Here is a 72,089-nt window from a genome sequence, read left to right as displayed (position 1 = left end):
ACATTTGTATCTAATTAGGACTTAGACTGATTATTTGTTAGGAACAATTACTTCTAATCACGAAAACACCCCGATACTAGTGTTTGGAGGGACCCGGGTGGCATTTGGGGACACATTTACCTAGGATAATGACTTGGGACCTCAAGAGTAAACTCCATAGGGAGTTTACGGCCCTAATGACCCTCTCCCCATGAGTTTACGTCCGTAAACTCATGGTGGGGTAGTTTATGGTGCAATTTGGCTTCAAACACTTAGGGAATAATTTCTAGGTTTGGTTTAAGGGCTTGGAATAATTTTTAAACACCAAATGACATACTTACGGGAGTTTATGGCCTAGCATAGGACTAATGGCCGTAAACTCTCAAATCCCCATGAATAATTGTTCTTAAGGTCTCAAAGTTAATCACATGTGATTCTAAAAATTCCTACAAGCCTTATAATGATTTTTGGACACAAAATGACATACTTTTAGGAGTTTACGGCCATGGAGCACCTTCTATGGCTGTAAAATCTCAAATGAAGAATTTTGATGTGTTTAAGGTCCTTAAACTATTTTTGGTTGGTCCTATGATTTATTCCAAGGCTTTTGGTGGTGTTGGATGGCTTTCTAACACCTTGAAAATGAATTTACACCCAATGTTGAGGATTTTACGGCCCAAGCACATTCCTTGGCCGTAAACTCATATAAATCTCCCAAAAATTATGTTTAAAGTGTTCCAAGGCTATAGCAATTATTCTAGAAGTCATAACCATGTCTTGTTGAGGTTTAGGAAGGGTTTAAGGGCTTAAAAACCCTATTATTATGAGTTTACGGCCTAAACACTATCCTTGGCCATAAACTCATATACAAGTCCCCAAATTATAGTTTAAGGCATTCTAGGTCCATTCCATAAAGCCATCTAGCCATATCTAAGGTCCAATTGTGTTTTGGAAGGGTTTTATTGCTCCAAAAACCCATTTCATATGAGTTTACAGCCTAGGACTATTCCAGGGCCGTAAACTCATGAATGTTGTCCTATTCCATCTTTTGAACTCGAATTTGAAGGCTAGGGAGGTTACATATCAAGTTAGGGAAGGTACCTCAAAGATTTGGAGCCGAAAATTGATGATTTGGACCCTTAAACTTGGATTTTAGGAGAGAGGTTAGAGAGAGAGAGAGTAGAGAGAGGAAGAAAAAGCTTCAAATGAATGTTTAAATGCGTTTATATAGGTCCTAAAACTTGGACATGGAGGAATTCTACCCGATACCGGCCTTAAACGAGGCTTTAGGTCGCACCCGATTAAGTTTCCATCACCCGGCGGGGACGTTTCTAACTTTTTGAAATAAACATTTTGGGCTAGATTCATGAGTTCCTAAAGGATTTGGACACTCATTGGATTTATAATAACATATAAATTTAAATTATTTAGCCCAAAACCAAAACGGAACAATTGACAAACGGCGAATCTTTATGGGTAGAACGGGTTATCGGTGATGAACAACTTCGGGTTGTTACAAAAGTTAGTAAGGTACGTTTGTAACATAATTGGGTAATTCAATGGTTTATATATTTAGGGCATATAAATGATTTTGAAAAATTAGTAAGTTAACTAGACCTTATTCTTATTTTTGTTTTATTATACTATTTTCCCATTGTACATATATAATTAAATGCTAAATATTTTTTATTTCCAATAGTCATATAGTTGTATTCTAATGTAAAATTGTTAATATACAAGGACCAAATATGTAATATTTTTATTAATATCAAATAACCTGTAATAATGTTTCAAAAGCCAGAACATGTTTCCAAACCACAATTTATGCTTCTCATCGTGTGGTATCACTATTAGATAAAAATTTGGAAAACATTTGAATTCGTCAAACGAAATTACGCAAATATAATGGGCACCAAACATTTGTTCCATATTGTTTTTGAGCTCCAAATCAAGCCGGGAAATCGTCATCTATCTCACCACCAAATCTATGAAGATTTACCCATCGGATCAAGGAAGTTACGGTAAATTTGGTAACAACCCTCAGTTTAGGGAGTACTAACATTTTAATATTTAAAGGACCTTGATTTTTTCCACCATTGTATCGTTTTTCTCTAAGTTATATCCTAATTGGCTTATAATTCAGTTCATCAATCGACTACATTCATCACACATTCTACTTTAAGTATATTGTTGTGTACGATGTCAATGTTATTGATTGTATTCATTATATTGTTGAGGGGATTATACATAAAACAAAAAAATTTTATTCTTCATATTATTGTGCTTGTTGCACACCAAGTGTTCGATGAAATGTGTTTGTGAAAATTCGTCTGTAATATAGGTTACTCATACCTTTTCATTAAACATATAAGTAATCAAACTTATTTCCTATGTTTCATGTCAACAGAAGAATCATGGAGGTGAACAAGGAACAACATGAGGATATGCCGGAGTATGATATGGAATATAAGCAAGATGATGGAATCCAATTTTATGATTCGGACATACAAGATGGTGAAGAAAGGGACATTGACTACATTAGCCAATCAGATTCAGAAGAAGAAATCCAAAACACAATTCCTACAAGGTCAAATCGGAAGAGGGGCGTGACTCGATTACCAAAGTTGAAGAGTGAGTATGTCAATTCTGCTGGTAGAAAAAAATGTGTCAAGTTTCATGAATTCCGTAAGTTTACATGGAAGAATAATGCATTGTTTGTTAGTTATTTGGCAGATCTTGTCTGCGAGAAGGTGGGATTAACTGCTCTTTGTTGGAAGAAAGTAAAATCGGAAGTGAACGACAAACTATGGGAAGAGATTAGAGTAAATATTTGTTTCACTTTTTTAACTGCATCTCATATTGTATTTACAAATCATTTATTAATTACTAACATATTCATTATTGTTTCATTTTAGCGCTTTTTTGAAGTTGATGAAACTGGAAAAAAAATTGTAATGAATAGGCTTGGTAGCCTTCTATGGAACTTTAGAAGGAAATTGTATGCTGATTACATCAAGCCACATCTAGGCAATCCCAAAAGGCTTGCAACAATCCCCATTCATTATTGAGCACTAGCACTAATTACTGAGAAAGATGACTGGAATAAATTTGTGACATATACGCAATCTGAAGAGTTTAATGTTACAATTTTTTTTCCAAAAGTTCTTCATTTATTTATCATAAACTTACCAAAAAGTGCTTGAATTTTTTTTTTTTGAAATGTTGTGTCACAAAGGACTATCAAAGCGTGAAAGATGTAAAAGTATGCTCATCGGATGGGACGAGGGGGGTATACGACTCTATGGCGGAAGTTGGTAACTAGTATACTAAGTTTTTAATGAACTCATTTTTTTGTTTCAATTTTGTTGGTATTGGTACAATATATTATACCACATCAAGACCATCAACTACAAGACTCAAAGAAAAGGAAAGCAACTAAAATATCATCTGATACCCTTCTCAAAAAGACAAAGAGCGATACCAATAAGATGAATGCCTAATTATGTCTAGGTTTTGGTTTATGATGTGTTTGCTATTTTTACCATAATTTAAACACTTGAAATTAGTACAATTTACTCTTTTTGGTATTTTAATTAGGAATTTAATATATGGATTTGGATTTCAATTATTATCAAATTATGAATTTTGATATTGTTTCATATTATTCGGTTTGGTTACTTTAATTTAACTTATTTTGATGTGCCTACAATGAAGGAAAAGTAATAGTAATAATTGAATTATTATGGCTTTAATATAAATTTGGCTATGTTTTATAGGTTTTGAATGTCTCTAAAATTATACAATGGTTACTATACATCATTTTTAACGTGTGACTAAATGGTTAACAATAGCCATAATATACAAGAATTATGAGTCTATAGTTGTTTTAAAATGATGTTTTTTCTAAAGTTATTGTGACTAAGTTAAACAATAACAACATAAAAAACAATTTATGTGGCAAATAAATACCATAATTGACTGTTTTTGTGACTAATTACTACCAAATTCTCACTTACAAAATTAATTACATGTGTCCATTTACCGAACATTGTCATGTTCTCCGTAATTACATGTTTCTAAAACATACCCAATAGTCTTAATACGATACCGAATAGTCCTTAAGTTTAATTCATTTGTGTCTTTATAATACTTATGATTGTGTTTCATTTAATTTTGTGATTCTATACGATAAGCAATAGTCACAAAAATTGATTGTTTTTGTGATTGATTATTACCAAATCCTCACTTATGGAATTAATTTCATGTGGACATTTAGCGAACATAGTCATGCTCACCGTAATTACATGTTTACAAAAGATACACAATAGTCTTAATAAAATTTAAACTGTGTGACAATATATTAGAAAACAACCACACTAAAACAGCATAAATGTCGCAAGTTGGTGATATACAGTCACTACATTTACTAAATAAATGTGTCTACTGACAGTTTAACGCTACAATATTGGATAAAATCATTGATTTAAGGAACAAAATTACGTACACAATTGCCACACTACTATAATACGGCCATATGTTTTCATATCATACAAACACTACATTTTAAAGTGACCATAAGACTCATACGTTGGCGTCACCTTCCGTCACACTTTTAGTGAAAAAATAAAATGTCACTATACAAATATGGTCACACTTTTTTTGTGTGGCTATAAGTCATTTTTGTACTAGTGCTTTTTCCTTTTTCTGTAAGTACCGAGTACGCGGTATGTAGTTGGTTGGTACACATGGCGTACTCACCAGAGAGCCATTTGGGCTATTTTTGGGCCTTGGGTTCTATTGGTTTTGGGCCATGGCTAGATGGATGAAGTATTGGAAGGGTAAGATAGTCTTTTACCCCTTAGCGTGATAGAATAAGGATGGACCTTTTGACATACGTGAATCTCATTTATATATTAAATATTCCTAATGATATTTTCACTAAACTATAGAGAAAATAATTACTAAGGAACCATACATGTTAAGATATAATTATGATATCTTTCTAATGAATGTCCAGATTTAGTATGACTTTCTTTCTAAACCGTAGAGTAAATAATTATTAAGGAACCATACATGTTAAGATATAATTATGATATATTGAAGATATTATGTACGACTTTCTTTGTAATGAATGTCCAGATTTAGTACAAGATACCTAATCAATCTTATTAACAACTATAGTCATTCAATTATATTTTACATGTTAAGATATAATTATGATATCTTCAAGAAATGATGTATGACTTTTTTTTCTAATGAATGTCCAAATTTAGTACAAGATACCTAATCAATCTTATTAACAACTTTAGTCCTTGTAATTACATTTTACATGTTAAGATATAATTATGAAATTTTGTTGAAGATTTCAAATATAATGTTAAGATATATATCATTAGAACCATCTAAAGCCTTTAAGATTATAAAGGATGAATTAAACCTTATTATATATGGTTTACTTTCTAATTTGTGGAAATTATTTTCCTTTATAATTTTTGGGTTTACACCTTAATAAATAATACTTTTATCTCGAATACAAACACCAACTAATGAGTAGATAAAAACACTTTATAAGATATGGTATGAAAATGCTTCATTCTTATTTTACTTAACATTTTGTGGATTTGAAGTCTATGTAAGACTAGAGCTTCTAAACCTAAAATATAAAAATTACATATATGTTGAATACTCTAAAAGGTTGCTTAGGTTAATTATACAAATCCACCAAGAATAAGTTTTCTTATTTATCTGAAAGTTGAGTTAATATAAAGCAAGCTCCTAATGACAACTGAAATGAGTGACACATGGAACTTTAAGTAGATCAAGAACCATATTTTGATGTAGCAAAAGTTGACACTAGTTTCGAGAAGGAATTATGGAAAATCAATGATACATATTCATAAACACAAATTGTTCATATATGGTAGAAATCATCTATAACATGAGAAATATTGAACCTCTCATTTATGAGTTTTTTTTTATAGTTTCTGGTCAATCTATTGATTACCAAAATGTAACATCATATCTTGTATATGATAAATGACTTAGAGTCGTGAAAAATGAGATTTAATCCATTTCTAATTATCAAATATAGGCTTGATTCTCCTTCCTCCCTATAGCAAGGCTAAAAGGAGTAAGTAATTCTTTTAAAGAGAATTCACACATCAAGATCAATAAACATTTAGCAAGACTAGTTGTTAAAGGCTTTAATCATATTAATGTTAATGACTATGATCAAACCTTTTCTCAAGTAACTATAATTAGATCAGCAGGGATAATATTTACCGAAACTACATATTATGATTATGAGATATGGAAAATCTATTTAAATAAAAACCACTTTTTTAATATGCACCTAGTTGAAGATGTATATATAGCTTAGCCTTAGGTTTTTCTTAGTGCAAGTTATCCTAAAAAAAATATGTAAACCTTTAGATCCGGTTTTGGATATAAAGAAAATATCTGAAGGTTAGAATCGTTGTTTTAATACGAAATCATATACTATGCTTTTATATCAAAATGAAGATAAAATATGCGTTTACTAAGAACTAGTGGGAGAATAGTGATATTACTAATCTTGTAAGAACAAGACATACTTAATCATAAGAGATTACATTTCTACTATGGAAGGCTCATTTGTCCTTGACTCGGAAAGTGTTTCTAAGATGAAAGACTTAGGAAATATAAGATACATTCTTGGAATATAAAATCTACAGCGATACAGAAGGATGAATGTTAAAGGTTTAAATATTTTGGATATATTGACGGTGTCTTGAAAGAGAACAAGATTAAATATTCCTTTGGAGGACTCTTGGCATTGCCACATGGAACTAATTTTGAACTTGTCTCAAAAGGTTTAACATCTGGTTTTGAGAAGCATCCAATTTCGGGAATTATAGGTTTTACTCTATCTAGTGATGGCCCTGGACTTCAAGGGTTTTGTTTTTAGACCCATATGGGTGTGGATTATATAGGTCATGTGACCCAAGCTCTCGGTTGGTGCTTAGAGTACATGAGTATAATGGTAAAAATGATGTTTCAGACCCTTTCTTGAATTGAGGATTAAAGTTTGTAACTTTTTAAGTCGAACGAGATTATATAAGATTGTAGGGTTTTTCATTACCTTTCCAATCGTACAATGAACACCAAAAATGGATTTGGGACACGGGAGTTACGACTATTAGAAGTTAGGAATGATATAGGTGTAGGCATCTACGTTGGACCTATAAGGTAAGTACGTAGGGCGTACTATGCTTAAATGATCATGGAGGTTCACTCTTATATGTTGGGCATACCTGGAGTACGTAGCGTATACCCTTTTAGAAACCATTCATACCTTCAGCCTCCACCCTCTAAATTCCTTCCCTCGAAACCCTAGACCCATTTGAGAGATTCTTGAGCCTTTTAGTGATTTTGGTGTGTTTTTGGCGCATTTTGAAGAAGAAGAACTCATTGGAGGAGTGTTGGTTATCTTAGAGCTTGAAGATCTAGAACTCTCTTTACGTTTGCAAAGTTTTTACAAGCTATAAAGTTTAAATATTAAAGGTTCTTTTATATAGATCAAGTTTTTGATTATAACTAGACATGTTTTGGTCCCATGGGTTTGGTTCTTATGAGTAAAAACTATTCTAGAGTTTAAGGGTGTCATTTGTTGTTAGATCTAAGGTTCATGTAGCATAAAAATCAGATCTTGATGGTTGTAGTACAACCATGCATGAGTTATTGGCCATTAAGTGTTAATAAGAAAATAGGGTTTTGTTTTCGGCTTCATGAAGCCATGAAAAACCTTAAAGTTGACGAATTTACTAATTAGGACCTTCCCAAGATTTAGATACGAGTACTCGACATTGTTTCTTAAAGGATTAAGTGATTAAAATGAGTTTTGAGGTCCCTGTGATTACACCCTGCGTAATTTGGAGTACACAGCACGCACAAGCTCTTGGTCCCGTTGTCCTTTTTCTGTGTGTGTTGAGTATGCAGTACGTAGTTAGGGGGTATACATGGATTACTCACAAGAGGGCCATTTGGGCCATTTTTGGGCCTTTTGTGATATTGGGTTTGGTTCATGGTTAGATGGGTCAAGTATAAGAAGGGTAAGATAGTCTTTTACCCCTTAGCATGATAGAACAAGGTTGGACCTTTGATTCTGGGTTATTACCCTGATTATTGATTAGGATTGAGCTTGGATAGGTTCAGTGTGAGGAATCGTAGTAGCAGCAGAGCATGATTGATTTGATTATCTCCAGATTGAAGTGAGTCTCCTTACTTTATATGTGGGTCGAAGGGACCAGTGCTGGCTCACTAGGTTATGTCATGTAAGATGCTAGTTGTCTTCGTGACTCTTGCATTGTACGTTAGGCTATTCCCATTGACATGCATGTAGGGCAAGGCACATTTCATGAGAGAGTGGGGCCCATTGTATGTTGGGCTAGGCCTATTGTATGACGGGCTAGGCCCAATTGTATATTGGGTTGGGCTTATTGATTAAGAAGAGCTAGGCCCATTGCTATGGGTTGTGCCTAATCTACGGGCTAGGCCCATTGATATGTATGGTATGTGGTATTTTGGAGAACTCACTAAGCTTTGTGCTTATAGTTTTATGGTTATGGTTTCAGGTACTTTTAGCTCAAATTGGAAGGGCCCGACGTGATTGAACAACACCCCCCCCCCCCCCAAGTTTTATGCCATAGTAGTCGTTTATGACTTTTACACTAATTTTTAAATATTATTTTTTACCTTAAATGTTTTGGGAACAAATTATTGGATGGATTAATGTTTTAAAAATGAAAATTTTTCCTTTTGATTTTTGAGATGTTACAAGTTGTTTTCAGAGCCTTTTGTTGAGAGATTTGGGCACACTCTTGGGTGTGACTGCACTCAAACTGAGGAGTTGTTAATTTGTGGAAAAAAATCTCTAAAAATATTTTTTTATATGAAAAGGGGGGGGGGGGATGTGTGCAATCAGTCTAGCTCAAGTAAGTGATTCCCAGAATACCCATACATGTTGATATGTTATATGATATGAGTGATTGCATGCTAGGATAAGGCTAATGATACTTTCATGATAGATTGACCAAATATGAATGCCTTGTAGCCTAGGAGGAATTGGATGTTACATTAGATTTTGAATTTGTATTGGTAGAAGTGATTGCTAAGTGTATGCTTTAAAAATAGTATATGATTAGGATCATATAGCCCTAAAATGTCTGATTTAGCCTTATTTCCTGCTCCTCGCCTGCTTGTGGTCCTAGGGTAGAGTCTTTTATTCGACAGTCTATTGTGTATAATGTGCATGCATCAGGCAACCAACAATGTTAGTAGAAGTTCCTAGCATGGTAGTAGCGATCTGAGATGTCCCTTGATTGGTTGTGAGTTGGAGTGTTACTGCATGATTGTTGCTTGCTTTGTGATTTGTGAAACACTTATTGATGTGAGTTAACTACTAAGTGAATACATTAATTCACATGCTGCAAAGGGTAAATAATCTCATAGTGATGGATTTGGCCCTACAACACAACTCTCGTTTAATTCTAACCGTTGTAGGGTTAAGTCTTTTACTCGAAGGATTATCTAAGTTTTGATTAATGTGATTGTATTCATGAAGTAGTTAGCTAACATTAATGGGAGTTCTTCAGAAGCTGATAACAGGGTGTGGTCGAGAACCTAGGAGATCCTAGGAAGTGTTTTAGTGGGTATGGATATGTTGTTTAGCGAGTATTTGGAGTACCAGTATTAGAAGGTGACTTAGAAGATTCATGATAATTCTTAAGGAAAGTATGGACAGGTGTAGAAGCTAGTATTCGGCCTGTAGTACTGAAAGCATAGGATCCATACTCGAATCAAGGAGAGTCAAGAAGATTCTAGGAAGCCTATAGGATGAGGGATTTTGTGGATATGTTTTGATTATTGTTTTGTTTCTTTTCATAATGGTGATGAGCACTCGTGCTGGAGGATCTGCTATTGGCTCAGGTGTTGGCACTGAACCGATGGATAAGTAGGTCCAAGTGTTCATTTAGTCAGAGATCACCCGTTGTATGTTGGAGCACACTCCTGTGATTTTTGATTCGGTCAAGGAGGGGATAATAGAGAATATGGAAAAGCGTCTGGACATCTATCGCTTTGGAATTATGGAGTTTCTGGATGACCAACTCAGGACCTGTTGGGCCGAGATCACGGCAGGACAATTAAGAGCGCGGACTCCCTTTTTTCAGGAGTTCAAGGCTTGTGGATATTTGAAGTTCATTAGGGCTAAGGACCCCATTGGTAGCTACCAATGGATTGCTGACATGGAGAATGCTCAATGGACGAGGTACTGCCCTGAGGGGGCAAAGGTGGGATTTGCATCTTGTCTTGAGAGGAGGTCGGCAGCTCATTAGGATATGTGGCCATGGTGGTTATGTCTTGAGAGGAGTTTGTCATAAGATTACATGAGGATTTTGTACTAGTGATTGATATGCAACAGTTGGCGAGGGAGTTTTAGGACCTTCATCATACTACTGAGACTATGGTAGATATCACTGCCAAATTTCAGGTGAAGGATTAGTTGGTCCCAGAGTATGCGACAGACAGGGGATGAAGAAGGCGAGGTATCATGATATGTTGAGGGATGACATCAGTGAGTTTGTGAGCTTGTCAGGGTTCAAGACCCTAAATGATATGGTTGCTAGAGTTCGTGAGAATGAGATTGATTTGGAGCACCTCAGGAAGAGGAAGTCATAGTAGATTCAGACCGCAGTGCTCCAGGAAAAGAGGCCCAAAACTCAGGATTAGCGAATGGGAGGCCATCAAGGCCAGGGTCGTTGTGCCAAATATGGGAGGACCCACGGGGGAAGCTATCGTGATAAAGGAATGGGTTGCTTCAGTTGTGGTTAGACTGGTCTTCTAAGTAGGGATTTTCCCCGAGGCTCGATTATGGCGTGCTTTCATTGCAATCAGGTGGACCACATGAAGGCCGACTTTCCGAGGTTGCGGGGGTGTAGCAGTGAGTGAACCTGCTCCAGTTACATTGAGGATCATTGACTATCATGAGGGAATGACGGAGGCCCCATCCGTGAGGAGCTGAGCTTTGCAGCTACAGACATGGTATATCATAGTTCCATCAGATGCTATTACGACTATGTTTCCTTTCATTTTCCTTGTTCCTCATTATTTTTATTTTTGCATATGGATCATGCGTTTGTATGTCTAAGGCATTACTTTTGTTTAATTTCTCTGTTATTGCCTGCTTAATTTTATCGAGTGCCGTCATATGCCATTTTGCATGTCGAGAGTCAGGAGTGGAGCACATCTTGTTGGGCTAGATTTAGGTTTCCAGCCATTTTAGTGTGGGCCCTAGGGGGAAGCGATCTAGGGGCACTACTCGGAGGATCAACAATCGGGTCGACGTGTTCTTTCATCATAATGGAACAGAGGAAGTCACAGTGTAACATCGTTTGAACTTTGGAATTCAAGATTGTTGTGGAGTGTAAGGAATTGATCATAATTCTGGTTAATGTTTTCAGAATTGTGAAGGTGGTGCTCGTAACAGAAGCTTTAGGAAAAGATATCATGGAAGTTGGATGTCCCTTCTGAGACAAGGAAGCCAGAGTTCAGAGGTCCTTGTGTCTCTCAGGATGTATGTCAGTTGATTGTTGATAGGGTTTTGATCTGATCCCTACCGCTAGTATGGTAAGAGCAATAGTGACCTATAATTCCAGAGTGTGGTGATGAGTCGGTCACATGGGTCTCTTCAGGAGCTCGGATTGCCAAAAGAATTTAAATTGTATATGTTGGAGATGTTTGCAGTGCATCAATCTTTCGGTAAGTAGGATATTAGATTAGTGGTTCTTCCTTTCCGGTAAACAATTTAACATTCATTGACATTATCAAGGTTGCCAGAGCACAGTTGAATCTAAGTAGGAAAGGACCACTTGGATTAATGAGAATGATTCCATGCACAAAACAAGGATGAGCTCCGTACCCGAGACAAGCGGATAGCTAGTTATCGTCGTAGTATGGATTAATGTTGCACAAGGGATAAGGTGTTTTGGTTATCATGTCGAATATGGGAAGAATCAATAGTGACACATGTTATTGTGACTAGCCTCAAGTTGAGGGTTGTGTTGGAGGCTCCCTACCCGTTCTTGTCTGTTAAAGTCTTTGGGGTTTGAAGCATGACCCAACGCCTGATTTGGAAATAGTAGGACGAGGTTTCAACTCCTTATTGGCAATGGTTTAGTTTAGTTGATGGATTTTTGTTATGGTAGTTTTGTAAGACTACGGATAGCTGTAGCATTAACAAAGTTCAAAGGCCGTTATGGAAGTGTTGTAAGACTACGGGCAGCTGTAACATTCACAAGGTTAAAAGGTTGTTATGGAAGTGTTGTAAGACTACGGGTAATCGTAGCATTCACCAGGATGGGTGAGACCAGTAGGCAAGGCATGTTTGGTTATGTTAGGAAGGGTGAAACACGTAGAGACTCGTGGGCGAGGCCTGATTGGTTATGATAGTATGGGGAAACCCATAGGCAAGGCTTGATTAGGTAGGTTAACTTGGGTGAGCAAAATGCTCAGGCACTCGGGAATATGCATAGGGCAGGCAGTGTGTCACTCTTTAGGGTGAAACTTGGTAGAAATTAGTTTGGTTAAGGTGTTGGGTCACGGTTAGATAGGATGACTTAATGATCTAAGGACTGAATCCATTTGATAGTTAGGCTAGGGTAGCCTTTATCAGTTAGACTCTTGGACGGAGTCTCGTGGTGGGACCAACCTTTAGAATTTCAATCTCAACAAATGTTTGGGTATATTATATCTCAGCTTAGTAGCAGGTCTCCATGGAATTAGAAGACCTCGGGTAGAATGAATGTGCGAATCTTCGGTTATTGTGTTATGCGTTATATACTGGGTTAGCGAATAGGGGTGAGATTCGCGATGGGAGTACACTGGGTGTACTAAGCTTAAATGATCATTGAGATTCACTCTTGTATTCTAGGCATACCTAGAGTACACAGGGCGTACATGAAGCCAATTTAAACTCTAATTTTTGGGTCTTGGACCCTCTTTAAAGGCCTTAACCTTTTGGAAAGACTTCTTACATTCATCCTCCACCCTCTAAGGCAGTTCCCTCGAAACCGTAGCCCTATTTGAGAGATTCTTGAGTCGTTGAGTGATTTTGGTGTGTTTTTGGTGCATTTTGAAGAAAAAGAAACTCATTGAAGGAGTTTTGGTTTTCTTGGAGCTTAAATATCCATAACTCTATTCACCTTTGCAAGCTTTTGGAGGTATATAGCTTGAATCTTGATGGTTCTTTTATGTAGATCTAGTTTTGGGTTATGATTTGACATGTTTTGGTCCCATGGTTTTGGTCCTTGTGAGTAAAAGCTACACTAGACCTTAAGGGTGTAATATCATGTTATAATTGAGGTTCATGTAGCATAAAAATTAGATCTTAATGGTTGTGGTACAACCATGCATGACTTATTGGCCATTAAGTGTTAATAAAAAGATAGGGTTTGGTTTTCAGCTTCATTAAGCCATGCATGGCTTAAAGGATTAATTACATACAAAAAAGTAATTACTTCAAAAAATTTTGAGGTTCCTATGATTACACCTTGAGTAATTTGGAGTACACAACATGTATAACCTCTTGGTTCTGTTTTCCTTTTTCTGTGAGTGCCGAGTACGCGGTGCGTAGTTGGTGGTACACATGACTTTCTCACAATATGTCCATTTAGGCCATTTATTCACCATGGGTTCTATTGGATTTGGTCCATGGTTAGATGGGCAAGTATGGGAAGAGTAAGATAATCTTTTACTCCTTATCATGATAGAACAAGGTTGGACCTTTTATTATGGGTTATTACCCTGATTATTGTTTAGGGTTGATCTTTGATAGGTGCGGTGTGAGAAGTCATAGTAGCAGCAATGCGTGTGTGATTCGATTATCTCCGGATTGAAGTGAGTCTCCTCATTGTACCTATGGATCAAAGGCACCAATGTTGACCCACTAGGATATGGTATATAGGATGCTAAATGTCTTTGTAACTCTAACATTATATGTTGGGCTGGGCCCATTGACATGCATACAGAGCTAGGTCCATTGCATGAGAGGTCAGGACAATTGTATGTTGGGCTAAGCTCATCATAGGATGGGCTAGGCCCAACTATATGTTGGACTAGACTCATTGATTAGAAAGGGCTAGGCACATTTCTATAGGTCGGGCCTAATGCGCGGGCTAGGCCTAATGATATGTATGTTATGGTTTTATGGTTTTGGCTTTATGTACTTTCAGTATAAAAAAGAAGGACTTGATGTGACTGCACAACATCCCCAGAGTTTTATTCTGCAGTAGTTGTTTATGACTTATGCTCTAATGTTTAAATATTATTTTTCTCCTTGAATATTTTGGGAAAAGATTGTTGTGTGTATTAACGTTTTAAAAAATGTAAATTTTTCCATGTGATTTTTGCGATGTTACTAAAGTACCTAGCACATAGGTTTGAGCAAGATAAGATGGTTTACATTCTATTTGTTTAGCAAATGAGTACATCACTTATGCCATATTATGGAAAAGATAAATGTATATGATCAAGCGAAGAACTAATCATAAGGTACTAGCTGGATACATCGGTAAGTCATTAGATGACGAAAAGGAAATTACAAGGAAACTAAAAGTAAATTATAAGATACCAATTGGATACATGGCTAAGTGAATGATGATGAGATAATCAATTTTGAAGAAGAACTTTGTTTAAATATATATACAAGATGTTGACTTCAAAATAGATAGATATCATTATGAATTACAATTGATTATGACTTCATTATGGAAGAAGAATAAATTTTGATGGAATGAGGTCAAAGAAAAACATATTAGCATAGTCTACTAGAAAATAAGAATACACTACTTTACATGCTACAATCAAATATGATTGGATGAATGAGTTCATTGAAAAATTATGTTGATTCCTACCATCCAAGGATCACATAGAAATATGTTGTCACTTTAAGAGTATACTTAATCAATGTAAGAGACTCCAAATCACATCAGAACACCAATCTTATTCTACAAGGTATTTAACTATACATTGAATAAAGTTAAATATGGAGATGATTGTATTCGCATAATTCACACAAATTAAATTTAGTCAGACCCATTAATAAAGTCATTCGTTTAAGCTAGTTACGAATGGTCACACTTTAGCTATAATATTTTGTTATTCTAGAAATAAGATTTCATTTGGATTTAGTATTTGGATATTGCAATATTATGACAAAACTATTGTATAATGTCTTGATATATTGGGCATGATCATCACATTAATACTTGTTGTGTTCTATATTAACATGTTTAATCCATGAATAATTTTTGTTATTCTAAAAGTTCATAGCCAGTTATAATTGTGGGAGAAATAATGAAGTAAAACTAGTATGAACTGGATCGATTAACTCTCATTATATAAAAGTAGGAAATGTGTAACACCCATTATTTAATAAATAAATCAATTAATTAATGATTGTATTATAGCCCTAAAATCAATAATTATTTAGCAAGGTGTGATTTCGAGGAGCAACTTGTAAATATTTTAGAAGTTGGGGGTTAAAAGTGTAAGTTTCGGATGGGTTCCGTAAAGAATTATGAGGGAAGGGATTACATGGTAATTATTGGGACTTCATTTGAAAAGAGTTTGTAGAGGAGGGGTTGTATTAGTTAAAATCGGACCTAAGTTGTAAGGATTTTAATGGTGAGGGTTCAAAGGGTAATTATTCGATTTACTTTGAAAGAAAATGGGAAGGGAGGGACTAAAGGTGTCATTATGGGGACAAGATTTATGGGGTCGGGTATATAAGCATAACACCACCGGCCACAAACCCTAACCCTAACTCTCCCATCAGCCGCCACCTTATACCTCCCTCACCGGCCGCCACCCTCTCCATTTTCACTTCCAACTGCTGCCATCACCGTTAGAGCCCTCGTCGGCCACCTGCTGCATTGTCGTCGGAAGTCTGCCATCCTCCTCCCCCACTATTGTTCCAGTCGCCGTTTGAGTCGTTGCACCGCCTGTGAGGAAGACAAAGCCACCGCCGGACGCCGCATCTCCCAACGACGTCGGTGGCCCTTGTACCGTTAGTGAAGACCGAGCAGATTCCCTCTTTCGTAGCTGTTGTTGATGTTATTTGCTTCATCCCTCCTCCTCCATAATTTCGGTGCTAGGCCACAGTCACGACCCGCCGCCCGCTATTGTTGTCGTTGTGGCTCGCTGCCACCGTTGCCTCCTTGCGGTTTTCTTCTCTCCGTCCAGTACTCCGGTGTCTGACTGTATGATTATATCACGATATTATATGATAGTGGTAGGGGTGAAATAGTCCCTGGTTACCGGTTGAAAGATACCGATGGCGAATATCGGTTGAAAGATACCGATGACAGATACCGGTTGAAAGATACCGATGGAAGTTATCGGTTGAAAGATACCGAAGGGGTATACAGAACCCATGCAATGCTTATCTATATGTTTATTATATGTTAGTATGTGATCAGTATGTTTATGATATGTTAGTATGTGATCAGCAATTTTATGATGTTAGTACGTGATCAGTATGTTTATGACATATTATTATGTGATAGTGGTAGGGGTGAAATAGTCCCCGGTTACCGGTTGAAAGATACCGATGGCGGTTACCGGTTGAAAGATACCGATGGCTTGGTCGCAGGGCATCACACTATGTTTTCCGCACACGAGATCCTTGGGATTATACTCTGAGATGGTTTCATAATATTATATTTTGATTATTCACACTCTGGTTTTATGTAATAACCTAATTAAAAATGAAATTTTTGGCCTTGAATTTTGGGACGTTGCAAGCTAGTATCAGAGCCTTGGTTTGAGGGATTCGGACATACTCTCGGGTGTGTCTGAACTCAAACTAAGGCCTTGGTATGAAAATTTTTAAAAGTAAAACCATTTTGTAAACAGGAGTTTTAAAAGAATATGAAAAGAGAAAAGAACTTTGAGAAGAACAAAGTGTGTGATGTGTGCACTTAGCCGAGCTCAAGTAAGTTTTCCCTAATATACCCGTACATGTTATGTTATGATCTGATATGAATATGAGAACTTCATGCTAGATTAGGGCTAAGGATCTAGGGAGGATGCCTTACATGCCTAGTGTATGTGCTTGTTGAGCTGCATGATAATACTGATCAATTAGTGATAGGATAGCCTGTTTAGGTTATGCCTGATTGTGTGAGCCTTAGAATTGCATGCTAGTATAGATCCCTGACAAGAGGATATATTGATTTGATTGGAATATGTTGGTTGGATTTTTCCATTGTCCGAATGTTGCTTGTTTTGTGCTTTGTGGAACTCTTAAGTGATGGGAGTCAGCTACTAAGTGGATGTGACGACATCCAGGAGGTAGATGACTGACATCGTGGAGAGTTCTTCAGCAGCTGATGGCAGGACGAGATCGAGAACCTAGGTAAGCCTAGGATATGTTTTAGTGGGTTAGTAGGGAGGCTCAGTGTGACTTAGGTGAAACAGTTGAGGAAGTGACTTGGAGGATCCAAGAGGATTGCTGAGGAAAGTATGGATAGGTGTAGAAGGTAGTATTAGGCCCGTACTACTAAAAGCACAGGATCCGTACTCGAATCGGTGAGAGTCTTGGAGAAACTGAGAAGCTTTGGGGAGAAGTTTGTGACCCGGTTGGGGAAAGAGGGTGTTCCAGTGTTGCAGCGTATGATGGGTTTTGAGCATTCTAACACTTCCTAAGTGTACATTCAAACCTAATAACCTTGGATCTATGTTTTTTTAATTATCATGCAAAGTTGAATTCCAAGGTTATATTCCTATCTAGAATACATGGGGAACAATTTTTAACTTGAATGAAAGATAGAATAACTTACCTTGTTGTTGCTTATGTTCCTTGAAACCTTGTGAGCCTAGCACCCCAAGTGTGATGCCTCAAATGTTTCACACAATACCAAATTCTCTTGGAAAGATTTTTGAGAGAACACACACTTCTTAAAATATGGCTAGCCCTCTTGTTTCATATGTGTAGCCGATTTTGGTGGAGAATGGGACTCTTATATAGTGTTTACACATCTACGGTTACACCATGTAAACCCTAATGTGTCATGAGTCTTCATTTCCATGACCCATGGGTTTGTAACTCCCATGGAGCATCTATGGAGCATCCTATGGGTGGAACCTAACTTGATAATCCATGGAGCCTCTTAGTCCACTATACAAGATATGGATGATTTACATAATCAACCCATATATTTAATTAGTTATCTTCTGATCACTTAATTAATTCTAAATTAATTCTTGATCAAACTAATCAAATAATATTATTAATATATTAGAACTTATAATATATTAATAATCTCCAAGTGTAATTTCTCTCATTTAATCTATCCAATTGCATGGTGCCATGCAACCCTAATGGACCATGTCGGGTCGGGTCAAGTACTTACCAAAAATAGTTATGGACTTAGACACCTTATCCAACAGTCTCCCACTTGGATAAGCCTAATAACTATTACTACGGTACTTCAGGAACCGATCGGAAATCGTAGCTCTTTCAAGGTCTCTCGGAACTGAGAAGATGTTGATACGCCATTTAAGATAAGTGATCATATAATCCTCTGTTCTAGATATCAGCCGGACAAATACATGGAACAATGTCTTATTTATTGTCCAGCAGTTTGTTTCCCAATTTCCTATTTGTTTGACAAAGAACTTAATTGAACACATCAACTTAGTTCTGACCGGGCCCGGTACACAGGTCAAAACAAAATCATCGAGGGGCCCAGATATCAGCTTGTAATCCAAGAAGGAACAGATAAACTTCGAGTCATATGTTTGTTCTACCACTCATTGAATTATACACAAAATCACGTTTTATAACATCGAGTTACCAATGTGTTTTCGTACAATCAATGCATAACCAACTCGTAAGTAACAAATCATATCTCTAGGTTTGAAAACTTATATGATATTACCGTCTCACGATCACTCGAGATAAATTCCATGAAGTGATTCCAGTGAGCGTGGGTTGAGTCCAATGCTCATAACTTATGAGCACTCATGATTGTTGTAGCCATGTCAAACACCTTAGACCTCTGCAACCAATCATGACAGTCTTGATTCATACCTACTTCCGACATATGACCGACTGTGGAGGTTTGAATAATATGATATACCAAATTATTCTGGAAGTCAAAACATGCAAAAGAAATATAGTAAACGATCGACAAGAGATAGCAACACTTTACTCATAAATAAAACACCTTTTATTCATCATCTAATGTCAATTACACTTTACAAATTTCGAGGTTATCTAACTACTAAATCTAATATCATCCTTCAGCCCTATGCTCCGAGCATGCTGGAGATGCTTAACCCGAGTCAGTCCCTTCGTGAGGGGATCTGCCGGATTTTCATCAGATGATACCCTCTTTGCCACGAGGAGTCCTTCTTCTATTCGATGTCTGATAAAATGGTATTTTCTGTCGATGTGTCTGGATCTCCCGTGATCCCTTGGTTCCTTGGCTAAGGCAACAACGCTTTCACTATCACAGAAAATTTCCATTGGCTCTTTAATAGCTGGTACAACTCCAACGTCTCCAATGAAGTTCTTCAGCCATATCGCCTCATTTGCTGCCTCGCTAGCTGCAATATACTCTGATTCACAAGTTGAATCAGCCACTGTCTCTTGCTTGGAACTCTTCCAAGAAATTGCTCCTCCATTTAGGGTAAAGACCCAGCCTGACTGAGAGCGGAAATTATCCCTATCAGTCTGAAAGCTAGCATCACTATACCCTACAACTCTCAAGTCATCACTCCCACCGAGGGTAAAGACCCAGTCATTAGTCCTTCATAGGTACTTGAGGATATTCTTTATTGCAGTCCAGTGTGCCTTGCCAGGGTTCCCCTGATACCTGCTAACCATGCTCTGGGCAAAGGCTACATCAGGTCGAGTACACGGCATAGCATACATGATCGATCCTACAGCCGAAGCATAAGGTATTCGACTCATTTTTGCTATCTCAGCCTCAGTGCTAGGGCTTTGTGTCTTACTCAATCTAGCATTACTCTAGATGGGTAACTCTCCTTTCTTGGAGTCCTGCATGCTGAATCTCTTCAGAACCTTATCCAAGTGGGTACTCTGACTAAGTCCAATTAGTCTTTTACTCCGGTCTCTCAAGATCCTTATCCTTAGAATATAGGCAGCTTCTCCTAGGTCCTTCATAGAGAAACACTTCCCAAGCTAGGACTTAACTTCCTGCAGAGTTGGGATGTCATTTCCTATGAGTACTATGTCATCCACATACAATACCAAAAAGCTAACTATACTCCCACAAGCCTTCACATACACACAAGATTCATCTTCACTCCTAGAAAAGCCAAATTCCTTGACTTTCTCATCAAAGCAAAGATTCCATCTGCGAGGTGCTTGCTTTAATCCATAAATGTATTTCTCAAGCTTACACACTCTATTAGGGTACTCGTTGCTAACAAAACCTTCTGGCTGACTCATGTAAACATCTTCAACCAACTTTCCATTAAGGAAAGCAATTTTGACATCCATTTTCCATATTTCATAGTCATGAAATGCAGTTATAGCTAACAGAACCCTAATAGACTTAATCTTGGCCACTGGAGAAAAGGTCTCATCATAATCAACTCCTGGAGTTTGTGAGAAACCCTTTGCAACCAGTCGTGCCTTATAAGTGTGTACTTTACCATCCATGTCGGTCTTCTTCTTGAAGATCCATTTGCACCCTACGGTCTTACGACCTGGTACACCTCAACCAAGTTCCAAACTTGATTGTCATACATGGACTGTATCTCGCTGTCCATTGCCTCTTTCCACTTGGCTGACTCAAGGCCTGCCATGGCTTCCGCGTAACTGTTAGGTTCATCCAGACCTATCAATGTGTCATCACTGATAAGTGTATCACCTTCTGTAGTAATATGGAATCCATAGTAATGCTTAGGTGCATTCCTAACCCTTGTGGAACGCCTCAGAGGTATAGACTTGTCAATTGGCTCAACAGGAGTTTCCTCCTCAAGTTGAGTGCTAGGGTTTGAAGTTCCTTCATCGCTTGACTCTTGAATTTCTTCAAGATCAACTTGCCTCCCACTGATTCCTTGGCTTATGAACTCTCTCTCTCTCTCTCTCTCTCTCTCTAAAGAAAGCCTTCCTAGCTACAAAGACCATATTTTCACTAGGTCTATAGAAGAGGTAACCAAAGGATTGTTGTGGGTAGCCGATGAAAATACACCTCTTGCTTCGAGGTTCGAGCTTATCATGAGTCTCGCATCTCACAAAAGCCTCGCAACCCCAAATCTTGATGTGGTCTAGTTTGGGTACTTTACCAGTCCACATCTCATGAGGAGTTTTGGCAACTTTCTTTGTAGGGACTAGATTAAGGATATGGGTGGCAGTCTCTAATGCATACCCCCAGAATGAGATTGGTAGTGAAGCTCGACTCATCATGGAACCAACCATATCCAACAAGGTTCGATTACGCCTCTCAGCCACACCATTCAACTGTGGCGTCCTGGGAGGTGTCAATTGTGAGACAATCCCACATTCATTAAGATAGTCGAGGAACTCTGAACTAAGATACTCACCACCTCGATCGGATCGAAGCATCTTAATGTTCCTACCCAATTGATTCTCGACTTCCTGTTTAAATTCCTTAAACTTTTCGAAAGTCTCTGACTTATGCTTGATTAAGTAGACATATCCATATCTACTGTAATCATCAATAAAAGTCAAATAATAACGATTAGCATCCCTTGTGGCATATTTGAAGGGCCCACACACATCCGTGTGTACAAGATCCAACAAACCTTCACCCCTCTCACAAGAACCTGTGAAGGGTGACTTTGTCATTTTTCCAAGTAAGCATGATTCGCAACTATCATCTGACTTTAGGTCAAATGACTCCAAGAATCCATCCTTTTGGAGTTGGCCTATGCGTTTCTTGCTTATATGTCCAAGATGACAATGCCATAATGATGCTTTATCCAAGTTATTATTAACAGAATCAATACACAATATATTATTTCCTAAGTTATCAACCACAGATACTGTTTCACACACACCATCACAAGGTAATGCTTTAAAATAAAGAAGGGTTTAGGTCATTTTTGGTCACTTAACTTTTGGTTTTGTGCTCATTTGGTCACTTAACTTTTTTTAAGTTTTAAAAGGTCATCAAACTTTTGCCTTTATGCTCATTTAGTCACTTAACTTTTGGTTTAGTCACATTTAGTCACCTAACTTTTAAAATTGTGCTCATTTGGTCACTAAACTTTTAAATTTTTGTAAAAGTTTGGTGACTAAATGAGCAAAATTTTAAAAGTTAGGTGACCAAATGAGCACAAATCTAAAAGTTAAGTGACTAAATGTGACCAAAACAAAAGTTAAATGACTAAATGAGCATAAAGTCAAAAGTTTGATGACCTTTTAAAACTTAAAAATAGTTAAGTGACCAAATGAGCACAAAACCAAAAGTTAAGTGACCAAAAATGACCTAAACCCAATAAAGAACACTATTAAAGAAAGCATTAATAGAACCAACTTCATTATCAAATGAAAAGGTGAAACGTTGTTTATACAATGCATGAAAGGAAATAATATTTCTTGCTATTTCTGGCGAATAACAACACTTATTCAAATCTAAACTAAACCCACTACTTAGCGATAAAGTATAAACTCCAATCTTGGTGACAGGTAAAGTTTTCCTATTCCACATGATTAAGTTTATTCTTCCTTGCTCCACATTCTCACTTCTTCTTAGTCCCTGCAAATCAGAACATATATGAATACCACAACCGGTATCAAGGACCCAAGAGTTAGAATGGGGTGAGTTATTAGATAGGATAGTGTAAATACCTGCATGATTGGGTATAACTTTGCCATCCTTCACATCTTGCTAGTATTTTGGTCAGTTTTGCTTCCAATGTGATTTTTCATGGCAATAGAAGCATTCAGCCTCTTTTGGGTCAGAGGAAGGAGTGACGAAACCTTTCTTGGTTCCACTTGAAGAAGAGCCGTCAAGGGTCCTAGCCTTGGTACCCTTCGAAGAGCTCTTTCTCTTCTTCCCTCTACTTTTCCCGATTGCCAAAACCGGAGCGGAGTTTGGAGTAGGAGTGTTAACAACTGACTTCCCCTTAAGACCTGTTTCTACGGTCTTAAGAAGACCCTGAAGTTTGCTGAGTGTGATCTATTCCTTATTCATGTGATAAGTCATGCGGAATTGATCATAGCACGATGGTAAGGAACGCAAAATGATATCTATTGCAAGCACCTCAAGGAAGTTCACATTAAGCTTCAGCAGCCGATCCACATACCTTTGCATTTTCTACATGTGGCTCGTAACGAATTCCCCGTCCTTCATCATGGTTGTTATCATGGAGCAGATGATTTCATACCTCTCTTGCCGTGCACTTTGATGGTATCTTTCCATCAGATCTTGGTGCATTTCAAAAGGGTAGAAGTCCTCATAGGACTTTTGGAGTTCCGCTGTCATCGTGCCCATCATGATGCATGCCACTTTGGTAGCATCCCTTTCATGTGCCTGGAAGTCAGCGATCTCCTAGGGAGTTGCAGTGGTCTCATCAATCTCCTTAAGCTCCTTGTCGAGGACATATTCTTTGTCCTCGTAGCGGGTAAGATCCATTCATTGAAGTTGGATCCATCAAAAGTTACTTTCCCACATAAGTTCATAAGGGTAAATGAGCCATTGGGATTAGAGCCAGAAGCAGCATTGTTTGAAGACATCTGAAGGAAGAGGACAAGATTAGTTTAGATATTAATAGAGTCCTTAATAAAACACCCAAATGTAATATTAAGGCTAGGATCCAATCACAATATATTATAACTTAGAAGAGGTATGCGGTAATCCAAGCTATAAATATTTGAAAGGTAGGTGAATGACGATTCACCAATTTCCACCACGAAAACCGAAATATTAAATATTAGGTTTTTTATTGGTTTCTTAGAAATTCCTAGATTCTTTTGAGATTCAATGAACTTTTCAAAGGCATGTTTCAATCTCGAGTGTGCCCTCCAAGTTTTGTGACTGGGATACCGAGGATCACAAAACGAGGTGTGAAGTAACCATGCAAATCACTTGGTACCCTTACAGTTTATCACTCAATCGATGTGCCGGTAAACCACACACGCTCCACCGATACTATGATAAACCTTAAGTCACCCTTTACCTACCTTGTTAACTCCAAGTTAGTGTGCTGGTTAACCGCACACACTCCACCAACGACTTAGACAAAGTGTAAAGTGTAATTTCATGGATTACCATCTTATTCACATTTTTCCTAAAGTAACTAAGATTGGGAATTTCATAAAAGCATTTAGTTACTTTATAAGTCCTTGTCCTACCCGTTCGGCTAACGACCCTCCACCAGTCAAGCAAGCGGTGGGTGAGAGTGGACACCCATTAAGTTGTCATTTTATAGGCAACAACCTTATACCCACCTTATAGACTGGCTAAGTGAATGAGGCGTACTAGCAGTAAGACGACTTTGATCTTATACATATATATATTATTATTAACTTATAATATTATAAGTATAAGGGTTGAATTTTAACTTTTAAAATTATAAAGGTTGGAACTAAAGTTTTAACATGACTTTACTTGTTCCAAAACTTGAGTGCAAGTTTTGTAAACTTTCAAAACTTTTCATTTCTTGTAACTTATGAGTTAATTAGGGTATTAAAAATGAAGACTCTTTATAACCCACGTGTTCTTTTAATGGTTTTAAAGCAAAGTGACTTTTGGTTTTCCATAACTTGAGGACAAGTTATGGACTCCATTAAAACACATAATGATCAAGAATTAATCTACCACATATGTTACAAGCAATTTATATGATCATCTAAACATCATAAGATCAAGAACATGAATATGAACACTTTCATGAATCAAAAATTACACTTAAAACTTTGTAATTTTGATACCTGTCATTGTAAATGGATTAGCAAGAACATTACACCATCTAAAACAAGTTTTCAAGTACCAAAACAGTTTACGGTAATGTTTCTAGTCCATTTCCAGCAACAAAAGTCGAAAATATGCATTCCGAGGCTCCTACTCGTCGAGTGCACGAACCTACTCGGCAAGTAGGATGAAGATACACATGAACTCGGCGAGTCCCCCCATGGACTCGGCGAGTTCATCAAGCAGATTGCACAATATCGACTTTTTTCAAAAATTCAGCACAAATAACAAACAAACAAGCCTAGGCTCTGATACCACTGATGGGTTTTGAGCATTCTAACACTTCCTAAGTGTACATGAAACCCTAATAACCTTGGATCTATGTTTGTCTAATTATCATGCAAAGTTGAATTCCAAGGTTATATTCCTATCTAGCATACATGGGGAACAATTTTTAACTTGAATGAAAGATAGAATAACTTACCTTGTTGTTGCTTATGTTTCTTGAAACCTTGTGAGCCTAGCACCCCAAGTGTGATGCCTCAAATGCTTCACACAACACCAAATGCTCTTGGAACGACTTTTGAGAGAACACACACTTCTTAAAATCGGCCTAGCCCTCTTGTTTCATATGTGTAGCAGATTTTGGTGGAGAATGGGACTCTTATATAGTGTTGACATATCTAGGGTTACACCATGTAAACCCTAATGTGTCATGACTCTTCATTTCCATGACCCATGGGTTTGTAACTCCCATGGAGCATCCTATGGGTGGAACCCAACTTGATAATCCATGGAGCCTCTTAGTCCACTATACAAGATATGGATGATTTACATAATCAACCCATATATTTAATTAGTTATCTTTTGATCACTTAATTAATTCTAAATTAATTCTTGATCAAACTAATCAAATAATATTATTAATTTATTAGAACTTATAATATATTAATAATCTCCAAGTGTTATTTCTCTCATTTAGTCTATCCAATTGCATGGTGCCATGCAACCCAAATGGACAATGCCGGGTCGGGTCTAGTACTTACCAGAAATAGTTATGGACTTAGACACCTTATCCAACAGCTTAGCCATTGGCAAGCGAGCTAGTAAGTGTGACAAGGTCTCAGACCTTGGAGGATATGATTTCCAAAAGTTGCAGATGCGGGATCGATTTGAAGCACCCTGTAAAGAGGGGTTCGCGCTAGGTGCGTATAGTAAAGGGGTCCCGGGAAGAGACCCATGACTTCTGATCATCGGGGGAAGGGCCAGCAGGGCTGAAGTCAGTGCAGCGCGTATGAGAAAGTGCACGAGCGAGTTGTCACTCCAAGGGTTTAGGCTGCTACAGGTGTGGTAGGGTTGATCATGATAGTTGAAGGTGATCCGTATTCCTCCAGATGAAGCGGGTATGTCGTCTTCTACTGCTGCTAGATGGACGTTGGGGATACGTATCGCTTTGGAATTGTGAGTGAGTGTGGATAAGTCAGACCTCGGGCCGGTTTTCTGATAGTGTTTGGGTTACCAAGGATCATACATGCCATCCTGCATGACGAAAGGTCCTTGATGAACCCACAGAAGGATGCATCTTGCGAAGTGGATTCCACGCGTACCGTTATGAATTCGGATCTTTGTTGGGATCTATGCAGGAGTATTATTTAGAGGATACTCGGCCAGGGTTGGAGTAATAGTTCTCCAGTGAGGTCAACGTTTAGGGATTCTATCATTTGTTCAGGTATGGTCGGTAATTGTCTATGGATGAACTTTAGAGTTCAAGGCACTACCGTTGCTAGGACAGAATTGGTGACATGAAGAGGGTAGTGTCAGTCGTGGGTGTTATATGCATAAGTGGTTGGTCATTGGATGTTCAAGAGGATTGTGTTTTCGCATAGGTTGTGTTCGGTCAGAGTTCAGTGGTACTACAAGAATGGGAGTGGGAATGAGGATTCATCAGCTAGAGTGAAGATTAAGGTCTTCAATTGACACCATGTTAGATGGATCGAGGTGTCAGACTGGATCATATTTCAAGAGTACTCATCAAGATTCTCGAGGATGGGAGATCTCAAGGTTTAATCGGTGATTAAACGCTAGCATTTACGGGCATAGGTGGTCATCAGTGGGATATTAGAAACCAAGAAGTATTGGGAATCCTTCAATTCTCATGTACTGTGAAGACTTAGTCGAATCTAAGTGGGGGAGAGACTTTTTATAAAGTTCTCCAACTGTGAGTTCTGGTTGCACAAGGTGCAATCTCTTGGGCACCTTGTCAACCAGAAGGGTATTCTGGTCGATCCGGCCACCTTAGAGGCCACGATGCAGTGGGAGATTCCGAGATCTCCAACTGAGATTCGGAGCTTCCCGGGTCTAGCGGGATATTACCGGAGATTTATATAGGATTTCTCCGAGATTGAGGTTCCTTTGACCCGGCTGACCAAGAAGTCGATGGCCTTTCGTTGAGGGCCTGAGTAGCAGGCAACCTTCGAGACTCTCAGACAGCAATTGTGCGAGGCACTAATTCTCACCCTACCAGAGGGTGTGGATAATTTTGTGGTTTACTATGACGCTTTGATCACGGGCATGGGTACAGTACTGATACAGTGGGGTCACGTGATGGCAGGTCACGTGAATCAAGTGAGAGTACCGGTTAGGACTCTAGTTCAGTGATGTGTTAGGTCGAGTGCGTGTTCGACCTGGTTTGGAAAGTGTTGTAAGACTACGGGGGTAGCCGTAGCATTCACTAGTAGTCAGATGGTTTGGAAGGTGTTGTAAGACTACAGGGGTAGCCGTAGCATTCACTAGTAGTCAGATGGTATGGAAAGTGTTGTAAGACTACGTGGGTAGCCGTAGCATTCACTAGCAGTCAGATAGTATGGAAGGTGTTGTAAGACTACGAGGGTAGATGTAGCATTCAGTAGTGGTCAGTTAGCATTGGAAGTGTTGTAAGATTGCGGGTGTAGCCGCAACATTCACCAGGTTAGTAGATAATGTGAGTGCGTTATTAGGACACGGAAGGAACAGTAGTACCCAACAGTTCGGGTGTAGCAGTAAGGATAAGGAAATCCACGAATTGAATTTCGGAATTTCCAAGATGGATTAGATCTATTTAAGACAGTGATGAGACTGTAGTAGCGCCACTACAGTTATGGGATCAGGAAAGCAATAGACTGTATAAGATTGCTTGTGATATAAGGCTACCATCGGTTAGGTAGCAATCACTTTTAGTCTTGGATTGGATGATGAGAGGATGCGACGCATGGACCCGATCGGTTAGATCAGGAGGTTGTTAGAGCCACAATGGCATGATAACTAGTCGCAACTAGTTTCAGAGAAGGATCACATTCAGAAGTCGTGTGAGACGACTAAGTGGGAGTCCTTGGTCTCCACGGCCGGGCAAAAACCCGATATTTCAAATGATTAAAGAGCGAATTGAGACCCAGGAGGTCTTGATAGATTTTGGGAAGCAACTATGTAGCAGCATATTGCTTCAGGCAGTTCAGTGTTCCGATAGTCTCAGCTTTTGGGCAGTGTTAGTATTGTGTTTCAGGTTGCTGGTACGAACATAATAACTGGTAGATTGGGAAGTGATAGGTCACTCACAGTGGGGTTAGCTGAGCCTTTGATAAGTATAAGTGATTTACAGGGATAATTGGGTCTATGATCCTGTTTTATAGTAGGATACTTGATTTATTAGAAGTTGAGTGGTCCGTTGAGGGATAACTGGACTGGGTTCAACGATAATGATTCAGTATGAGTGGTATGTCAAGGATTCAGACCATCTCAAGATAGCAGATTTCGGACGGAGTAGATGAGATCTTATTGCGAGGAATTCGTTCACCTGCAGATTTTAGGGCCTTACGAGGATTGGTCATGGCAACCCTGGGAAGGCTTGGGTATGCCCAAGTTGGTGACCATGCTACTAGAGTGGTTGGGCGAGTAAGGAATGATTTCGAGGAAGAAATCTAATTTAAGTGGGGGAGAGTTGTAACACACGTTTATTTAATAAATAAATCAATTAATTAATGATTGTATTATAGCCCTAAAATCATTAATTATTTAGCAAGGTGTGATTTCGAGGATCAACTTGTAAATATTTTAGAAGTTGGGGGTTAAAAGTGTAAGTTTCGGATGGGTTTCGTAAAGAATTATGAGGGCAGGGATTACTTGGTAATTATTGGGACTTCATTTGAAAAGAGTTTGTAGAGGAGGGGTTGTTTTAGTAAAAACCGGACCTAAGTTGTAAGGATTTTAATGGTGAGGGTTCAAAGGGTAATTATTAGATTTACTCTGAAAGAAAATGGGAAGGGAGGGACTAAAGGCGTCATTATGGGGACAAGATTTATGGGGCCAGGTATATAAGCATAACAACACCGGCCACAAACCCTAACCCTAACTCTCCCATCAGCCGCCACCTTATACCTTCCTCACCGGCCCCTACCCTCTCCATTTTTACTTCCGACTGCTACCATCACCGTTAGAGCCCTCGTCGGCCACCAATTGCGTCATCGAGTCCGAGAGCTAGGTTCCACCTGCTACATTGTCGTCGGAAGTCCGCCATCCTCCTCCCCCACTGTTGTTCCAGCCTCCGTTTGAGTCGTTGCACCGCCTCTGAGGAAGACGAAGCCAGCGTCGGACGCCGCATCTCCCAGCGACGTCGGTGGCCCTTGTGCCGTCAGTGAAGACCGAGCAGATTCCCTCTTTCATAGCTATAGTTGATGTTATTTGCTTCATCCCTCATCCTCCTCCATAATTTCGGTGCTAGGCCACAATCACGACCCGCCGCCCGCTACTGCTGTCGTTGTGGCTCGCTGCCACCGTTGCCTCCTTGCGGTTTGGTTCGCTCCGTCCAGTACTCCGGCGTGTGGCAGCCTCAGCTTGGCTGTGGGTTTCACACATGTATGTGCTCGGAAGAATTCATATTAGTTTATGTCCATTGTATGTGTGTATGGAGTGGTTGGGTCGCCGGAACGCAAGTGCACCACCATGGTAGCCAACCATAGTGGTTACCGCCGTTTATACCTTTCTGCCGCCGAGTACCACCACCGACCATCATAAGGGTGGTAGCGGGTGTGTGTTTATTTAGTACCGTATGTGTGTGTGTGTGTTTTCGTGAGTTCATTGTAATTTTCAAATTAGAATAATGAAAGGAAAGTCAAACCACCGCCGGCCGCCGTGTCGGGTGGCAGTGTGTTTGCCGTGTGAGTTAATTTGTTTGGGAGGGGTTCTTGAAACCCTAGTGGGCATTGTAAGCTCAAATGGGTCCAATAAAGCTTAATGGACCCTAATGGGCTTTAATATTATTCTAGTAGGCTTAATAGGCCAATAAAGCCCTAATTGACCTAAAAGCCCAACAAATTAATAAATGGACTAGTATTTGGGTTGGAAACCCTAAAGACGATAAAAGCATAATTTTGAGAATTAATCGGGACACGCACGGGAATTATTTAATAATTGGAGATATTAAATAATAACCATTGGCAAAAACTAATCTAAGAAATATTGGACTTAATGGATTAAGTCCATAGTGGATTAAGTCCTTAATGGGTTAAGTAGGAAACTTAACCCTAATCGGCATTTTATGAGTAACGCTAACTTCACTTGGGTTTATTGCTGGGCCTTGATGATTGGATTATTAATGGGCCATCCAAGAGTAATCATGTGGACTGAAATAATTTAATGGGCCTAGGGCAAGGCCCAGTAAGGGGTTGGGCCCAATTTGGAAAATTAGGCCATAGTTGGGCCTTAATGATTATATGATATTGGGCCTTAGAATAAGACCATGTATAGGCCTGGGCCCAATTTGGAAAATTGGTCCATATGATGGGCTTTGATTCCTAGTTGACTTTGGGCCTATGGATTGGGCCTTGGGCTTGAATACGCCAAGCATGGGGTAATGTAGTAATTATCCAAGTATGTGTTATGGTTATGTAGTGGAACCCAATTATTAATTGGGTGTTATTTTGGTATTGACAGTTCGGGAATCTGTCATCCAACAACTGGGGTTGAGTCTGTGGGACTTCAACAGTGTGGGATTATGTCTACGGGACTTCAGCAGTGTGAGGTGAGTTACCTTCCAGTAGGGGTGGGTCTAAGGCCACAATGTCGTCTCACCAACAGGGGTAGTTGGTAGATAATTTCTTTGTGATAATTATCTTGGTATGTTTTGTGATATGCTCATGAGATATGCTTATGTGATGTGCTTATGAGATATGTTTATGTGATATGCTTATGTGATATGCTATGTGTGTTAGTGGTAGTAGCAGGGAATAGTTTTTCCCTGACTCGATCGTTAGGATCGAAGGGTAGGTCAGTACCCCAGAAATGCCTGACTGTATGATTATATCATGATGTTATATGATAGTGGTAGGGGTGAAATAGTCCCCGGTTACCGGTTGAAAGATACCAATGGCAGATACCGGTTGAAAGATACCGATGGCAGATACCGGTTGAAAGATACCGAAGGGGTATACAGAACCCATGCAATGTTTATCTATATGTTTATGATATGTTAGTATGTGATCAGTATATTTATGATACGTTAGTATGTGATCAGCATGTTTATGATGTTAATACGTGATCAGTATGTTGATGACATATTATTATACATAGTGGGAGTAAATTGTAAGGATATATTACGCTCTGATGTGGTCAAATGTTGACCCTTAACCAGGATGTTATAAAAACCATTATCAGGTGTGGTGTGAACTATGAAAGAGGGTTATGTAGTCAAGATGGATTTTTTTTTCTCTTATGTGTTGAGAGCTAGACATCTAATGTGCATTACCCAAACTTGAACAACAAACGAAATTGATTGCAATCCAATCTAATGTTCAACAAGCTATCTTTAGCAAAGGGATAATTGATAAACTTACCATATACATCAATAGCATCTTCGAGCTTCCGGGAATTGGATGTTTGTAGAATGACACAAAGATATATACTACTATGGGTAGTGAAATGTTGCTAGATGTTAGCAACTGTCTATATAAAATTATGACGTTTCTTGTACAAGTAGGAGATTGAAAGATCTTTATTGCCAAGAGACATTATTAAATGATATTTTTAGACAGTATATGAACTTAAAAGGGTAAAACTAACAACAACATGATGAATTTTATTCATTATATATATATATATATATATATATATATATATATATATATATATATATATGATTCTTGAAAAATATGTATATTTTTTACTTAATTGGAAAATAATAATTTTATGAAAATAACATTTTTCAATTATAAGTATCAAAAAAAAATCACATGAAATGATTTATATTAGTTGTAGTTTTTATATAAAATAAATAGCTTTAGTTTTATCAAAATATAAAGATGATTAGTATATAAATTGGAAGAGTGTGTGTCACTCATTCCCATTCTTTTTTACACAAAAATCATAGACCACATGGGTGGTGGGGTATTTGATGTCTAGCTTGCTATATCTTCCAAGAGTACATGCTTCGTACCCTCTCTACTTGGCATAACTAGGTATGGCCTTAAGTCATTAATATAAGACTTAACCAAGTATAAAAGAGAAGCTTTTAAGCTAGTTTTTGGATGGACAGTTGGGATTAGACCACATCTCTAGCCCAGCTATTTATTAATAATTTCGTTTGTAAACTTTGGTTTAACTTCAAACACACACACAAATGTATGCTTGATTCAATTTCACCTAGACTTGTATACTAACTTATGACGTCCCCAATTAAGTTTTTAATAAACACTAAATGTTTTCAAATAATAAAACTTTGAAATTCTTTACTAAAATCCGAAAGTCATGATTTATCCATCAATGTTGTTAAAACATATGTCAAATTAAAATAATGTCAAGGAAGTCTTTATAAAATAAAAATCATAGCTGCTAAAGGTCATAAATGCGAACTTCAGCTGCAATCATAGTAGATTTTTCCCTTTGTCCAAATGGAGGGTCCTAAATAGTTTTACGCATCAACTCGTAAGCAAAGCTTACTAAGCACCCATAACTACACATACAATCACATGAAAACATAACCACATAACAAGTAGTATAACGCCACGAAGAGGTTTCACAAACATACCACCTTGAACCTAATAGGTACACAACACTTTATCCCTTATTAATTATACTTGTTTAGTAATTCACTTTAATTACATTTTCAATACAATAGTCTCCTCATGACATATTCTACCCTAGTTACAAGCATATTCTCATAAAGGTTTTCAAGAAGGATTAAAGTAGACCCTCTTATTTTGCCAGGGACACTAAAAACATGCTCATATGGTTTTTCTATGATTTACTATGGATTTACAAGTTGACAATTGCAACCCATCAACTTACTGAATCAGTCTCTCAAAAAATGCTTCTTTCACCGATTTAGGAGTTAAAATCAGGTTAAATGGTCCATATATGGAAGAAAGTATACTATCATATCTTTCTAAACTTGTCTTCAGACGATTCTTTAATGATTTATTATGATTTTTACAAACTACGCCCGCAAGTTGTCCACTTTAGTTCGACAAATTTGAAAATTTTGCATCATTTCCCCCTCTTACACGTTGAATATGACTATAAGGTCCCATAATGAAGAAAAGTATACTCCCATACCATTCTAATGACCATGACATTTCCCTTATATAATTCTCTACTATTTATTATGATTTTTACAAAACAGAGCATATTGCATGATTACTTAATCCTAGGTTTAGGGTTTTCAATCCAATAACACCTTACCCTACATAGAGTGTTCAGCCCCATATAAATACCCATTATGTCTACTTCTTAAAGACACTCGAATAGGAAGAATTACTTATCATTGATGTGATTAAATTCTCTGTATGGTCAAAACTTTCATATATGTTTTAGGAATCTGCAATCCAAAATTCATGAAACTATATCTCGACCTCTCGTTAAGACATGGGGGAAATCAAAATTCATTTCTTGATTTTCCATAACAATGAAGATAACTTTTGATCGGCAAAGTGGTGAAAAAAACTTCCTTCTGACACATGTAGGGTCGGTGATATACTCACATTCCTCCATCACTCCGTTGATTGAAACTTGAGTATTTTTATAATTCAAAATTTTATGAAAAAACTTTGAATTATCATCTCCTTAAACTCCTAACTGAACTTTATCCATGTGGGCTAAATCTTATGTTCATTGTGATCCATATCACCCTTCTCTTTAACATACAAAAGAGATCTTCTACATCTATTAGAGAAGTTGTAACTCCGTCAATGCGAAGGTCATAATCACTAATTTTTTGAAGTGATAACTTTACATAATCATAATTTTATTTTGAAGTGATAACTTTATATCACTCATGCTTTCCTCCGATTACCCAAATAAACTGCGATTGTTGGTTTTAAGAAATTTTAGCTTCTTTTTTAGAGTCACCATTGGATTTCCCATAACCTTATCTTGGTTACCCTATGTATATCTCACTATCTCATCAAACTCGTCCATGTGGAACCAATAATTAAAAAAAAAAAAACAAAACAAAAAAACAAAAAGGATTTGAGCATCGAGAAATTAACCATTCGGTAGGTTCCCTTGCCACGTTTGATCCATATCACTTTTGACCCCCATCTCGTGGAGCATCAACATTGGCAATTAAAACTTTTTACCTTGTTTGACACCCACACATGCTTTCAATAACAACAAAATTTTGATTAACAAAACGAAATTCACCTCTAGCACAAAAACAAGAAAATTAAGTCGAAATTTATATTCCTCAAATAAACAACATATCAAAAAAAAAGAAAATTAATTCGAAATTTATATCCCATGTTTTTGACACAAATCTTTAACCCAACTTCGATTATCACCGCTCCCGGTCTTTTTTGAGTTGATAGAAATATAATTCATTTTTTAACTTCATGTGCTCCATTTCAATTACTTTGATAACCATTCTTTTGTTAAACCAAGGTTTTTCCAAAAGAAATGGTAGCATTAAGATCTTCAAGGACAGAAAAACCATATATATCTCCTGGATGTGTGAAACTTTCTCACTTATAGGATTGTTTATGCTCCAGAAAAAAAAAATTGGTGCTAGATCTGCTGCCCATCGACCTTGATATGGTTATGTGCTTAACAGAAAAAATATTCATCCCTCTTGGTGTAGAACAAGATGGTAGACCGGAGTGATATGTATGAATCATCGTTCCCATTGTCTTCTTCCAAATTTTTCATACTCCACATAGCATGTCACCAAAGCACCCAACACATTGTTTTCGTTCAAAATTGGTTCCATTTCATTTTCAAATTTTTTGTCTTTGTCGTCATTAATTGAAAAGTGTCAGCAACCCCACTTTAAAAACTAGTTGCATCATCACGATTACTTTCGATTTCCACGTCACGTCATCCACTTCCCCCTCATATATCCCATGCAACTCGTTTGGCAGATCATCGTCACCTGTTTTTTGTTTCTCCTTGAACTTTAAAACCTGCAGGAATCCACCCGGTTATACGTCTTTTATTTGTATAGGGTTCAGGTAAGTGCTTTTAATTGTTGCCAATGTTAAATTTACATTCATGAGTCATGTTAGACAAAGCATTGTTATTTAATTTTCGTACACAATTAGGATTAATATAGTTATTATTTTATAACAACTATTTTATTTTTAATTCGTGATGAAACCATTATGTTAAAATTTATAAAAATGTTATGTGCTATAATAGCTACATAAACTAGCAATCACAAATTGAATTATTTAAAAAACAATAGTGATGGTGGTCAATTGAACAAGAAGATGATTATACACTAATGGCATGTATTCTCTTTTTCAAGAGACTAAAATATTTAACCTGACAGTAGCTCAATGTCGGCCGTTTCTTAGGAGGTCATTATTAGATCCTTTTGACTCTTATGCCCTCTTACAAGGATATGCAAACCAAGTTTCGTCTAAAAAGTTTTTTTTCAAAGAAAATAAGTTTTTATATATTTTTATTTAAATATTTGTTCGATTTAAAATTTATGTCATATTTATCATTCTTAAATTTTAAAATATTATATTTATCAAAATCTTTTTTTTTAACATTTTAGAATATTTTTATATTCTAAAGTTATTATAGCATATTAAAATCAGTAAAAATGACCAAAAAGGAGAGCTCTTTGAAGAATATGATCAAGAATAAGGAGTTTTCAAAAAATAATCATGAGTTCCGCAAAGAGGGCGCCTGCGGAAGTCCTTCAGATTTGAAGAATAAGAAAACTATATGAGGAAATAATGTGAGAAGAGAAAAAGACAAACAAAAATATATAAGGTTTTGATTCCGTAGAGGGTGCATCGTTCCACGGAGATGTCCTTTGTGGATATGTTCTTTCGAGGTACTCTTTTGAGGAACTGTTCTTCGCTAAAACATGGCCTAATAACGATTTTGGTATTTGTTTTCTTATAAATCTAATGAGGTATCAACATTTAGCACATATCATTGATTAAAAATAACAATTTAAACTATAAAACTATGTTTCTAAGTCTATTTCTTCGACGATTTAATCAACATAGGTCATGTTTTAATGAAGAAGAATTTCTCAAAGGAATGCCTCAGAAGAACAGATCCGCCGAGGGCATCTTCGTGGAACGATGCACTCTCCGCAGAATTAAAAATTTATAATTTTATAATTTTATAATTGTGTTTATTTATTTATTTATTTATTGTCTTTTTTCCCCGCCATCTTATTTCCTCATAGAGTTTTCTTGTTCCTTAGAGCTAAAGAACTTCTGCAGTGGCCCTCTGCGAAAGTTGTGGTCATTTTCAAAAGCTCAAAATTTTTGGTCATTTTCTTCAAACAGCCCATCTTCTTTGTTCATTTCACAAATTCACATATTATAAATCTACGAATGAATAAAAAGCAAAGTTATCAAATACGTGAAATCATATATGCCGCAAGACAAAAAAGAATTATACTTTATCAGTGGTACCTACACTACAAGAAATGTTGGCATTATCGGCGACGCCTTTAGCGGCGACGCCGGGCAATAGTGGTGATGTCGGGCAATAGCGCCGACATGTAATTGACTTGTTACATGACGTCGCTATTGGCCGAAGTCGCCGCTAATACTCAGTTACAGCGATCCGCGTCAAATTACGCTCATCCGTCCAATTTCTTTTCAATCCAACTATTGTAGAGGAAAGCGAAAACGCATTGATTTTTCCGTCCAAGGTGTCACCGCTATTGCCCTATTGTCGCCGCTAATACCTCATGGTCGCCGCTATTGCTTGTCGCCGCTAATGCCCTTGCAGACAACCCATTTCCAATTTCCCTTTCTGCGACATTTCTTTCTTTCTCTCATTTCTTTCCGCGAGATTCCGTTTTTCCGACTTGGTGGACTAGGAAGCAAAAAGTTGGTACCGGTGCTAGCCCCTCCTTCCCCCTAGACCGCCACAGCCCCCAAAACCGACGACCTTGAGCTAAATTCCGAAATTTCCCACATTCAAGGTCGAATTCCTCCTCTTTTTTATTATTTTTCTATTTTGGTGTTAATTTGGATGATAAATTGTAAGTAATTTTCAATTTTGTTGAGTGATGATGTTTGTATTTTGAGATATGAAGTGCTTGTGCATTTTGTTGGATTGTATACATTTTGTTGGATTGTATGCTTTTTCATTTTTGTGGGAAGTTTTTATACATTTTGTGCATGTTTTGTATTTTATGTTTATATTATATTCGCTTAAAAATGAAATTTGGTATGAATATATACATTTGTTGGATTATAATTTATGTTTATACCACAATGGTTTAAAATGAAATTTAGATTTATAAATTTGTATACATTTGGCTTAATTAGGTTATTAATAGAAACTTACTTCTAGTAATGTATTGTATGTGGTTTCAAAGTGCTTAATTTTGTTAGTGACTTAATGTTGGTCATTACAACTTTAGCTTTAATTGGATTATTAATAGCAATGTACTTCTAGTAATTTTAATTTAATTATATAATAAAATTAAATTAATTTTAAAAAAAATCAATAAAAAAATAATAAATTAATTGTAAAATCAAATTAAATTAGTTTTAAAATCAAGTTACTATTAATATTAAAATAAAATAAAAATAGTTCAAAAAATTAAACTAATAGCAAAAAAGAAAATATTAAATTAATTAGAAAATCAAATTAATTTACTTTTAGAATCAAATTAAGTTACCTTTATAAAATCAAATTAAATCAATTATAAAACCAACTTAATAGCAATATACTTTTAGTGACTTAATGTTGGTCATTACAACTTTAGTTTTAATTAGGTTATTAATAGCAACGTACTTCTAGTAATTTTAATTTAATTATAGAATAAAATTAAATTAATTTAAAAAAAACATTAAAAAATAATAAATGAATTGTAAAATCAAATTAAATTAGTTTTAAAATCAAATTAATGTTAATATTAAAATAAAATAAAACTAGTTTAAAAAATTAAACTAAATTAATAGTAACATACTTTCTCTTTGCTCCTTGGGTGTATGTGTGTGTGTGTGTGTGTATATATATATATATATATATATATATATATATATGTGTGTATGTGTGTGTGTATGTGTGTTTTGTATACTCTATCCATTTCTGATTATCTATTCATGTGTACCAGTGTTGGGATACTTTTTGAATCATCAACTTTATAAATACTATATTTGATTTTTGTTTCACGTAGAGTAAACCTTAAACATTAATTATGTTTCAGTTGCATCATATCTATTGATAAAAGTTGGACTACTAATCCACATCGTCAATCTCCCGAGTTCCAGCTAGAACTCGACACTTTTGTCGAGAGATCCATGTTACACCTAGATTTTCAAGGTGAAATCAAATGTCCATGTGAGAAATGTGATAATCGTTACTTCATGGATCTGAAAGCAATAAGACATCATGTTCGTATATATGGTTTTAGTAAATCATACAAAACATGGATATATCACGGTGAGCCTTTAATCCCTCCAGTTGTGGATGTTGTATCGCCATGTAACGAGATGGCTGATGTTATTGACGATGTTATGTGGGATTCGAGAGAAAATGATACAAACCTAGATGAAGGAACCTCGAATACAGGGGGTAGCGGTGTCGATGATGATTTTGAAGAGTTGTTAGAGGCAGTAGAAACCAAGTTATATCCTGGTTGTATGTTTTCTTTCCTTGATTTTTTAGAAAAGTTGATGCATATCAAGGTCAACAACAAATGGACTGATAGTTCATTTGATCAACTCCTTGATTTGTTGCATTCGGCATTTCCACCAAACAACAAGGTTCCCCGTTCATATTATTTAGCAAAAAAAGAAACTGAAGAAGTTAGGTTTGGGGTACGAGTCAATACATGTGTGTAGAAATGTTTGTTTTCTCTTCTAGAAGGAACACAAGTCATTGCAAGTTTGTCTAGTTTGTAAAGAGAGGCGGTGGATTGATAAAAACACCAAGGGTAAGAAAGTAGCTCATAAGGTGTTACGGTACTTTCCAGTGGCCCCTAGACTACGTCGTTTGTATTGTTCACGGTACACTTCCAAAAATATGATATGGAATAGTACTGAGAGATTAGAAGATGGTATGATGCGTCATCCCGTTGATAGAGAGTCTTTGCAAAAATTTGATGTAGATTACCCTGACTTCTAGAGTTAACCTCGCAACGTACGTCTAGGCCTGGCAGCTGATGGCTTTAATCCATTTGGTAACATGTGTAATCCGCAAAGTACGTGTCCGGTTATACTCACCACATACAATCTGCCACCATGGCTTTGTATTAAATAGGCATCATTCATGTTGGACTTGTTGATTCCCAACCCTAAAGCGCCTGGAAAGGACATAGATGTCCTTAGGCCGTTAGTGGAAGAGCTTAAGTTTTTGTGGCAATCAGGCGTACGTATTAAAGATGCAACGACAAACACATTATTCACGATGAAAGCCATGTTGTTAAGTAGTTTATCGTGTTGGAGCGGACAAAGGTATAGAGCATGCCCGACTTGCAATGAAGACACTCCCTCGTACCATGCAGTAAATAAGGTCGTTTATATCGGTCATCGTCGGTTCTCAAATGCTGATAATCCATTAAAGGGTGAGTTTGAAATTTAACGGGCGACCCGATACAAGACCCGCTCTGAGACACTTTACTAATGAAGACATACAAGAGCAACTAGGTCGTCTAATACTTTGTAAAGCGGGTAAACATCCTAACACTCTCAAGGAAAACATCGATCGGCAAGGATTCGAGTTAAACTGGTCAAAACATAGCATTTTTTTGAGCTCGAGTATTGGTCTTCTCTGCAGCTGAAGCACAACATAGATTTGATGCATGTCAAGAAAAATGTGGGTGACAGTATTTTGGGTACTTCTATGATGAATGATAAGAGTAAAGACACATTAAATGCGCTTGAGGACTTGATAAATGTGAATATTCGGCGTAATCAATGGTTGCAAAAAAAAGGGTAACAAGTTCACTAGATCACATGCAAGGTACTCATTCAAGAAACCTGACCGCAAAATCTTATGTCAATTTATAAGAGATGTTAAATTATCTGATGGGTTTGGATCTAACATCAGTAAGAAAGTGGTAGATAATAATACTAACATTATTGGGCTGAAATCTCATGACTATCACATTCTTATGCAACGTTTGATACCGATTGGAGTTAGAGCGTTATTGGACAAAGAAACTTCTACACCAATTGTAGATCCTTGTACGTTTTCAAGCAAATTTGTTCCAGAACACTAAAGGTAGAGGATATGAGGAAAGAAAAAGAAGACATTATTAGAATTTTGTGCAAGTTAGAGTTAATTTATCCTCCAGTGTTTTTCAACATTATGATTCATTTAGTTTTGCATTAACCTGATGAAGCGATTGTCGGAGGCCCGGTATGTATGAGGTGGATGTATCTGTTCGAAAGGTATATCAAAAAACTAAAAAACTATGTCAGAAATAAGGCAAGGCCAGAAGGTTGTATAGCTGAAGGTTATGTTGCTGAAGAAGCTTTGTCATTTTGTTCGGTGTACCTTCGAGATGTTAATCGCCTTGAAAGAAATGAGGACGTTGTCATTGAAAAAACAAAGTTTTGGATGTTTGAGTCCAAGTGTCGACCGACGAGCACAACGCAAATCAAACATCTTGATATAAGGGAGAAACGTAATATAGAATGGTTTATATTGAATAGTTTTCAAGAAGTCAGACAATACATCGAGTAAGTGTTCTTACTTTTAATTATATTTCATTATTTATTGTTACTTTTTTCCATTCATTATATATATATATATATATATATATATATATATATATATATATATATATATACATATATTCATCAATATAGAAAATTTAAATCTGAACATCCTAAAAGTGACGAAAAGACCGAATTTCTCAACTGGTTTCTTGAAAAGGTAATAATAATTAACAAACAAATATCTTTCATAAATACAACGAATCAAGAACACATAACACATCAACATATGTTTAATAGGTTTATCAGATGGAAAAAGAAAACTCTCCAGAATTCCACAAAGAGTTGTCAGCCTTTTCAATGGGTTCACAAATGGATGTTTAAACTTACACCGCGTGCATAGTCAACGGTGTTAGGTTTATGGTACTTAGTCGTGATGCACAACGCAAAACGCAAAACTCTGGTGTTCTAGCGGTTGGTGAGAATGGAGAGAAATATTATGGCCAGTTAGAAGAGATTATGGAGGTGCAATATCCATATGATTATTCGACTGTAATATTTTAGTGCAAGTGGTTCGATACGGGAGATATTCCTGATGATAATTTTATCAGGATTAACACAGAAAAAGAAGTGTACCAATATGATCAACTCATATATGCTTCGCAAGGCAAACAACTGTTCTATATCCGTGAGCCTGTTAATCATCGAAGAAACCAAAACAACAACCCTCGTTGTGTCATCGAACATGTTAATCATCGAAGTATTTGGGATCTACCATCCGAAAATTCTTGTGTCCAAAATGCTTACAGTGACTCTGTCCAAGATGTCGACAATGTGGAGGCCGAAAATGTTGACATAGTTCAAAACAACTCTTCATCTGGAGCTATACTTTTTATCGACTTCTCATAATACTTTCAAAACAATGTTTATGTAGCTCAAAACAATTTTGATTATGACGATGAAGACGAGACAAAAGTACCTCCACCAATGGGTAGAATCGATAATGTTTCCGAGGAAGAGACTAACTATGATGATGACGATTCTGATTATGATACTGATGAAGAAGACATTGAAGTATATGATGAAGATTCTGATGAAAAAAATCAAATGTTTTTTTGTAATAGAAAATTTATTTGAAATGCACCTTTAATTCATATTGTTTGTCTAACTTTTATTTATGTTGTTTGCCTATATTGTATATCTTACAATTTCGCAGGGTAACTAACTTTTATTCATATTGTATTTCTATATTATACATCTTGTAATTTACAGGCTACAGATGAGGTTTACTTAGGCAATACTCTTTGTCATGATGGCCGATGTTATGGGGCTTGGACATGGAGGTGATGGAGCCGTGGATCCACCATCTCCAGTAGGTTTTGGCCGTGGTCAGCACAAACAAGATGGTAAGTTTTATTATGATATATTTATTAACTATTTTTTATTATTTTATTATAAGTTATCCTGACTAATATTTTTAATTGTATTTTTTTAGCCGAGCTTCCAAAAAAAAAAAGGGCATATCAAAAAACATCGAGTTGGGAAAGTTTATACGGGCAAACAAGGGCAAGCCCATGGATTTGGATTTCAACAGGGAGATCACATATTCCCCTGTCGAGAAGCATGGTAATTGGTTCACACATGAAATTGGGAGGTATTTGTGGAACAACGTCCCTTTCAACGTATCTGGTTGGGACAATGTTTCCCCTGCCTTAAGGAACGCAGCAGTTATGCATCTAAAGGTAACTTGGATATAATTTTAAGTTTAGTTGTGATTGTTATTTAATTAGCTAAATCTTTTTTATTTTTTAGAATAAATTTTATTTGGACAAGGTTAACATGGATCCGGAGCGTGTTCAATTGTTGCGGAGCATTGATATATTCGAGTCTTGCAAAAGTTTACAAAGGCCGAAAAAGTAAAGCTCATTCTTATTTTAAGGAAATCGGGGGGCCTGCATATATCTCATCCGCATTAAACAACCCCCCCCCCCCCCCCCCAAGGCTATGTCACATGAAAATTGGGCGAAAGCAGTCGAATATTTTCAAACACCATAATTTTTAAGGTGTTCGGCATCAAACACAGAATGTCATGCAAAACAAGTAGTTGTAAACAGAGGGGGGTCAAGCTCGTACAGCAATGCATGTTTCAAAGAAGTAAGTTATGATATATTATATAAGTAATCTATTTTTTAATGTTAAATAGGATATCAGTTGAATCAAAGTTTTTCGTAAGGCTAATTCCAATCGCCAAGGGGTATTTTATAGTCGAGCAACAATACGTAAGTGATTAATTTGTATTTTCATATAAGTGTTTATATCGTCAAGGGTATTTAGTAATTTAATTTTTATGATTTTTATTATTTTTTGAAAATACCGAATGCTTTACTCGAGGAGACCAACCAACGAACACAAGTTACTTCTAAAGCAAGCGGTCTAACACCCACTGATATAAAAAAATTGTTTTGAAAGAATATTGGTTGTTCGGCGTGGACATATCAGAGGCATTAGGCGTAAACCCCCTACCGTTGTGTCCATGTACGATCAGGAACAACCAGTGACACAAGAACAACCACAATCACAGGTAATTGTTAGTTTAAGTTGAAAAGTATAATGATATAATGGAAAATACAATGCTATAATTGAAAGTAGAATGCTATAATGATATGTTGGTTATGATTTGATATGTTGATATTTTGTAGTTTGGTAACTTTTGGAAAGTAAATGCTATAATGGAAAGTAGAATGTTATAATGATATGTTGGATATTGTTTGATAGGTTGATATTTTGTAGTTTGGTAATTTTTTTAAAGTACAATGCTATAATGGAAAGTAGAATGCTATAATGATATGTTGGTTATGGTTTGATATGTTGATATTTTGTAGTTTGGTAATTTTTTGAAAGTACAATGTTATAATGGAAAGTAGATGTATGTTTAAGTGTATTTGATATGTTGATATGTTGATATTTTGTATAATGGTATAATTTTTGGAAATTATAATGTTATTATGATATGTTGGTAATATATTTTGTTTTCATTGTAGTTGGAAATGCTGCAAACAATACTAAAGGACCCGACCTGTTCTGCAGCATTGGAAATGTGGTTTCGCTCATTACCACAACCAAATAATGAAGGAAATGATGAGGACGAGTAGTTACTTTAGGATTTTATGAAAATGTTTTGTAATTTGGAAGAATACTTTAATTAGGTGGTATGGATTAATATTTTGGATTTGGTTGTTTATAGATTAATATTTTGGATTGTTTGTGTATGGTTTAGTATTTCTATAAAAAGTTATCAAATTTTATAAATGTTATATTGTTTTTTATAAATTTAATGTTAAATAATAAAAAAAAACAAAACAAAATAGTTTGCGGCGACATCTTTTGTGGCGACAACAACGTATTAGTGGCAACGCTGGACTACTAGCGGTGACAAGTACAATAGCGGCGATGAGTAACCTTTAGCGGTGACTATATGTGTATTAGCGACGAAGCATTACCGGTGACGCATCTGCAGCGACATGTCATTGCTAAAGGTATTAGCGGCAACAACCCCCACCATTAGCAACGACACGCGTCGCCGCTATTACCCAGACTTCTTATAGTGCTATTCAATCTTTTGCTCTGCAACATTCAATAACACTGCCTAGCTCTTCCATGTTAAATTGAAAATATGGTTGTCACCACAAGGAATGAGGCCTATACCGACGACATTTTCAGTAGTTGTGCAGACGACATGTCGTCGGTAAAGCCCAGTGTTGCAAAACTTGGCCTACTCGGCCGATTACTCGGAATCGGCCCTCCACAGAGGCGAGTAATGTGAACTCGGCAAAAAACCTTGGATTAAGTCAAACTCGGTCAAAAATCGGTCAACATCTCTATAAGTCAGGCCTACTCGGTATTACTCAGTCTTACTCGGGCCTACTCGGTCAAACTCGGCCAACTCAGTCAGAATCGGTCAAACTCGGTCAAAGGGTCAAAATTGTCATAAAAGTAGAAAAAAAATCAAGAATTTCAAAATTAATATGCATAATACACTTAATGATTTATTATTTAACACCTGTGATTATTACTACATATATATCTTAAATTTTCAGTAATTATTTATGAAGTGAGACATTTATGTGTATTTCAGTTTTTATGTATTCACATGTATCTAATTTTGTTATATATTTCAACAAAATTATGATTTTAACTTATGATTTTGACATATATAATTTTCCTAAAAATATTTCTACATGAATTACCGAATTCGATTACTCCCGACTACTCGCTACTCCCCAGTTGGCCGAGCAAGTACCGAGTAGCGAGTTCTACAACCTTGGTAAAGCCTATACCGACAACTTTGTCGGTAAAAGTGGAAAATATTTTCGGGATAAATCTCGTCGGTACAGAGTCACCAATGCAGACGACATGTCCTTGTCAAAGGGTCGTCGAGACTGATTTTCGTAAAAAGAAAAAGTTTTAGTATACACCTATTCAGACGACATGTCATCGGTATAAAGGTCACTTTTACCGACAACATGTCATTTGTAGAGGTGTAAGCAGTACATATGAAATGCCGTCTGTAAAAGCGAGTGGCAAACAACTTCTATTTTAGTATTAGAGATGACATGTCATCGGGAAAAGTGAAACGATTATTACGGTTATAAAGCTATACCGACAACATGTCTTTTGTATAGCTTTTTTTTTTTAATATTTTGGCATGTTTTTCATATATACCAAACATGTTTTTTAAAACAAATCCAAACAATATATATGTAGAATAATATCAAATACTTAATAACCATAACAAACCATTAAAACTCAAAAAAAATATAATAAATAGCAAAATAACAAAAAATGTCTTCAACAAACATTGTTAAAAAAGCATAAAAGATCAATCATAATCTTCATTGTTCTCGTTCTCATAGTCGTCATCCTCGTTCTCATTGTCGTCCTCGCTCTCCTCCTCCTCGAGCTCGTTGGTTGGTGTATTGGAATTGCAATGGAATTGTGGCATTGGTTGTGGTTGGCAGTTAAGAATGAAGGACGTGAATGTGTTATTATACATTTGTTGCATATTTAGCATTTGTTGGTGCATGCATTGCATTTGTTGGGATAATGCAGCAACTTGGAAATTATCTGAAGATTGCGATGTGGAAGCTTTGGAACGCTTGATATGTTCATTTGGAAATAAATTATTGTTAATGTTTAATTTCCTTCCAACACCGCGAATATGTCCATGTCTCTGACCCAAGACAGAAGTGAGAAAATGTTCTTTATTTAAATTTTCGTTCTCCGTAAGCCCTTCTTGTATCAACATATTTTCTCGTTGAATATTTTCCTAAAATAAAGAAAACAATAAATATACATTAATTAAAACAAATAACTAAATTTATAAACTAAAATAATAATAATATACCTTATAATAATAATGATGATGATGATGATGGTGATGATCATGATAACATATTTATTAAATAACATATTAACTTTGTTTATTACTTACTCAAGTTACTTCTACTTGCGGTGAACACCAACCCCGACTTTCTTTAAATCACATTTGTCTCCAACCATCAAATCAAAAACAATTAAAATATTTATATAAGTGTTAATAATTTTTTATATAATACAAATAAATTTAATTATCTCGTTGCAACGTTTGTCTACATATGATCCGGTGTCGCAACGTTTGTCTACATATGATCCGGTGGACATTGTCTTGCATTGCTTCCTATAACCCTCGTAAAAAAAGGATCAATCATCTTATTCCAAGCTTCGACGTCCATAAACTCTTTGGCGATCGCTCCGTACAGTCGCTCGAACGGCTTCCAACATATATATGTACCCCGATACATATCAAGATCAAAAAATGCCTAAAATAAAAAAAATAGTAAAAAAATATTTAAAAAGTACAAAATTTTTCACATATAAAAAATATTTTGTACTAACTTCAATCTCACAGGATACATAGCTTCATAGTAATGGAAAAGAACAGGTCTCCAAGTCCTATAATGGAGTGGTACATGATCAGCCACAAAATTTGAGATAAACCCTGTCAACATTTTGCTATTTGTATTTTTGAATTTATAGGTCCCCCCGTCGCTATCAACTTCCACATGTAAACGTTTCTTACCACCGCCATTGAACGTTTTTCGCATATTTAAGCATCTTCCCTTTCCACACCAATGCGTCGGGTTTGCTACATTGACACATAGAATTGAAAATTTAGAAATTTAAAACTTTAAAAATATATCTAATATATTTAAGAATTTCATGTAACTTACAAGACTGACAACCTAGCGGTATCTTCCCTACGTGCTCATATGGAGGTCAGTCCCCGTCGTCTCCTCTATGCCCCCTCGCAACATGTGTAGCTATATGTTTAACAAATATTAGAAAGTATACTAAACATACTTTAAAAAAACTAATAAACAATTTTAAGCAATCAAAATGTATAAGAACCGTAACATACCATCAATCACAATCATCACTAAAACAATATAGATGTACAACATCATCATTAATGAATTTGTCATCATTTGTGAAATCCTCATCATTATCTGAAGAGTACGTATCACCACCATCATCGTCATCATTGAAGAAACTGTCATTGTTTATAGTAGGAGCCACACTTGATTCACCATGTCATCATTATCTAAAGAGTACATATCATCACCATCAACAAAGTGTGTATCATCATCATCATCATCGCCAAAATCGACAGCCAAAGAAAAATCATAAGATCGAGTGTCATTCACTACATCTATCTCATTAAAATTGATACTTGGATGATCCAAAAGTTTTCAATGATGAACATCTTCCATAACTCTCAAGTTATTGTTTCAACTAGGATCTTGGAGATAAAACACTTGTTTAGCTTGAGTGGCTAAGATCTATTGTTGATCTGTTAGATAAGGTGTCTAAGTCCATAACTATATTTAGTATGTACTTGAACCGATTTCGCATGGTCTATTTGGGTTGCATGGAGTCATAACAATTGGATAGATAAAATGAGAATAAGGACACTTGTGGTTTGTTAATATACTATAAATTCTAATATATTAATATGAAATCACATTATTTAATTAGTATTGATCAAGAATTAATTTGGAATTAATTTTGTGATCAAAAAGAGACTAATTAAATATATGGGGATTGATTTGTAAATCATTCATTCTTATATAGTGGGCTTATGGTCCATGATTCACTAGATTGGGCTAGGACCCATTGGGTGCTCCATGGATCCTCCATGGAGGTTAAAACCCATGGATCATGGAGGAAATGAAAAGTCATGCAGATTAGGGTTTGCATGGTGTAACCCTACATGTGACACACTATATAAAGAACCTCATGGTAAGCAAAACTGGCGACTAAGACAAGAACAAGGAGGGCTAGCCAATTTTTGAGTGAAAGTGTTCTTCTCTCAAGTTATTCCAAGAGTTGTGGTGTTGTGTGAAACATCTGAGGCATCATATTTTGGGTGTTAGGCTCACAAGGTCTTAAGGAATCTAAGCTTCAAGAAAAGTATGTCATTCTACTAGTTTTTATATTACAAGTACCCCATGCCATGCTAGTTAGGATGAGAACCTTGTAAAATCAAATTTGCATGAATATTAGAGAAAACATAGATCCAAGGTTTCTAGGGTTGCATGTACACCATAAGAGTGTTAGAATGCTCAAAACCCATCATAATCATCATACCATGTTTTACTGACATACCATTCATGACGGGTATCGATAACAACCATATTCTTTTTACTAATTAAACTTTCATTACCTAATGATGCATTGAAGCATTTACCAAAAAAGAGTACAACTGAGTAACAATGTAAATTGTACAACTCTATGATGTCCTCTAGTTGACCGTAGAATGGTGTATCGTCTACTCCTAATGTAAGAATGCCATTATTTTGAGTAGTACATTGGAGATCACGACTAAGCACAACAAATCGAACAACATTTACTATACAGGCAGTGTAAGAAGTTGCATCCAATCGCCAATGCCTTTAATTCGTTAGTACAGTCTGAAGGCGATTCTCTTTCGAGACGATAAATCTATAAGGAAATTTAATATTGTATGTTTAAGTAATAATATAAATTAGTTTTATATTATAAATTAGAATATAATGTATTTACCATTTTTTTGAACCATGGAGGAAATTCTGTTTTCAAATCACTTTTAGGAAACTCTGATTTGAATTCACTAGATGTGAGACAAAAAAATTAGAATAGTTTCAATATATATTAACACTATCGAAAAAGTAGTTAATCGATCGCAAAACTTACTATATGTAGCCTTTTTGCTCATCCTCATCGCATTTGTTTAGTACAAACCAATGCAATGGTTTTTTGTTCTCTTTACAAAGTTCCACAAGCTTCTTAGTGGACATCGGTCGATATTGTGATGACAAAACAGTAAATTTCCTTTTTGGAAGGTCATGAACCTCATTTTTATCAACACGATTGAATTGGGTTTGCATACCCTCAAGATACAAAGAGCAGAATGTCAAAGCTTCGTCTGCAACATAACCCTCTGCCATTAAGCCTTTTGGCTTGGCTTTGTTTCTGACATAATTAATAAGTTTTTTAATGTATCTTTCAAAAGGATACATCCATCTTATGTGTACAGGCCCTCTAAGAATGAATTCTTCAGGTAAATGAAGAATAAGATGAATCATGATATCAAAAAATGTTGAAGGATATATCAACTCAAGATTGCATAAAATCTTCACCACTTCTTTTCTGGCATTTCTCATGTCGTTAACATCTAACGGCCGTGCACAATTTTTTTTTGAAGAATATACACAAGTCAAAGATTGTTGTTGAAACAATTTCTAGGAGAAATGTCTGAACCTATATAGACAGCAATCGATGCATGAGGATGTGATGATCGTGAGACTTTAGCCCAACCAAATTTGATGCAGTATCATTCACCTTCTTATTAATGTTCGATCCAAAACCATCAAGTAGCCTCACTCTTTTAATGAATTGACAGAAACGTTGTCAATCAATTGGTTTAAAAGATTAATCAACATGTGGTAGCATTGTTGTAAAACTCTCCGAGTTGTCCGATTACTCCTCCGAGTACTCGCTACTCAGCCCGTTACCGAGGCGAGTTACAGAATCCCGAGTACTCCCTGATCGGTCCCTTACTAAACTGAGTAGTGTTGTAAAAACCGGTCAACTCGGTGATTAATATGTATAATATACTTAATGATTTATTATTTAACACACACATGTGATTATTACTACATATATATCTTAAATTTTCAGTAATTATTCACAAAGTGAGACTATTATATGTTTTTTAGCATCTATGTATTCACATATATCTAATTTTGTTATATTTTTCAATCAACTTATGATTTTAACTTATAATTTTGACATATATAATTCCCTAAAAATATTTCTCCATGAATTACCGAATCCGAGTACTCCCCGAGTACTCGCTAGTCGGTAGTCGGCCGAACAGGTATCGAGTAACAAGTTCTACAACCTTGTGTGGTAGTATTTCTTTCTTCTTGTTGTTTTCCTTCTTCTTGTTGACTTTCTCTTTTGGCCATTGATCTGGCCGAATGCCCATATTTTTCATTTCTTCTCTTGCTTCTTTTTTGTCTTAGGTTTTCTCATTCATTAGTGCAATATTTAAAACACTCTCATCCACATTTTTCTCCACATGCATAAAATCTATATTGTGTTTTAGCTTAAGGGAAGACCAATACTCAAGCTTGAAGAAGATGCTATGTTTCATCTAATTCAACTCTCTTTTTCTTGTTTCATCATCGCACTTTCTTATTTCACCCCCATGCTCATGATGTTTCCCTAGAATACGATTAGGGAGACAAGCCAGTTGCTTTAATATAGTTGTATTACTAAATCGTCTTGGATGTGGTCTTCTCTCAGGTTGACCATTATACAATAAAATTTGCCTCCGCTTATGGTTTATATGAATGAATTGTCTATGACCAACATACGACATGTTGCTAGTGACATGAATGGAAGATGTGTCTGCGTTACAAGTAAGGCATGTTAAATAACCTTGGCCACTCCATATTAAAGTTGTCGAATGGATTGAATCCATCAACAGCCTAACCTAGACGAACATTTCTAGGTTCTCTAGAAAACTCTAGATATCTCATATCAAAATCTTTCCATGACTTCCCATCAACCAGATAATACATCATACCATCTATTGAGCGTCCAGTATTATGCCAACTCATATCTTTACCTATGAATCTGGAGTTATACATTCATCGAAGTCTTGGAGTCAAAGGATAGTACCACAACACTCATTATGGTACTTTCTTCCCCTTTGTATTTGCGTCCACTCATCTACTCTCCTTACAAATCGGACAATTATGCATGGAACCATTCTCCTTCCAAATCAAACTACGGTCACTTTTGCATGTGTGGGTCGATTGATATCCTAACCCTATCTTTCTCCACTTCTTTTTTACCTTGATAGTCTGAGGCTGGAATCTTACTCTTTGGGAAAGCAGCTCTTAGTAACTCTACAAGTTGGTCAAACGAACTATTTGTCCATCTATTGATCACTTTAATATGCAACAACTTTTCCAAGAAGTTTAAGGCAAACATATCGCTAGATTCGGGGTATAACTTGGTATTGAGCTCCTCAAACAAATCATCAAATTTCGGGTCTATAACTAATCCCTCCTCATATATATTTTCTTCATTTGTATTTTCTTCCACCATAACATCATCAATTACACCAAAACATCTTATTACTTTTGGGCATGTTTACTGGAGTGTTTATTCTTGGAATTGAATTGTAGCCTAAATCCGAAGAACCAACATATTTCTAACTGTGATGAATCCACGTAGTATATGTTTCTAGAAACCCAATGTCATGTAAGTGGGCATAAATTGTGACATCCACACATTCACAGTGATTTTAAAATTTTTATTTATGCTTATTTGAAAATCAGAGTATTCATTTTTAAAGAATAATATTGCAGAATTTGTTCCCAGAAAAACATGATAAACATATTATCAAAGCATTTCGGAAGAAATGTATTTTTTTTATATTAAAATTTTGGGATGTCATCGTCAATATAGAAACGTAAGCATAATCAGACCATACATTCATTTACACTAATTATCTACATCTCCTTTAATCACTTAGTGTAATGTAGCATCATATCAACACCTATGATACAAATAAATTGAGTGGGTCAGGTTGGGAATCCTTGTGAGTACATAGGGTTTTCAACCCACATAATAAAGTTATTATGTTTCATCATCACACAATTAACCCAATTATTCATCCCCATTATCTACTTTATTTTTTAAGGATCTATCCTAAGATTCATTTATCATTCACTCATTCATTCCTAAGGGTTCTCCTAAGGAATAGGCACGAAGTCCTCCGTTGCCTATGGCCTAGCTGCTAATGTTATCTATTAGGTACAACTGCCAATATTATCATTTAGGCGCAGCTGGCAGGATTATGACGTTCTCTATTAAGCGTAGCTGCCAAAATTATGATGTTCTCTATTAGGCGCAGCTGCCGATATTATTCTTTAGGTGCAACTTCTAGGATGTTTAGAGTACATCGTAGATCAAAACATCTACAGGTTGGCGCGCAGCTGCCAATGTTTATCTCTAGGGCACTAAGTCCTAAGCTGCCAATGTTCATCTATATCAGCTTTCATCCCTCATCATTCATCTACCCATGTTGTACCCAACATATTTGTAGATATATAATACATATACAGTTTAAATCATTTAAAAAATGTATAAATCGTTCATCTAGCACAGATATCAAGAACATAGATAATATGCACACATAGCACGTAATTTATATTGAATGCTTCATATCTATGTGTAAGACGAAAGTAACTATGCACTCACTTGTTAAAGTGATGATTCTAAACTCGGGCAACGTTTGGCTTCTTAACAATATAATTTTCTTCGACAAAATCTAGTATTATTACCAGTAGATTTTAGTCAAATATTTACAGCGACTATTTACGAGCGATATTGTTTTATAAGTTTTAAACAATACTTTTCAACCACTATGTATAAATAGGGCCAGACATGAAACACTGGAGGGCATGACCATTTGGGCATTATAGCACTTCTGAAATCCACCAATCCTATGCGGCCTTTCAAACCAAATTCCCCGTACCGCGAGTAGTTGAAATGTGACATCCCCAAAATCATGGCCAGAAAAGACCGGTTTCATTTATGGTTTTAAAATAATTTCAGACTAAATCCATTGATTTAAAAAAGTTGCGAAATTTGTCCCCAAAACAATACATGATAAAATAAGGTTTATCAAAGCATTTCTTAAAGAAATGTATTTTCATTATATATCAAAACTTGGGATGTCATGTTCTGATACAAACACAAAAGCATAAACAATAAAACATAGACCTTACACAGTTATATACAACTATTGATCTATAAATAAAAACATCTTCACAAGTTCTCCAACTTATGCTCTCGCGCCACTACCTATACTACAAAGAAACTGAATGGGTCAGGCTTGGGAGCCTGGTGAGCATATAGCGTTTTCAACCCACAATAAATAGTTATATTTAATTTCAACAACCAACAATAACTCAATTACTCATTCCCATTATCCTCACTTTACGTCTGACAACAACTAATACAAGGGACCTAATCTAGGATTTTCATCGGGACGGACACTATTGAAAAGGGGTTCCTCAGCAATGAATATCCTAAGGCAACCATGAGGGGGATAGAATACAAGAAATGAACACTCAAGTTCACTACACCTACAGGTTATGAGCCTGCCAGCGTTCCACTGAACTGTCTAGAAAAGTCAGTGGTCGTCATCCATATTCTGTTGGACGACTAGATCACAATCACATCAAGGCCTCTCATCAATTTTATTTCATCACACATCAACTATCTACCCATGCTTTACCCAACATTTTTGTGTGTGTGTGTGTATATATATATATATATATATATATATATATATATATATATATATATAAACACATAGCATGTATTTTATAGAGAAATAATTCATATCTATGTGTTAGAAGAAAGCAACTACACACTCACATAAAACATATACTTAATACATTCAATCGATACTTGTATTAAAATCGTGTATATGAAAGAGGCTATGCACTCACTTGATAAGATGATTATCGTACAACAATTCATCTCTAAAATTAGTATTCTTCGGTGAAACCGGCATATCTTCCAAAAAACGGGCATCTCGTGGGAAGAGATTCGGCTCGACAACTCTATTTCTCGGGATCTTCGGGGCTTCGGGACTTGCTTCGGGTGTCGGGATGATACCGGGGCTTTGGGGGTATAGCTTGCACGTAAAACGAGGTAAAATCGATAAGAGAGAAGAAATTTGCCAACCAAACTCGGCTGCCCTTGTGATCTATTTATAGGGTGCTGAGAATCGGATTACGTTGGGCGTAATCTCAGAGTACGTTGGGCGTACTCCCTCTACAAGCATTATGCTCAGCGTACACCAGGTATGCTGGGCGAACTGGCTCACAACATGTACGTTGGGCGTACCCTTCAAGTACGTTGAGTGTACTAAGTGGATCAGATCGGATGTGTCATGGTCTCGGACCCGAGACACTAAAGTGATGGGTCAGGTCGACGCGGCCCATTTCAGTCCATGAATCATGATTATGTTGGGCGTGCTCCCATTTCTCAAACTTCAAAAATTCGTATCTTTCGTATACGAGCTTCGTTTTCGACGTTCTTTATATCCACACATAGGTGAGACTATGCTCTACAACTTTCATTTAGACTCCGTCGGCTAATTTTGAGTTTATTTTTGTTATATTATTTTTAGTAGGCCGAGATAGGAAAACTCCGTTAGAAATTCATAACTTCTGCATCTGACATCCGTTTTCGTCTATCTTTTTACCATTGCATTACCATCGACGAGATCTTTGATTCTCGTTTAGATTGCTTCGGCCAAATATCATTCGATCTCTTATTCGAACTTTGGGCTGCATACCATTAAGTCGAAACTTCGAAAAATCATAACTTACTCATACGAAGTCAAATTTAGAGGTTCTTTTTATGCACGCTCTCGGTTTAACTTATCACACGACTTTCATTTAGATCACTAAGGCTAAATATCACTCTATCGTAAACTCAATATTTACGTCATGCAGTGTTGTACCGGTTTTGTCGCGAAACTTCGACCTGTCATAACTTCTTCGTTATAACTCGGATTTTAGCATTCTTTATATATTCGGAACCCTTGTCACGACCACTACAAATTCCTTCATAATATTGGGCTTATCTAATATTTTATTTTTATGTTTATTTTTATTCTTATTTCATTTAAGCCACACAATTAAGCATAAAACACATAATACTCAAATAATACATTCTTATTATTTCAAAATGAGTTACAAAGGTTAACCTAGACTATTACATCAACATTAATTCCTAGCCCAAAAACATGAGCGCTACAATTCTCTCCACCTTAGGATGATTCCGTCCCTGGAATCACACATCAACGAACAAATGCGGATAGCGACTCATCATGTCACTCTTCGTCTCGCAGGTAAGATTTGGCCCATTCGTATATTTCCAACGGACAAGCACTAATTCAACCATCTTGCGTCGCAACTTCTTAGTCTTACGGTTAACGATTGCCTCTAGTTCTTCAATTAACCTCTTATTTTCATCAATTCTTAATTCTAAAAGTGGAAGCATGTCGAGAACTTCTCCCATGAACTTCCTTAAATAACACACATGAAAAGTGTTATGAATACCATTCAGTTCTTCGGGTAATTCCAGCTTGAAAGCTTGTTTCCCAATCCTCTGAAGAACTTTAAACGGTCCAATAAATCTTGGACTTAACTTTCCCCTTTTACCAAATCGTATAAGTCCCTTCCACGGTGAGACTTTAAGCAAAACCGAATCTCCAACTTCAAAAGTCATCGGTCTTCGCTTGTTGTAAACATAGCTCTTTTGACGATCCTGAGCTGCTAACATTCTCTTCCTAATTATTTTCAACTTTTTAGCAATCTGATGGACTATTTTAGGTTTTCCCCAGCTTCAAGCCAACAAGACGGCATACGACACTTCTGTCCATACAAAGGTTGATAAGGTGCCATCTTTATGCTCGAGTGGAAAAAATTATTGGAGGAAAATTCTACCAAAGGCAAATGTTCATCCCAGTTGCCTTGGAATTCCAGGGTACATGCTCTCAGCATATCATCAAGCATTTGTATCGTTCGTTCGCTCTGACCATTAGTCTGTGGATGGTAAGTTGTACTCAAACACAACTTGGTACCCAATTCCTCTTGTAGACTTCTCCAAAATCGTGAGGTGAAACGGCTGTCACGATCTGACACAATCGTTAATGGTGCACCATGAAGCCTCACAATTTCCTTCACGTAAGACTTCACAAGCTTATCCATAAACCATTTCTCATTGGTTGCTATGAAATGCACACTCTTAGTGTAGCGATCAACGACCACCCAAATCATGTCATGACAATTTTTTGTTATGGGCAGTTTAGTGACAAAATCCATAGCATTGTATTCCCATTTACCCATAGGCATAGGTAAAGGTTCTAAACTCCCGTACGGTTTCTGATGTTGTGCTTTGACCCGCTCACATGTCACACACTCTGGCACGTACTTTGCAATATCAAGCTTCATTGTCAGCCACCAGTAATAGGGTTTCAGGTCCCTATACATTTTAGTGCTGCAAGGATGAATTGAGTACATGGTTTTGTGAGCTTCTTACATCAGAAGATCTCATATTCCTCCTGACTTAGGTACCCAAATACGATATTGGAATACCTTCAGTCCATGACCGTTTGTACCAAACACCAACGTTTTGCCCAAACGTCGTCCTTCCGGTTATTCTTTTTAGAAGCTTCCTCTTTAGCTTTCTTTATACTTTCCACAATCGTCGAGACAACTTCTATTCTCAACGCTCTTGGCCTTTTTCTTTCAAAATTGACTTTCCAGCTGAGAGCATCAGCGACAACATTTGCTTTACCAGGGTGGTAAAGTATCTCACAATTATATTCCTTAAGTAACTATAGCCAGCGTCGTTGCCTCATATTCAATTCTTTCTGACTAAAGAGATATTGGAGACTCTTATGATCAGTGAAAAGTTTGCACTTCGTGCCATAGAGGTAATGCCTCCATATATTTAGAGCAAATACTACCGCTTCCATCTCTAGATCATGAGTGGGGTAGTTCTTTTCATGCTCTTTCAGCTATCGAGATGCATATGCTATCACCTTTTCTCTTTGGGTCAAAACATAACCCAACCCAACCCCAGATGCATCGCTATAGACAGTGAAGTTTTCAACTCCATCGGGTAGAGAAAGAATCGGTGCTTCACATAGCTTCTTCTTTAGCAACTAGAATGCTTCTTTGTGCTTATCACTCCAAGCATAAGTAGCTCCTTTGTGGGTCAAAGCTGTTAGTGGAGTAGCGATCGAAGAAAAGACTTGGATAAACGATCTATAATATCAGACTAATCCCAAAAAACTCCGGATCTCCGTGGGACTTTTCGGTTGTTCCCACTTCATCACAGCTTCAATCTTCGTTGGATCAACCATTATTCCTTCTTGGTTGACCACGTGACCCAAGAATTGGACTTCTCGAATCTAAAAATCACATTTAGAGAACTTGGCATACAGCTTCTCCTTCTTCAAGACTTCTAACACTTATCGCAAGTGTTGGTCATGCTCCTCTTGGCTTTTCGAGTAAATCAGAATGTCGTCTATGAACACTATCACAGATTTATCAAGGAAAGGATTACAAACCCTGTTCATTAAATCCATATATGTTGCTGAAGCATTGGTTAGTCCAAACGACATAACTAAAAACTCGTAGTGTCCATATCTTGTTCTGAATGCAGTCTTTTCGATATCCTGCTATCTCACCTTCAGCTGATGATATCTTGACCTTAGGTGGATCTTTGAAAAATAACTTGAACCTTGTAGTTGATCAAACAAGTCATCAATCATTGGTAATGGATATCTATTCTTTAGCGTTGCCTTGTTTAGCTCTCTGTAATCAATGCACAATTTCATACTCCCGTCCTTTTTCTTTACGAATAACAACAGAGCTCCCTAGGGTGATGAAATAGGTCTAATAAAACCTTTGTCGAATAACTCCTGAAGTTGCATCATCGGCTCCTTAATCCCTGGTGGTGCTAATTGGTAAGGTGCTTTTGTTGTTGGCGTCGTCCCTGGTAACAAGTCTATTCTGAACTCCACTTGTCTATCAGGCGGTAATCCGGGAAGATCTTTGGGATATACTTCTAGATAATCACACACGACAGGAATGCTCTGCATGTCCTTTTTCTCCTTCTTTGCATCTATCACAAATGTCAAATATGATGTACATCCTTTGGCAAAACACTTTCTGACTTTCATTAACGAAATGATTCCAGAATTTACTATGTGTTTGTCCCCATACGCCATAAATGACTCTTTCCCTGGCGGGTTTACTTTTACTATCTTCTTCTTGCATAATATCTCGGCATCATTGGCGCTAAGCCAATCCATCCCCAACACGATGTCGAAACCGTTTAGTTCAATAGGCAATAATTCCTCGTGGAACTTATTCCCATTCAAGTCAATTAAGATGTTTTTCATACGATGGCTAACAGGTACAAACTTGCCACTAGCAACTTCGACTAATAAAGCATTATCTAGTCTATTGACAGGCAAAGCTAGTTTTCTACCAAATTCATGCGAAATAAAGGAGTAGTTGGCTCCAGAATCAAATAAAATTTGGGAAGGCAATTTTTTTACGAGAAAGGTACCTGAAGCGACATCAGCTTCATCTTTAGCAGCCTCAAGTGTCATCTGAAAGGCTCTCGCCTTCGTCTTTGGCATAATATTGGGTTTTTCTACCTCGTTCTTTTTAGGACAGTCTTTCAAAATGTGCCCCTCTTCGTTACATCCAAAACACACTCTCTTGTTGTACGGACACTCATTGTTATAATGCCGAGTTTTTCCACATTTGTAGAAGGTCACTTCCTCACTACATTTCCCAGAGTGCTTTTTCTTGCACTTTTCACACCATTTCGGTTCGCCTCCAAACTTCTTCGAATTAGACATTGAAAATTTATTTTTCTTGCTGGAACCCGAGGTTCCTTCAAACTTTCTCTTATCACCAACTTCAACCTTGCTAGAGGTTCTTCCCTTGATCATGTCCTCAACAGACTTGGCAGCCCAAATAGCTGCCTCTAGAGCAGGTGCCTAACGTACTGGCACAGCGTACTCCCATGGGAGTCCTTTTGTGTACTGGTCAACTTTTGTCAGCTCATATGGGACGATGCACAAAGCAAACTCCATTTCGTCTGTAAAGGCATCGGTGTAATCATCGACTGACATGCTGCCTTTTGTCAATGTCAGAAACTTGTTCTCCAACTCCAGTAGATTTTGGGTCGAGCTGAACTTGCGCTTGAGTTGCACCAAGAGTCTTCCCCAGAGTATTCCACCAACGAACAACTCCACCCCTGAATTGACGTACTGTGAAAGTGGTCTGCAACTTGCCTCTGCAAACACACGTCATGAAGGCAAGCTCCATTTCTAAGATCCAATCCATAACTTCGATTGGATCTTCCTTTCCAGTGAAGGTCGATGGTTTGCAAGTCAAAAAGTCTTTGTACTTGCATCCAAGTCCATCAATTCCTCCCTCCTGGTGGTTTTGTCTAACTAACGGTGGGTTGGCTTGACCAACAGTCCCACTGAAGTTACCTCCTTCCAAATGCCCTTCATTCAACTCGGGCTATTCAATCGGCATTGAAAGTTCTTCACGATTCTGCCAAAGCAGACGTCTAGTTTCATCCATAGCACGTATTTTATAGAGAAATAATTCATATCTATGTGTTAGAAGAAAGCAACTACACACTCACATAAAACATATACTTAATACATTCAATCGATACTTGTATTAAAATCGTGTATATGAAAGAGACTATGCACTCACCTAATAAGATTATTATCAAACAGCACTTCGGCTCTAAAAGTAGTATTCTTCAGTGAAACCGGGATATCTTCCAAAAACCGAGCTTCTCGCGGACAGAGTTTCGGCTCGACAACTCTCTTTCTCGGGATCTTCGGGGCTTCGGGACTTGCTTCGGGTGTCGGGATGATACCGGGGCCTCGAGGGTATAGATTGCATGTAAAACGAGGTCAAATGGATGAGACAGAAGAAATTTGGCAACCAAACTCTGCTGCACTTGTGATCTATTTATAGGGTGTTGTGCATCGGATTACGCTGGGCGTACTCCCTCTACAAGCATTACGCTAGGCTTACACCGGGTACGATGGGCGTACTAGCTCGTCAACATGTATGTTGGGCGTCCTAAGTGGATCAGATTAGATGCCTCATGGTCTCGGACCCGAGACACTCAAGTGATGGGTCCAGTCGACGCGTCCCATTTCAGTCCATGAATCATGAGTATGCTGGGCATATTCCTATTTCTCAAACTTCAAAAATTCGTATATTTCGCATACGAGCTCCGTTTTTGACGTTCTTTATATCCATACGTAGGTGAGACTATGCTCTACAACTTTCATTTAGACTCCGTCGGCTAATTTTGACTTTATTTTTATTATATTATTTTTAGTAGGCCGGGACAGGAAAACTCCGCTAGAAATTCATAACTTCTTCATCTGACGTCCGTTTTCGTCTGTCTTTTTACCATTGCATTACTATCGACAAGATCTTCGATTCTCATTTAGAATGTTTCAATCAAATATCATTCGATCTCATATTTGAACTTTGGGCTTCATACCACTAAGTCGAAACTTCGAAAAATCATAATTTCCTCATACAAAGTAAGATTTTGACGTTCTTTTTATGTACGCTCTCGGTTTAACTTATATTATGAATTTCGTTTAGATCACTAAGGCTAAATATCGCTCTATCGTAAACTCACTATTTACGTCATGCAGTGTTGCACCGGTTCCGTTGCAAAACTTCAACATGTCATAACTTCTTCGTTATAACTCGGATTTCAACATTCTTTGTATATCTGGAACCCTTGTCACAAGCACTACAACTTCCTTCATAGATATTGGGCTTATCTAATATTTTATTTTGACGCTTATTTTTATTCTTAATTCATTTAAGCCACACAATTAATCATAAAACACATAATACTCAAATAATACATTCTTATTATTTCAAAATGAGTTACAAAGGTTAACCTAAACTATTACATCAACATTAAAACCTAGCCCAGAAACACGGACGTTACTTGAAAGATATTATAATAACACTTCATATATTATATTTTATAATATATTTATTATTTATAAGTTCATAATAACCATAACAAACTTAAACATAAACTATACTTAAAGTAGGGTAAGCATAACTCACTTACCGGGAGGTTTGGCTAGAAACAGGGCTCTGCCGGGGCCAAACTTTTAAGCCGAAATTTCTTCTTCTCGGAGCCTTATGGTGCTCTAGGACTCGCCTATTAGCACTTGGGAAGTACTAGAGGTTGGGGGAGGTTTAGAGAGAGAAAGAAAAAAGGGTTATGGTGTGACGAATTGGAGTGAACTTCGCATGTTATTTATAGAAGGCCGGATGCGAGTGCGTGCGACGTACCTTCTGTGTACGTTGTGCATACTCGTTATGTAGGGTATCCAAAGTGTTATGTTGCGCATATGAAGGCCAGCTGTCAGCATCCGAGGCGAGGACCGTGGGGAGCAAGCAAGGGTTTGGATTGAGCCATGTCACCCACTTCGCAACACTACACTCCCGACTTCTAAAATTAACTTTTGCATACAAGCTCCATTTTCGACGTTATTTATATCCACGCGTAGGTAGAGACGTGCACTACAACTTTCATTTAGACTCTGTCAGCTAATTTTGACTTTATTTTAAAAGTTATATTTTTAACATGCCGAGACAGGTAAAATCTGTTAAAAATTCATAACATTGTCGTCCGATGTCCGTTTTCATCTGTCTTTTTATCGTTGAGCTCCTATTAACAAGATCTTCGATTCTCATTTAGGTTGTGTCCTGTAAAAATTGGTCGATCTAAAATTCGAATTCTAGGCAGTGCACTGCTATGCTAAATCTTAGAAAAATCATAACCTCCTCATAGAAGTCAGATTTTGACGTTCTTTTTATTCACTCTCGATTTAACGTATACTATGAATTTCGTTTTGATTGCTAAGGCTAAAAAGTATTTTATCGCAAACTCACTTCTTACGATTCCCGGTGTCGTGTCGGTTTTGCCGTAAATCTTCGACGGGTCATAACTTTTTCGTTATAACTCGGATTTCGGCGTTCTTTATATGTACAGACCTCTTGTGACATATACTATAAATTGGTTACGATTGTTTATTCTAAATAATATTCTATCAAAAAGTCATTTTTGACGCTTATTGTCTCTAAATTGACTACCCAAATCTATGTGCGTTACATAAACCGTAGGCAAAAATTGTCGTACAAATTCACACACGTTTTGCACGAACAACACACTTTTCCTTTAGAGTTGACATGTTTCTCAGAAGTCTTCATAATTTTAGGATCTTCCAAGTATTTTGAAGACATTCGATTCTCTCCAATCCAACTCGTATCAATCGTCATTGTTGTTATATTATTAAAAATTATATTATTATTATTATTATTATTATTATTATTATTATTATTATTATTATATATATATATATATATATATATATATATATATATATATATATACTTATCGAAAGTTAGAATGTATTTGGGCTCTATAAAGAAATGTATACCCGAAAATGGATAGAGTATTCATAAGTATATAAAAAATATACTCCTGAGAAGTAAAAATCAGGCGAAATGGACAGAGTATTCATAATGGTTATTAAGAAGAAACTTAAACTAAAAATCAATGATTCAATGTGTTTTAATAAGAAAATCATATTATATGGTACATTATTTAAACCATAATTTTAAAACTACGATGTTATGATAGAAAATAAACAAAATTATAATGTTATAATTAACAAAAGTATCATCATTTTGTTAATTATAACATCATACATTTGTTTATTTTCTATTATAGCATTGTACTTTTAATATTATATTATGGTTTAAAAAATATACCCTTTAATTTGATTTTATAATTAGTTTAATTTAATTTTAGAATTAATTTAATATGATTTTAAAATTAACTTAATTTGAATTTATAATTAATTTAATAATTCCATTTTTGTTATTAGTTGTTTTAAAAATAATTTAATTTGATTTTAAAATTAATTTTACTTTATTTTAGTATTAATATTAATTTGGTTTTATAATTAATTTCATTTGATTTTATAATTAATTTAATTTGATTTTATAATTAATTTAATTTGAATTTAAAAATAACTTAATTTGATTTTATAATTAATTTAATATTTTATTTTTTGTTATTAGTTTTTTTAAATTAATTGATTTGATTTTATAATTAATTTAATTTTAGTTTAATATTAATATTAATTTGATTTTAAAAATAATTTAATTTGATTTTAGAATGAATTTAATACTTTATTTTTATTGATTTTTTTTTAAAATTAATTGAACTTTAATTTATCATTAATTTAAAATTACTAAAAGTACATTGCTATTAGTAACCTAATTAAGTTAAAGTTATAATGACCAACATTAAGTCACTAACAAAATTAAGCATTTTGACACCATATTAACAAGAATATAAAAACATAATAAACATCTAATACAATCATACATGTAAATACAAACACTTCAACTTATCAAACTCTTTAACTTGTCAATTAAGCACTTTACTATACAAACAATAGCATCAAAATACAAAAACTATAACTTATCAATTGAGAACTTTATCACTTCATCTTATATACACGCAAACTATTAAACCTAAATATCACATAATCATACATCTATACAATACATTCAATTCAAATTTTCATTTCATTTTAGACATACAATACCACTTTCATATTCCAATTTCATACAATTAAGCATACAATACATCCAATTCAAATTCCAATTTCAAACAATTAAGCAATACATCCAATTTCATACAATCATACCTTATATCACATAACATTTTAGACATTCAATTTCAATTTTATACAAATGTATAAATCTAAATACAAAATCAAACAAATCATGCTTAATTTCATTCTCATGCCAGTACACCACAGTGAGCATAAACAAATCATGCCTAATTTCATTTTCATTTTCATGCCAAAACACACTTTCATACCTCAAAATGCATATATAAGCACTCAACCAAACAAAATCTGAGAAAACATATATATCATCACCATTAACAATGGTGTATTGATAGGCATAAAAACAAAATCACAAACATCATTCACTGTGGTCTATTAACAAGGGGAGAAATCACAAACTTACCTCAAAATTGGTGGTGAAGGTAACTGAATCACAAAAAATCGGTTTCTTCGGCGGTGGTGAAGGCTGTTGTCGGCGGTGGTCAAGGCTGTGAATTAGGGCTCCAACAATCGGAAAAAAATACCTCAAAATCAGAGTTAAAACTCGAGCTATCACAAATTAAGAAGAAAACAAGGACCAAGAACCATACCTTTATGTCGTTGATGAACGAGAGTGGTCAGAGGATCACTTGTGTCGCCGACAGCACGAGTGAGAATTGAAAAATGGCAGTGAATGTAAAATGAACGCAGGTCGTGCTTTTTTACAGCAAACGCCTATGCCAACGATGAGTCGCCGGTATAGTTCAACAAAACTACGTCCATTCCTCTTTACTTCATTAAAAAAATAACAAATAAACAGTTTTCCAGACGACATATCGTCTGGACAAATATTTCACACGGATCGACCCATCTTTTTGCAGACGACATGTTGTTGGTATAGGATTAGGAATGCGACGCCGTTTTAATTTTTTTGCAACATGTCGTCTGATGATGAAAACTACAACATTTTTATTTCCTGCGACACGTAATATAAATATATCGAAAATACTTCTTAATACCCTATACCGACGACATGTCATCGGCATAGGTTTTCAACATACCGCCAAGATTTTGCCCCTTCCCGCCAAATCTATGCAAAATCTATGCAGACGATATGTGGTCGGAGTATCTTTCCCGGTCAAAGAAATAAGGTAAAAGTTGGAAAATATTGTATAGATGACATGTCGTCTGCATAGCTTGACTTTTGCAAACGACATATATTGTCGGGATAAGTGTTGTCTGTACACATTGTTCTTCTTGTAGTGTGTGCAGTTTTCATGATTTAAAATCAAACCATTTATTATGGTATAGAATATGAAATATAGAAATAAACACCTATTCAATAGAAACACTTTTATATTTGAAGTAAAAGCATCTGAAAGCTTCACATATGATGAACTGTCCACCAACGTGGGTCGACGACTACACACATCTGTGATTTTTGTGTGGAAGATGACGAAAATTATGATGAGCACTTTTGATAAATTGAATGGTAGCCGGAGATATGGAACAATTAGAATCAAAAGAAAAATACAGATTCAATGGAGGCCGGTCGATTTAGAATATAGATAATATATTTATTTTAATTTATTTTTTATAATTAAAGTGATTCTAAAATATAAATAATGATAATAAAATATAAAAAAGTATTTAAAAAATAAAATAAAGCAAATATGATATATTGAAAGTTTATGAAAGCAAAATATAATATAGAAATGAAACTATGCAAATATGATATTTTGACGTTCATAAAGAATATATATATATATATATATATATATATATATATATATATATATATATATATATATAATCCGGTTCTGAAAAATGAAATGTTTTTAAAGGCTCAGGACGAACAAGAAAAAAAGGCCCTTATCTTTATTAGAATTTTGTATTTTTAAATAAAAATATATAATGAAAAAATTGGGCCCTGTGCACCTGCCCACTTTGCCCTCCCTCTAAGCCCCCAATATATATATATATATATATATATATATATATGAAATTTTTCGAACAATTTTCTTAGAAACCATACACGATGCATGGTTGGTCAACATCTAACATGAGAGTTTTGAACAAGACGCTGACTTGTCAAGGATTGTGTTTAATTCCATGTGTAAGTCTAACTTCGGTAGATATATTGAATTTTTTTTAAACTAATGATATTTTTAGAAACAAAAATATCCTCTAAATGTTATTTATAAAAACATTTCCTTTAGTACACAATTGACATATGGTCATTGTTTTTCCGAAACATCCTACCCACACTTTGAATTATTTCTGATAAGGTTCACTTATAAAATTTATCGTTATTAGCTATAATTTGCATCAATTCTTGTGACCATTGCAAAGTACATGTACATCCAAACCTTTTCCCTTTATTTTACGTAGCAAACATGACATTTACAAGTCAGCTCGAACACTCTAGCCAAATGTTACCATCCATCACAGGTTTTGTTCGATATATGGAACAAATATGCCATTATTTTTATAAGAGCAAATAAATACATGTATGATCACATGAAACAATTGTTTATGTCTTTAAATCATAGAACGAAATTAGACACATGAATCCAATATAGATAAAACTTCATATATATATATATATATATATATATATATATATATATATATATATATATATATATATATATATATATATATATATATATATATATATATCCATCCAACGTAAGTGCGAAGTCCAAGCCCTCGCCCTCGCGGCCTCGTACTTAGAGCCCGACACTCTAGCGCCAATGTCCAATTCAAAACGAGAGGTGCCGGTCTACAACAAGCCAGAACTCTACCTACCACTCTCCAGAGCGACAAGTGTAGCGCTCATAGCGCTATTCTTCAGTGATTCTGCACCAATAACAAACAACTATTAGTGGTGCACGATCCGCTAATAGGATGCCTAAACGTCCTGGCAACTCAGACAAGACAAAAAATATTATCAGTGATATGCTCCTCTGACGACAGGTATAAAGGAATCCCTTCTTCTCCAAAAGAAGGGATCACCTCTTTGTATATCGTAAGTAAAACCCTAATTTCCTAATCTAATTACTAACTTGACCGTCAAAGTCTCGTTCTAGATTCTCTCCTAGACGACGACTGACGTTGGTCTTTCTTTCAATGTTAGTCTCGAAGCAGATATCACAACATTTGGCATCATCCGGGCATGTAGTCAAAGTTACACAACCTCAAAACGACTCCAGATGGCAGCAATGATTGGAAAGGAACATGTTAGGATCGCTACTAGCCCAACATTGCCAACATAGAAGAACAATTAGGTTCCATTTTCTAAAACCAATTGGGGATTGAAAGGATTACCCATTGCCTTATATGCTAGCATCTGGTTTTTCTTTTTGCCGATGTGGGATTAGGTTTGTACCCAACAATCCTCCCCTCAAACCCAAGTTTCACCCTTGGCCTCTCGGGTCACACTCACCTGACTTGGGCTATCAGGAAAACTTCCAATACAAGGTTTCGAGATCAACTTTGTTTGACTTGGAATTACTGGGGATTGCGCCACCTGTGTCGACCAGATTATCAGGGATACAACGGTAGCTCTGATACCACTTGTTAGGAATGCTACAAGCCAAACCAAGCAAAAATAGAAGAACAATGAGGTTCCATTTTGTAAAACCAATTGGCGATAAAAAGGGATTACCAATTGCCTTATATGTTAGCATCTAGTTTTTCTTTTTGCCGATGTGGGATTGGGTTTGCACCCAACATAACTTGCGGCATCCGGAGGAGGAGAAACGTGTCCATTCAAACCAATGTCGTCACTCGACGACACACAACCATCCATGTCAGACGGATAAGCCACCACACCCACACCAACAACACATACATCAGGTCAGATAACCGGAACTACATCAACGACAATCGCCTCCCTATGGTGACCGTCACCCGTCAGAACAAACCATCTGGTGATAACGACGACCATAACACCTAAGTCAACAGCAACACAACAGTCGCAACCACCAACTCAGCAGTCGTGACTAGCGTTTCCTCAGCCACAATCGCTACCACAGCAGGTGGGCATGAACACTTGGTCCCCAGGAACCATACAGTCCTCCACACAATACCCAATGTCAAGCAATAAGTTCTCCCCAGTAGCAGGAATGCAGAACATACCACTCTTCGCTCAACAACCCCCAATGTTCAACCCCCATTTCCAACAATCGCACGGATCCAACCCCATAACACTGCCGCTGCAAGAATCAAACTCTCACATGTCCTCGATGCAACAACTCAACACTTATGCTCAAAAGCCTCAGGGGTCAATCCAAAACATGCTCCAGCAGTCGGAAGCAAGTTCTCAAATGCAACAAAGCACACAATTGAGCTCCCAGCAGTAACTATACATCTCGCAAGCAGCAATGTACAACCAGCCGTGCGGGAACCCATATTACACTCAACAGTTCATGATGTATGATGGTTTTCCATACTCTTTCATGGAAAACCCAATGAGACGGAGCAACTCTTCATTTTTTAGGAGCTCTTCCAGTATGAGATAATGCACTCGGCGATGATAGTAAACATCTCCAAGTATGATGGTATAACCGACCCCAACAAGTACATCAACACCTACGAGTGGATTGTGACATAACTAAGGATGGATAAGCAACTCATTTGCACATACTTTCCTGTTATATTATCAAGAAACGCTAGAAAATGGTTTAAGGCGCTCTGACCAGGCAGCATCTCGAGTTTCGATCAGTTACGATACCTTTCCTCAAAACTTTCATGCAACTGAGAAAAGGGAAGGGAGATGCAAACTCCACAATGGCATGAAAACTGAAAGAAGGAGATTCAATACGAGTATATTATGATAGATTCACCCTGGCGATGCTCAACGTCCCAGGCTATGAGGAGTTCCTCGTAACTAGTGCCTTCACCCAATGACTACTCCCTGACCCTCTGTCAAATAAAATGCAAGGGACAGTACCTTGATCGAGAGACGAGCTCAAATATAGGGTTGAGAAATACCTCACAAAGATCGAGGGCGAGGAGAAGAAGGAAGCTAACCTAAAGGTTGTTCCAAGCGTGTATACCAAAGAAGAAGAAGCAAGCTCCCGTTTATAGAGGTCTGAAGTCTTGTCCAACATGGATCACTTAGATTCAAGTGGAGCACTTGGATTGAGCATTTTGAGTTCATTTGGAGAACATAGAAATCAATGGAGCACTTGAGGTCCATGAAGCATGTTAAAAAGGAATAGATCATCTAAGATGGCTTTGGATCATCTGACAAGTAACAAATCAAATGACAAAGGAACAAATCTTACAAAAGGAGGTTTGGAGCAACTTGGAGTGGTTTGGAGGAACTTGGAGTGGCTTTAAGAACCATGGAGCAACTAGGAGCATTTGGAGCAACATGGATCACTTGGACCACTTGGAGCAACATGGAGCACTTGTAGCAACATGGAGCATCATGTTGTGCCATGTATAAGGAAATTGCGCCATCCTTAGGGATGTTCTGCCAAATGATTATAACATCCCAATGATGAAGTACTTCTAATTTTGACCCTATAACTGAATTATATTACATTTTGGTCCCTAATTTAAGAAAGAGTGAAAAAGGACCCATTGTGGCATTTTGGTAAAAATTGGGACTATTGGAGTATGATGTGCGTATGTGTGTACGCTAAGCATACTAAGGTGCACCTTAGTACGCTGGACATACACCTCGTATGCAGGGCGTATGTGGAAAACATGCAAACCCTAATTTTTAGAGTTTTATCTCATATTTAAGCATCCTTAACGTTTCATACCTTTTTTTTACCAGCCTCCTTCGGTGACATCGACCTCTAAGCAACCCTAATGGCAAGAGTGCAATTTTTGAGCCTTTAAGGGAGTCTTGAAGTGGTTTTAAAGAAAGAAGAAGGTGGTGAGAAGATCTTGGAGTTCAGAGCACTTTGGATTTGGGAATTTTACTTGGTTTGCAACATCTTGAACTAGGGATGAGCAAAGGAACCAAATCGGCTGGAACAGGCCCGAAACAGAACCGACCTAGGAACTGAAGTCAGCCGAAATTAAGAACCGAACCGGATCACCAGTTCTAACGGTTCCCGGTTCCTACCAGTTCTTGTCGTGCCTTCAATGTTGGAACCAATCATCGATAAATAGCAACATACGGTTCTGGTTTTTGCCGGTTCTAGCGGTTCCAATTCCTACTAGTTCCAGGTTCCAAAAATCCACAAAAATATCGTACCGGTCCCGGCCCGACCGGTTCTATTAGGTTGCGGTTCTAGTACCTGTTCAGGTTCTGGTACTGGTTCCGGCCAGTTCCTCGGTCCAAATGCTCATCCCTCTTTTGAAGGTACAAGGTTTGTAACTTTACCCCTTCATCATGTAGATCAAGATTCTTACTCTTTTAAGTCTCTTTTTGGTTTTAAAATGGTGATTCAGGAACATAGCATGTTCTTGACTCATTAAGTTGTCCTTTCAGAACTTTGGAAGGATCTTGAGTCATAGAAATGGGTCCCAAATGGTTGGTTTTTCTCCATGCATCATTGGAAATTAATGGATTAACAAGTCGAGTTAAGCATTTAATCGACATGAAAAGTCATAAAGTTGGAGACTTTATGACTCTTGAGGGTATCTTAGCCATGGATATGAAGTATGGACGTGAGAGCTTAAGCTATTACGGTCTTAATGAGATTTTGGGGATCTGGGAGTACGCCCCACGTACCTAGATTATGCACTGCGTACGAGGTCACCCACCCCGATGGTGGTTAATGGTCGAGTACACCCATCGTACCTTGGGAGTACGCCCTGCGTATGCTCACTGTGTCGACTCGACTGAGTTGACTCAACTAGGTTGATTCGGCTGGGTTGACTATGTTGACTCAGTTGATTTGAAAAGTTGACTTTGAATTTTACCAATTATGTGTTAAGGGTATTCTGGAATTTTGATTGAGATTGGTCATTTGGTTGGATAGGTGATGGTTAGATCTGAGATTCGGAGTTGAGGCCTCATCAGCTTTTGTCCAGTCTGTGAGGTGAGTTTTCCTCACTATACTTACTGGTCAAAGTTACCAAGGTCGGCCCATTGGATTAGATATCCTATTATGTGATAATATGTTATCATGTTGTAGTGATCTGCTAGATCGGTATCATGGTATATAAGATGATGGTATGCTTAGTGATCTATATGCATGTTATTTATTATTATGTTTATGAGGTGGTACTTTGGAGGAACTCACTAAGCGTTCACTTATAATTTTTGGGTTATGGTTTCAGCCACTTTAGATGATCGTGGGAAGAAGAAGGCATGACCATACACATACACCTATTTATGGCTTATGATTTTGGTAGACTCTGATGTTTGGAAAATATTTTGAAAACCAAGATTTGTAAACAATTATAATTTTGGGTTGATTTTCAAAGTTTAAATTTCTTGTGATTTTTATGGATATTACAAGTTGGTATTAGAGCTTGGTTTGAGTGAATTGGAGGAACACTCATGTGAATCTGATGACAAACTAAGGAAAAGGTTTTAAAAAATGATTTTCAAATTGTTTACAAAATAATCAAAGAGGATGCAATGTGTATGCTTAACCGGAGACATAAAGTACACCCCAAATTACCATACTATTATTTGATATTGTGCAATGTTAGAACAGTATGCTAGTGATAGGATAGGGATCTTCACGAATTGCATGATAGAATTTCCTGATTATGTGATGTCTGATAGCCTATGGTTCTTCCTTATATGAAATTGACATCATTATTATAGTTGCTTAGTGTATGCATCAAAATTATACATAACCAAGATTTTATAGCCTTAGAATGTTTTATTTACCCTTATTTCATGTTCCTTGTTTAGTTGTGGGCATAGGGTAGACTCAAGTATTCTACTATATATATGATCCATTGTTATGTATGGTTAGCATACACGAGTGTTGCAGGGTTGGTGGAAGTTTCATGGATGAGTTGTGTGGGGTCAGTCGACCAGTCGTGTAATGATTAGCCTTCCTCTAGGAAGTGAGAATAGAGTGTATGCATATGCTAGTGCATATTGTTAGGGTTTTTCTAATGATCCTCCGAGACAAATACAGGTAGGTGTGGAAGGTAGTATGGGCCTGTAGTACTAGAAGCACAAGACCCGTATGTGTAGCAGGGAAGTCACAACCCCTA

This window comes from Lactuca serriola, chromosome 5, assembly GCF_051521515.1.
Source record: "Lactuca serriola cultivar US96UC23 chromosome 5, Lser_US96UC23_V15, whole genome shotgun sequence".
Taxonomy (NCBI): Eukaryota; Viridiplantae; Streptophyta; class Magnoliopsida; order Asterales; family Asteraceae; genus Lactuca; species Lactuca serriola.
Note: the sequence above shows the minus strand (reverse complement) of the source record.